Here is a 72,089-nt window from a genome sequence, read left to right as displayed (position 1 = left end):
AGAACTACATCTTTGTGAGCTCTGAGGCTCTGCACCGGAGCTGTAGGGCAGAGTAGAGCTAGAAACATGAATCACATACAAATGTGGAGTGAATAACTCACTCGGGGGCTTAAATTTCCTAAAAGCCTCTGTAGTTTTAATGCCACTGCTAGGTAATGCTTTGATTTATCTTTTAAAATGTGGTCCTAAAGCTGGTATTTGTCTCACCTGAATCTAGTCATCTAAAATTTGTGTGCTAGTCTAGGCTGCTCAGTAACGGAGTAACACTCTTTTTAGTTGCTAAAATGAGGGCGATGGGTCAGTCCCCCCAGGTGCTGGAGGACCCGTTTCCAGTGGGTCTGGACTAGAGGCAGTGTGTGAACAGAGGATCGCTTTTAGGGGAGCACAGTTTGCCCCCACAAAGATGCAACACAAAGGGAGTTTCTTCCTTGCTTGTATTGGATGCTTAGGGGCATATGTTTACAAGCTTAGAATGGTAGAAAAAGTAAAAGGAACTTTATTGGTGAACTACTTTGTGTGCTAGGCTAAGCAGAATGATTATTATATGGACTGGATAATTGGAAAGGTTTGGCAATTTGAAACTAGAGTGAACAGCTGAAAGCAGTCCCGGGTACAAGACAAGACATAATGGTTGTGTAGCATGCAGTTGTGGACTATGTAGGCATTGTGTCTATGCTAGATATGTCCTGGAATACTGAACACAGGAGTTTCTGAAATTAGAACTTTTCATTTCTGTGGTAGTGATGAACATTTAAGGACAGAAGTGTGCACCTGTGCTGTGTTACTTTTGATTTCCTGGTAATTTTTGAAGATGATGTAGGAATGCAAAAGCAGGCTGTACGAAGGCATGCAACCAGCATTTACTTTTCTCATGTTTTTTTTTCTTTGAGTCCTAATAAGAGGGGTGACTCCACATCTTTTAAAAGAAAACTAATATAATAACAACTGACTTCTGAGTCTATTTAGTTATTTATTGTCTTAGGGGATGAAAAGGGTAGGACTCTGAGGAAATAATTTCTTTCAAGAACAGGATTAAAAATGCTGTTGTTCATGTCAATTCTGGGATTTTAGACTTTAGTATGAACCCAGTTCTGTCCCCTCTGCTCAGTTTGAATACTTAGATGGAAACTAATGTTCTGGTATCTGCTCATTTTTCAATACATGGTGTGTGGTTTTGTAAAAATAACAGTGATTTGTCTATAGCATCAGGAAAAAAACACTGAAAAGAAAGAGAAGGCTTGTAAAACAGTTATGGGAGGCTCATGCCCTGCGAAATTTCTTCCTGAGGTAATACTTCATTCCTGAGGATATGGGTCAAAGATAGACCTCTTTGTGTTGGAGGGAAAATAACGTCAAATCTAGTAGCTATAGAGTGCCTTCTGGTTGTCATCCGCATTTGGTGAGCCCTACAACACGGTGCAAGACATCAGCCTTGTACATCTACTACAGACTGCAGCATTTGACACAGGGAGTGAAGGAGTGAGCCAGATTGGCCCGTAATAGGTAGCCTGGAGGAAAATACAGTGTGCCTTTTTGCTCTAAGTGTGGCTAACTCCTCTAAAAAATGCCCCATGGTTAAGACACTGAAACTACTTCACTACACTGCTTTTGGAAAAATGCATGTATTTGATTAGTCAGCATTGATCTTAACATGTTGAATTATAGCATTTCAAATAAACACTGAGGAAGGACCAAATAAACAAAAACATTATCCCTAGAAAGCTTAGCAATTTTAACTTCAGGATTTAAGCTGTTCAAATAACCTTATTTCATAACATGCAAACATAGCAATATTTTCTGCTCAGATGGCAGCTGATGAGAAACAAGGTTCTCCAGGCACTTTCTGCTTGCTTTGGTAGCAAAACAAAAACGTAAGGCAAGAGTCAGAGACGGATGGCAGCCAGATTTGCTCTAAGTGCCTTGTGAAATGTGGTGTCTTTTTGAAGACCCAAGTGCTGGAGTGATAAGACTACATGACAATCTGAGTTTTCCTGTTTCATACCTGGGTCCTTGGGTTTGAAAAGAAAAGCTTGAAAACACTGAATCTTCAGTTTCATGGAAAAGTAAAAATAGCCCATAAAGCAAAAAAAACCCAACCAACCTTGAAAAGTATTTTTTACTTTAAAACATGGTAAAATTCTGGACTGATGTCATGGATTTAGAAAATTTGCAATTAGCTGTATTTTAATAAAGCTTGAATGCAGTTAGCTGCACAGCTTACTAATGAGTAACATTTACTGTTTGAACTGCACCAGGAGCAGACTACCAGAAAATGATCTAATGATTGACTATTGTTTCTCATCTATGTAGCCACACCTTTCGCTCTCTTACTCCAGGATGAAGCAGGTTAATTCTGGAGGCCCAGGTGAGGATTCCTCTCTTTCTTTTCAGTACTGTTAGTTGGAGTGTGGGGTCATGCAAGCTGGAAAACCGATCCTGACCTCCTATGTCCACAGGTTTCTGCTTATCCACAGGCACATGAATGACCCTGCAGAGCTTAGGCTTTTCTGGTGCTGCTTGGTCTTTTGAAGCTGGCAAATCCACCTGGTACTTATGTCTCTAAATGATTATTCTATAATTGTAACCTGTTTGAGCATAAGTAATCCTATTACAAGTAAACTTTGGCCTTAAACCTGAAGATGAAGCCAAAAGGCAAAAAGCAGCCAAATCACATTCTTCAAAGACAACTGCTCTGCTCCAACAACCTCATACATTGAATTCTCATTTAATTTACAGAAACCCATGTTCTTTTTTGAATTCTTAGACTAACATCTTAAGTAAATAAGATGCATTTGGACAGTCCATTTCCTCTGTATCTTGTTGTCCTTTGAAAGAAGTTTTTTGGGGCTTCAGAGAAGGCAGATTCATTCCTCCAGTTAGCAGTATGGAATTTAAAGAGATATTTCATGGAAGTTAGTGTTGCTCTGAAGATACGTCAAGTTATTCTCTTCAGTTGCCGAAGGCCATCACTCGTGACAGGAAATCTACAGAGGTTTATTCAAAAGCAGAGCCACTTTCTGAGATTATCACATTCTTCTTGGTTCAGATTTGAAAAATAAAGTATTAAGCTGTCTTTCTGGGTTTCTGAATATCCTGGACTATCTCCATGGGAATGAGAGCTCTTGCATCATAGATGGCTGCATAGAAAGGGCAGGAAAACTGCTATTGCTACCCAGTGTTTGTCCTGGCGTCTTTGCTGTTTGCCTACCAGCCATTAAAACGCAATAATACTTTTCATGAGTATAAAGCTGTGGCAGCTTATTTGGAGTTATGGTTAAATTCCACTTCGGCTAAATACACAGAGGGACTTCTATTTTTCCTGTTACTTCTTTAAGAGCTGTGGAGTCTCACTCTTATACGATACCATCTGCAAACCAACATGGTATCAGGCTCCAACATAAAAATGCTTTGTAGATCTTCTAGCACAATACAAGCACTAAGAAAAATAAGCAGTTGGGATAAGATGTTTAATGTTTTTCAATAAAGCTTTAGATTTTACTCTTTTGAGTAAAATGCAAAAGATTGGTAGACAGGTCAGGGTGAGGGGTCTACATTTCCATTTTGGTGCTAATTGGAGTGAGGAACCCACGTCCTACTTCTGGAGTAATGTGCGTAGACACAAATCACGAATTGCGGCATAGTGCAGCTAAATCCCTTCATATTTCCTTACTATTAGCACCACCAGCCTGCTGGTACATGAGGCCTAAGCTTACATCTCTGTTCCACAAACAGTTCTTGGTACTTCTCCATCAAATGTCTCCAGATTTTTCTTCCCCTTCTTTGCTTCCACTCTCACTTGATGATATCTCTTGCTTTCCAGCCTGCTGTGTTCATTCTCCCAGATCCAGCTGATTCACACGTGGAACAGAAACCTTTATTTTTCTGTCTTTATGTTTGCAGAACACCTCGCACCCAATGAAGATACATAGAGAGCCTTCTTCTGCTAGCTGGATGGGATGAAGAAGTTCTGGGCAACCTACTACCTGAAGTTACTGTATTTTGCTCCTCTAGTACATTCTTACAGATCGCAGGCACTGTGAAATTATTAATGACTGAGGACAGTCACCTCCGCAGGCCAAGAAGTGGTTTCATGCTGCTGTGCAGGATTTGATGAACAGGTGGCTGCGTTTGGCTCTGACGAGCTGCAGGGTGAGTTGCAGGGCTGGAGAGAGAACATGGCAGAGACCTTTAAGAACAGCTGGAGACTTTATTGCTAATCACCCTATCTAGTGAGATGTTCTTGGCACGTAGCTTTGTGACAGAAGGAATTACAGTGTCTGATTACCAGCCAAAAATACCTAAGCATCAAATCCACCTTGTTCAAGGAGATGGGAGAATTGTAGGTCCTCTGTGTGGGAAGAGAGCTAGGAGGCACACAGAATTGTTTGCAAGGAGCCACACGATCTCAACATGTGGGCCACATACCTTTGGTGCATTCAAGGGGGAGAGAATTCCTGGTCTTCACATCATCACATCTGAGTAAAGAACATACTGTAGCCTGTGTGTTTCTGCTTAGCACCAGAGGAATTTTGCAAAGACTTTGTGTATCCTTAAAAATCTCCTGAAACTTGTATCCTAGTAATGAAAAATGACATTATTTGTAGTAAAATGGGGTTGTCAGACTTCACTTGACACGCATCCCATTCCTCTGCACATGCAAATCTGCTAGTTCAGCCCTGCACTGCAGCAAGACCTTGCAGGCATTTACCAACTCCCAGGGCTTCCTTTCTTCTCTCTCTCCCAGTCTGAGGAAGAGCAGAGCGCTGCAAAACCCATATCTTTGATTAGGTGGGTAAACTGGAACATTGTTTATGGTAAGACTCAAGAAGGTGGCGGTCCAGGTCTAAAGACATCTGCCTGTCCTCAGATAATGACCCCTGAGTCCAGCATAGTACGCAGTCGGGTAATCTATGGTACTTGTACATTACTTGCTCATTCTACTGCAGAGCTCCAGTCTGTGCCAGCATCATATCAATACCAGCACAAGGAAAGGGTTGGCGTGAACACAACTTGTGTTTTGGGTCCGCTTTGTAGAGCTGGCGTCCCAAAGGTAAAAGAAAGCAGAGAGGAAGGGAGCAGCAATGAATCTGACCTTAGCGTGCAGCTGAAAGCCAGGCTTCTCATGGGCTGAGTACTTGATTTTTTGAACAAATGTGTTTAATTGTCTTTAATTTGAACAATTGCCAATAGACTGTCTTTGTTTCTGCTTCCACAGTGAAGTAGGACTTTGTGTAGAGTCTTTGTGCATGGAAAGGTTTCCAGACAAAAATGTTTAACTTGCATGGTACGTTTGTCCTCAAACAGAAAAAAAGCTAGAAAATCTACAGTCCTGGGCTAAGCATGTAGACCAAAATGTATACAAATATACCGGTATCTTTTTATGCATATTCAGCCAATCTGTTATATAGGAATTGCCATTCTTCCCAAGTTGTCTCAACATGTGAAAGGATTCCCATCTGAAAGACACACATATACCTCTAAAATGAGCCTGATCGGTTTTCCAGGTCTGTGCTTTCTTATTCTCTAGCTCCATTTCTCCTTGTCTTACCATTTTCCATCTTAACAATTTGAAGAACTATGAAAACCATTGAAGAAATGAAATTCTGAACTGATGAAACAGACTGAATTATCTCACAAACTGTTGTAGAAACTTGCAAAGTTAGTGTCTACATCTCATTTTATCTAACAAATAAGGAGCAGCTGGCATTTCCATGGCAGATACTGTATTTTATACTTGTATTGGGTCTGGCTGAGACGGAGTTAATACTCCCCATAGCAGCCCTCATAGCACTGTGCTCTGCATCAGTAGCTAGAAAGGTGTTGATAACACACCAGTGTTTTGGCTACTGCTGAGCAGTGCTGGCACAGCATCAAGGCTGTCTCTCCAACATTTTTGCCCCCCCCTCAACGGCAGGCTGGGGCAGGGCGAGATCTCGGGAGGGGACATAAGCAGGACAGCTGACCTAAACTAACCAAACAGATATTCCATACCATATGACGTCAGCTCAGATATAAAAGCTAAGTAAAGGGAGACGGAAGGGGGGCATTTTTTGTCTTCCGGAGCAACCACTACGCGTACTGAAGCCCTGCTTCCCAGGGAGTGGCTAGACATCGCCTGCTGATGGGAAGTAGAGAATAACATCATTTGTTTTTCTTTGCTTTCGCGCGCGACCTTGGCTTTCACTTTATTAAACTGTCCTTATCTTGACCCATGAGCCTTTTGTTATATTTTCTCCCCCCTGTCCAGCTGAGAAGGGGGAGTGATAGAGCGGCTTTGGTGGGCACCTGGCATCCAGCCAGGGTCAACCCACTACAATACTGCAGGATAAATCTGCACAATCTTTTCCTGGACTCGACCTCCTCTTCCCACTGTCTGGCCCCTACAGGGAGTGAAGGTAGCTGGGATGATGAGCTTTGGACCATGTGCTCTGCCCTTCATGATTACTGAATGTTATGTCATGGGGAACACCAGTATTTTCTATATCCTAGAGAAAGCCTATGTTACTAGAGTCAGTGACTCAGAATTTAAGCAGTGACTCACCACTAGTTTATTTTCAAGACAGCATCCCAGAAACTTTTCCCTAATGCTGGGGTATGAATTCTGTGTTTGTTACCACATGGCTATTTCAGCAAAGTCCCAGTACTAAGATCTAGCTCTAGTTCTCACAAAGCCAACATGCAGGCTTTCACTTCATGGCAGGTTTGTAGTCAAGAAGACCTAAATATCAGGTCTGACTGGTACTTTAAGCTACTAAAGAAGAGAAAAATCCTTAGGTGCCCACATTGTTTGCATACTCTACAGATTTGCTCCACCAGTATGCCCCAGTATGTGGGGTGATCATAGTCACTTCTGCTTTGCAAAGAGCCAAGTATTGAACTTTTCTGGACTCAGGTCATTCAAGAAAATTTGTCTTGACAGAAGAGAGAACTTTTAAGAGGACAACCATTTAACTTCAATCTGAGCTAGACTCCACCGCACTCAAACTTGGAGATGACATTTTGATCCCACTCATTGTAGACAGTACTCACAGTGACTTGTTATAAAAATGCCTTCAAAAGCTGATCTCAACTTCTTTCCAAATCACTCCGCATATTCATGGGGAAGGTCAGTTTTAGTGCATTGTTTGTATAAAAGAAAAAAACAGCAAAAATCCCATAAGCAATTCTGCATACATGTGCCCTCGCATGACCAAAGGCTTTATCTGTGCTTCAGTAACACATCAAATACATTAAGGCAGTTTTGTCCTGAAAATTTTTACAGCGTGAGAAGGCAAACAGCATAATTTGAGTAAGCGAGAAGGAGACAGTCAAAGCACAGACAATTCAACATATGTGGACAGCCTGGTTTTTCAAAGTTGTGAGAGCTGGTTGGTTTTATTCAGCTATAGGAAAAGATGGGTAAATCAGGACATTCGTGAAATCTTCAATTTTAAATGCTGTAAACAGAGCAGGACTGCCCACCATTCCATCCAGGATGTGCTGGCTGATTTCTTACAAGAGAGGAGAGAATTACGTCTTCAAGAGGAATTTCAGAGAGAGAAAGATTGTAAGTTTAAGGCTGAGTGAGATGTAAAGTGTGAATAGGATCATGGGAAACATAAACAAATACAGGATAAAGTTGGCTTTATCGGAAGAAACCTGATGAGGGACAAAAGCTGGCCAGAGCAGAGCTATGAGGGTCTTTGGATGTGAGGACAAGCTGGAGCTTGATGTGAAGTGAAGCCTGAGGTGCAGGGATGTCAACCTCTTTCCCTCTCCTGCACGGTCTTGCCCCCCATCCCTGACTGCGAGACTTGCCCTTTTCCCTCCCTTGGTGGGTCAGTTTGCTGACAAAGAACAGCACGGCCAGCGCTGCAGGTATCTGAGCTGGCAATCTCTCTGCCATTAAAATTGAAGGCAGCGTAACTTAATAGGAAAAGTCAATACTGCGGCGAAAGAACAAGCCTGAACAGCCCTCTGTGTTCTCCCTTTGCAGAGGGACTGGCCCCGGCCACTGCTTGCATCTACGCGGGGAGGGTTAGCATGCTATTAGCATATCATTTAATCACTGAAAGAGAGGACTTGTATGCCAGCAGCAGCTCAGACAGACATGATCCCAGGGCAGTTGCATTCCCTCTTTCGGAGGCGTTGCCATGCATACGTTTCTACAGTCGCTGAGATGCAGAAGCAAACAGATGGGTTAGGTGAAAAAGGAACTCGTACTTGGAGCAGCTGAAAATGGTACAAAGGGAAACGAAGACCTCTTGGTGGCATTCACAGGTGCCACTCACCCTTGTGTTACCATCTGAATTCTTTGGAGTGCTTCACATTTTGCACCGACTTTGCTTTCTCAGTTGGATGCGAGGGCTGATCTTGGTGTTCACGCTATCGCTTGTTGGTATTGCAGGAGCAAGAAGTAGCCCCATTCACAGACCCACCTTCCCCACTCTGAGGCATTTAATGACTCCTTGTAGCACAGAGCTTACAGTCCGTATACAAGGCAAGACAAAAGGGTGAGGAAAAACAAAATAGGTGAAAAGGACAAAGTAACAGTGAAATTATCATAAATCCGGTAGTTACAACCATACTAAATGTAGCAAGAATCAAGGCTGGCATTCTCACAGCCTGGCTCCACTGGGGAGTGTTTTGTCTGGCTTCATAACAGACGTGAGCTTTTAATTAGTATGATCTTGAAATCAGTGGGATATCGGCACAGTAGGAGTAGTGGCTGCACTTCAAGACCTCCCATTTAAAGTAGCCTGAGCACTGGAGAAAGAAGTCTTAGATGAGAAACACCAATAAAAGCCACAGCATATTTCAGATTTCTAAAAACTTTCATCAGGATCACTGTTCTACTCACAAGACGAAGAATGGAAAAATCTGGCCCCTATTAAAGAAAAGCTCTTGATTAAAATGGCGATTTTAGTGCAGCTTTCAGAGGAAAATCCTATTTAAAGCTCCTGTTTCCTCATTTTGATAGATTCCCCTGGGAAATGTACATAAGGATAACTCCTTTAGAAAACACAGTGTGCTGTCCTTTGAACTTAGATGAAATTCCGCATGGAAAATATAACAGCTTGGTATTCTTTTTGCTAACAGAGTCAGCAGAAAGATATAGGTATGCAGAATGTACTACATATAGAGAGAGAAAAAAAATAATCATCTATGCCAAAGGAAAGGAAACAAGCTCAGGATTAAAAATGTCCAGGAAAAATGGAGTGTGTGTCTTGTTTCTGCTCTTACTTTGAGAGCAGGATTCTGCACTGTCAGGTCCTGCAAAGTCATCCCACCTCTGCTGAGAGAATGTGAGCCTCTGTGTAAAAGTCAGATGTATCACTGCTTATGCAGAGGGGTAAACATGCTGCATCAAGCATGAACTCTCTTTATGATGGTGATCAAATAATTTAAAAAATAATGCCAATGTGACATTTGTCTATAAACTAGGGGTGAATTACAGGAATGTCGATAAGCCAGGAACTGGGAAGGTAAACAGAAAGTAGGCTTAGACATAGATTTTAAAGCAATCTGGTCATGTTCTTAACCCAAGCACAGGATTTTATGGTAAGCACATCTGTGCTTAACATGCTCGTCACACTCCTGATTGAGGACCATAATGGGGGACAGTACTGTGGAGCTCTGAAGCAGCGGGTACCTGGCATTGATTTGGATATTGAATAGCAACTCAGTGGACAAGAGTGATGTAGTCTGTGCTCTGGACAAGTGCACTGCTTTTGAGCAGTGTTTTGGGGAAAAACTTGCATACTGATCATCAAGAAAAGAAAACACTTGCCAGCAGTGGATTTGCCAAGTGATACATCTTGGGTGTCCGTAGTTCTAGAGGTTTTTTTGCTTGCATGGAGCAAGTACCTAACCCCAGGGTAAAGGTCAGTGCCAAGGATAGTCCAAATGAATTGATTACGCTAAATCAAGGTCAAAGTGTGTCAAACAACAACCACTTCTCAGAAACAGAATTACTCCAAAACCATTTTCAGCAGTCTATCCTCATATTCACGGCATTGATTTTTTTTTTTTTTAATTTCCGTGCCACCCATAAGGATACTTCCACAGAACCAGGTTCAATAGCCAGTTTATGTTTTCTTTTTCAAGAATGAAAAACATCATGTGTGGGATTCATCTGACCAAATACAGCCATCTGGTTCCAAGCTAGTCACCCTCTGACTTCCTTTAGACTCTCTGCAAAGAAAAAAACACTTTGAGGGAGAGATTTGCCTCCTGGTAAAGACAGCTAAAATTAGGCAAATTAATTGTGCCCTCAAAGAGCATATTTCTTGCTTTTCCTTGCAAGCAAGCTGTGAAACACTAGCTCAGATGTTACCATGTACACCAAAAACATCTAAACTTAACTGATATAAATGCCAGTGTATCTTATTTTGTGCCTTTTTTTTTTTCTTTTTCTTTTTAAGTACCACCAATGTTGTGGGTTTTGCTCAATTCCTGATGTAATTTCTGATTTGTGACTACTCTGTCATTACTAGGTGAGAACACAGAGTTGCCTCCCTTCTCCACAGCAGGAGGACACCACTCCATTCTGGAGGATACGGTGTCACCAGCTCTTACTGCTACAGTCATTATCATCGTCACCATTATCATATCAGGGAGTGCTTACTTGTGTTTCCTGAAATACATCTGCTCTGGATGCTGCAAAGCTGCCCAAGTAGTACCAGCTGGAAGACTTGAACCTAGCAGGTCTGAAGAACAAGTCTAATCTCACCTCATCAGGTGATAAGGAATATCCATAACTGAGAAGAAATATCAGAAAGCCAAGAAGACAAGCTATTCAGCAAATAACAACAACTAACAGACCCCTACTTAATATCAGGGATTTGCCATACTGTACTCTTTGTAACTTTAATTGATTCTTCCTAGGTATAATGAATCTTCTTCTGAAGTTTTCTGATGAAATGCTACTATAGATCACACTTTCTGGTAGTATTTGGCTCTCCTTGACAATATCTTTCATTCCCTCTGATAACATCTGGTTTACTGTATTTTTCTTGACACTTGTCTGCTTTCACATTTGATAATGGATTTGGGGTTCCAGAGTTCTGCCATTGCTACCAAGTGTTCTCTCTTGGAGAAAGAGAGAAGGAGCCCAGGACTGGATACCTTGGGAACTATCTGAATTTGTCATCTTTTGAAACTGTAAAGACAAACTGGACACATTTTTGGAGCTCCAAAGACAAGCCTTTGCCCTCCATATACAGAAATCTGAATGTTATGCTACAGCTTGCATTGTATCAGAGGTCAAAATAGGTGTTCTAGTGATCTTCTGACCATCTGATCTTAAATGGATTTTCTGATCTTAAACTCTATGCCAACAAATACTCACATTTCTGTTACTAACAGATCTTTAAAGTCCACGTGTGCTTTTTCTTTGCTGTTGAAAGATTTCATTTTTTGCCACGTAACCAAGCTGCTATTGGGCATCTGTCAGAACCACAACTATACTGACTGTTTAATAAAACTCCCAGCTGATACCATTGTGGCCGTGCAAGTGCTGTTCTTCCAGTTACACGTCCTATCCAGTGAGGAAAACATGTTTGAACCATGTTAGCTGCGGGGAAAAAAACACATCTGGATGACATAAAAAATGAATCTGAAGCTTTCTGACAGCAGACATTTTTACTCTTTCCTGGGATCAGCTGAGAAAATGAAATTCAGAAGAAACTATCAGTGGAATGGCTCTCCTTGGGTCACTTTGGCTTAAGTTGGACAGGGAAGAATTGAAAAGCTTTTTGGAAGATCTGATTGTGGGGTTTGCTGTGCAGGTCCCAAAGCAAAAGATGTACAGATAAATAAAGGTAGACGTCCAGAGATGGCCTGCTTGAGACCTACCAGCATCAAGTCTTTGAAATGTGGGTTGTTTATTACTAACACATTCACTGAGGCAAACTACAGCTGTATTTTCCCTCTTACAAATGTACCTCTCCAGGAGACATTGCTTTTATGTGAGCCTCTCCTCTTCCCCTTTAAAACAAAACCTAAACAGCTCTGGTCTTTGTTTTTACAGTAAAAAGCTTGAAAATGGGATATTTGAAATGCCCGTGAGAAAAATTTGAAACTCTTATTTTTGCAAATCTGCCTGTGTGGAATGAGCCAATTCACATTTTTTTGAAGAGCTGGGTTGCCAGCACTGTATGCCAGGCAGGTTTTTGGATCTGATCCGTGTCCCTTGGGCATCCAGTGCTCCTACACCAACAGCAAAGATGAAATACAAGTGCCAGTACCACTATTACTCTGGGAGGGGGCCAAAAAAAGCAGTGCGTCTCTGCAGTCAGACCTGGATATCATTGCGCAAATACAATCCATATTATTCTTCTTCAGATTTCACCTGCAATTGATCAGCAGTGTTTATGCTTAAAACTGATATGTTTATCTTGCCAAGTCAAAGCTGTGTATGTGTTTTGCCTCTTAAATCTCCATGTATTTCAGTAGGTCTGTGTATCTGTGTGACTAGTAAGTTAACTGAAGAGCTGATTTCTATGAGATGAAAGACTGATGTTGACAAATCTACTTTACAGCTGTGCATATTGGTGAAGAAAACAAAATAAATAAATCTGATCCCTCTTGCTTTGTATAAAATGACCATTGTGTTTTTATCTGTGAAAGTTTCCATGACTTTCATTTCATACCAGATAGCTATTTGTGAAAACCATCTAGCAAGTTTCAGCAGTCCAAAGAAAGCCCATGAGCACTGTTGGTAGCTATCAATATATTCTGGTAATTGTTGATATTTTGACAGCTGTATTGACAACACAATATTTTGTATTTTGTATTTTGTTTTCATTAAAACCTTTTCTCACATCTTAACCATTTCTGACTGATACCCCTAAATAAAGTCATCAAATGCATAACTCTGATTCTTCTTGATCATTGATGTGTTTGGGTTGGTTACTCCCATTCTAGGTACCTGTGGTATCCTGGTTTTACAGAAAGGAATTGCTCTGCTCAGGTTTGTTTCGATATACGATCAGCCTGCTGCCGGGGCTCTTCTGGCTGGGAGCAAGGATGTCTGTCTGCGTAGGTTGGACTTGAGAGCCCCGGATTTCTTGCTCTTCCAAAGATCTTCTATATGAACACCTCAGAGCAGGTCTAACACCTCCACGGACCTCTGCATATCTGTCCAGCATCAGTGCAGCTTGGGGGAAGTCACACCAGCAATTCCCACCGAACCCACACCCACCAGGCTACAGCTCCGGCTGCAGTTTCCATCCTTTCCTCCACTGGGCAAGTAATTTAATGAGTTAACCAAAGAAGAAACAGAAACAGCTTCGTGGTTAGGGTACTGCCCTGGGAGACAGGAGGCATGGGCACTGCTCCCTTTCCCTGGGATTTGCTTCTGTATTTGCCATTAACCTTCAGAAAAGAAGACATAACTGGGAGCAGACCAGGATCCACTCTTCTCCCAGGTCAGCTGCCTGCTCAGCCAGAAAAATATGGGCCTGATTAATTTTTAATATTTTTATACAGCACGTGACAGCAGGCCTGAGCATCACAAAAGTTGGAAGGAGACTGGGGGAAGTTAGCAAAAAAGACTTGGGGATCAGAGTTGGAAAGCCTCAGTACCCGTGGCTTGCAGGGAAATCTAACCCCTTAAGCCTCATTTTTTAAGCCCATTTTGCAAAACGTGACTCTTCCTCCCTCGCTCACGCTCCACCCTTAGGAAAAAGGCCCCAGCAAAGGAGGTACATCGACACAAAAAATTCTATGTAACTATCCACCAGAGGGAGTTACATGAATGCAACAAACCTAGACTGAACTATAAATTGTTATAAACAGGCTGGGAAGAGCCGCCTGTGTGCGCCCCGGGACAGGCAAGCTGCTCCCTGCAGCTGCTGGTAAGGAGCCTGGGCTGAATTCAGCGATAGTACTGACCCAAATCTGCATAATCTTAAGTGAATACTCAGTGAACTCTAAGGAATTGCTCTGTGCATTGCAATAAGCAAGTGTTTTATTAGAGTGGGGTCAAAATACTCAGTGCTTTGCAGGATGATATGAGGAAAAGAAAAGACTGTGGTTACACCTCTGCTTTTATCTTTCACTCACTGGTTCACTTGTTAGAAAGAAGGCTAAGCCAGGGCCAGCCCCGTTTCTGGGAGGCCCGGGGAGGAAGCCTTGGAAGAAAACCCAATCGCTTCCACTCAGGAAAAGTTTTTGACAAGGCTGCCTCTGACACGCAGCGACGGCGGCTGCAGAAACCGCTGCTCTGGCCGGATCCTGGGTCCCTCTGCCAGAGAGAAAAACAATGAAATGGTGACACACGTCCACACAAATTCTAGGATAAATCTCTGGTTCAACATGAAGTCTACCTCTGAGATCTTTTTGTCCAATTCATGTTAATACTATTTTCAGCAGAGGGGAACAGTGCGTACTATCCCTTTATCAAAAAAATGGTCAAATTCCTGCCTCCCTCTGCCCCAGAAAGCAGGCAAAGGACCACAGTGCTAGCAAACCATCATGGAAATATCCCAGATTAAAAATACCATCTTAGAGTTGGTTTTAGGTTGGTTGGGTTTTTTTAATGCATCTCCTGGGTATCCTAGAGTCTTGAGCAGTTCCTAAAAGAAAGTTAAGAAAAAGCACATATGTTCTTCCTCCACTCTGCTGGAGACTTCAGTCCAAATTCTGCTTTATATTAGAATAAAGGAGCACAAGGAGTTAATCCCAGCTATGTCCTTCAACACAACTCCTGGCTCAAGCCTAGCAGAGGCTGTGAGAAGATGTTAAATGAAGGTGATTCTGCCTTGATGAGATTATTTTCTAATAAAGAAAAAAAAAAGGCACCGCAATATTAGAAAAGGAGCGGGCTGTTGTTCCTGCGACGGCAAGAACTGTCAGGGGAACAGAAGGAGATGCAGAGAGGGTTTTGCCTTAGGACATTCCTGAGCCTGAATTCCAGCCCCAAAAGCAGCCGGCCCCCAGCCCAGGGCACAGCCCTTTGTCACCTCTCCTCCCTCTGTAAACCAGGCGTCTTAATACCCCCACTTTTCAGAGGAATGCTAAATAAAATGCCTTGAAGATGAAGTGCCTGTGTTGCTGTCACGCTGCCAATTCTCCTGTGCAGCGCAGATTCATATGGTAACAGGAGCCAAGGTCAGGGAAGCATTAGTCAGTCTGAATTTGGCAAACGGGGGTGTCGGTGTCTGATAGCCCTTGCTTGCAGATTAGATTAGCGTGAAATGCCCTGCCTAGGTTATCCTTGAAAATCACTTCAGCTACTGCAGGAGATGACTGGTCATTGCATTAGCAAGGTTGAAAGCAGAACAGTTACTTTCAACATACATTTGCTTCACCAGTCCTGATTTTCCAGGTTGTTAGCGTTGGTTTAAGCCTAAATGATTTGAATGTAAATATCCCCAGTCTTTTTAATGGGGTGCTACCAATCTGTTCATATTTAAGCTAATGTTCTTTTACCCCTTTCCTCTTTTCATTTCTTTCAAGCATATCCGAGGGATGACTACTGATAGGCCATTTTCCATGGTGGTTCTCTCACTGCGGAGGTCTTGTTAGTCCTGTCCAAGGGTGCAGCGTTTTGTACAAAGAATTATTGCAGAAAGACCGTGATTTAACACCCACTGAGCCTGTACATCCATGGGGTGCAGAGCAGCACAGAATACCACCTCGGCAAAGCAGGGCATCCACATCAGTGTAATTTCTTAACTGACAAGCCCTGCCATTAGCAAGGCTGATGAGCTTGTGTGCAATGTCCTCTGCCCGCTGTGCTCCCAGTTTGGGAGTCAGCTAGCTAGGTCCCAGCCGTCAGGCATCACGCTCCGGTGCTCCGTGTGATGAGGGGCTGCTGGCAAGTTCATCCTTCGCTGCTGGGTTGGAGAAAACATCTGGGATGACAGCAGGTAACCTCGGTCCTGTGACAGGAGATGAGCAGGTCAGGTCTATGAGGCTTGTTTTGATCATATCAAGAATGTCCTTTGCAAATCTAACATACTTATTTTTAAAATATTTTTTTGATAGAAAGGCAAACATTAAGAATGAAGAAGAAAATGCCAAGTGGGTTCTCAATGCTGTTTGCCAGTCACGTTTAGTTTGCTGTCACTTGTAGTCTAGAGGAAAGGCAAGTCTTTTGAAGCACTATTGATACTGTTAGAAATCTAAATATTTGCACTGCCTCTCCGTGTCTCCATCAGTCTCACATAAGACACCAGCTTTTCTGTTAGCAGTCGTGAAGGTGGAAGTCCTGATGCCAGCCATGCTCAAGTTGTGGTGGTGAAAGCAGGGACTGTGCTGCCTTGCAGTGACGCAGGGCTTCAGCTCTGCTGTCTTTATAGCCTTCCCCTCCTCTTCCCAGTGCGTGCACGCACTCTTAGGGCGAGTTTCCATCCTCTCTGCAACAGCAGAAAAGCACGAAAAGAAATACCAAGATTGGGCCAGTGTCAGTATTAACAGACTTGGGAAAAACGCCATTAAACCCAGTCTAGAGCATTTTTCATTTAATTCTGTGGGACTCTGACAGTAAATAAATGTTTTTATAGGAGTTCCTTCTACTCTGCTTACCCCGACCCTCATTCAGTAAATTACATATGGTACAAGAATTTGAAACAATCACCCCAAAAAGGAGATATCTCACACTCCACAGTTGTTCTGACAGAGATCTGTTTTGCAGCAAATCAGCTTCCAAAAAGCAACATGTTCCTGGAGGGACAATATTAACAAAACCAAAGCGCGTGTGAGGAAAAGCCAAGATGAGGCCAAAAAGGCATTCAGCTGTCGGTAAACACTCCCTCTCCTTTATCCCCTACCGCTCCCTTGTCCCCTTCTTCCCTGGCATAGGAAAAAAAAAATCCTGATGAAGCCACAAATGACACAAGGCATATTTAATTTTTGCAGTGAAACCAGTGTGAAACAACATCGGGCTGATTTAAAGCCATACAAACTGGGGATATGTCAAAGCAGTTTGTGTAGAAGCATCCCAGGACAGCCACGACGTTGCTGAAGACTGTGATGGAAGCGGGGCCAGGAGTCACATGGAGATGAGTCCTTGCAAAGAGTCATTCCTAATATAATCAAAGGCAAAATACAGTCCAAAATGAGATTGCTGTAAATAAAGGGAAATTTTATTAGTTCCAGATGGCATCATAACACTAAGTTTCAGAAAAAAATCGAAGCCAACACGTTGAAGAAAATAACCACCCCTTTTGGCCCATCTTACAGAATGAGGTATTGGCATCAGACAGCTTCTCTGGATATGGAGATGGTTATTCACATACATGCTCCTTACAAAATAAGAAAAGGAAAAAAAACAAAAACCCAAACCCAAGAAAAGGGGCTTCCTGCCTGTGTTCTCCACATTTCTATTATAATCTGGTCTCTATACATTTCACCAGGTGAGACCATGGGTATCTTTTTTTCTGCCCGATGAATTTTGATTATTTCAAAACTGAATAAGTAAGTCACAAATTTCCATCCGAAAAGTCAGCTGTACTGTGCACGGCTACTGGCAGGAATAGAAGTCAGGTTTATCTGTGCCTTGATTATCTTTGAAGCAAGAGAGCCAAGTTTATGAGGAAATCAAGGGTGGCTGCACTGAACCCAATAGCATAACTTAGTGGGTTCAGGATTTCACGCCAAACATTCCTCCTGCAGTCTACAAACTGAACCTGAATCTGGAAGTCAGGTTTGGCTTTCTCTCACTTTTCCATCACCAATAATCTGTGTTTGGACTTTCATAAACAGTTGTGTTTATAATCCATAAACCAGAAACCCACTTTAATGCTGTGAACGTGTTGTCCCTGCAGAGCTCGCAAGGAGAAGCAGCACTGCAAGTTTATTTTAGTCGATCAAGTCAGTTGGTAAGGTCCTGCGTAGACGCAGGAATTCAGTCTGCTGCATAAGCAAGGGCCAGACATGTTTACATGTTTCCATAGTCACTTAATAGCCACCACATATGAAATCCCCAAGTTTTGCATGTTTTCAGATAAAAAAAATTCCACCTGGCTCCTAGCCTTCATCCTGTTCCCATTAAGACTTCCCTAGCTTTAGCTGACATCTTGGGTTCAACAGAATAGTAGCTACACACCATTTGCCCAGATATGCCATATTAAATTTTTGCTCAGTTCTGGCCGTTTGTTTGGCTGGCTCAGTTTCTGTCTGTACCTCTAATTCTCATAAACATTGTAATATAGCCCGTTCACATTTTCAAAGTGGTCGGTCCTTCTTTGCCTTACCTTGGTCTGTGTGTGGCAAACTCTTGTTTATGAGCTGCCATGTGGCTTTTTCCTGATGCTTCTTTTCTCTCCACAGCTGGGACTGCGGTGTCTCTTCCAGAACCAGCAAAAAACCTATTCAAGCATCTTCAGAAACTTTGTAGGTTATGGTTTTTAGTTTTATTAATTCTTTTGCTGTGTGCGGAAGTTGGTGACTTCTCAGAGAATGAGAGTAGCAAAACTAACTGGAAACTTGTAATACTTCATCAGAAACACAGGGACTGCTCTAGTGGCATAAAAAATTTTTTTTTGTATGGTTGTGGCCTCTTCTAATGCTTGCATGCCCTTTCTGAGGGGCTTTCTCTGCCCGCAGGGCACTGCACTGGTCCAACCATTTTCCTCCAGCAGTGAGGTGACAGCTGAAACCGTGGCTTCTGCCTGGAGGGTGTCAGGGAAATACTCACCCTGGTTGTACCTCTCCTTCATATCAGTGTGACACCGGTGTCTGAGACTGTGAATCCAGAGCCTTAGCCAACAAGTGATGACTCTTAACCACGCGCCTCTCAGCATCACTGCACATCACCTCGCAGACAACAGTGGCTCAGATGAGCCCAAGCAAGACTAAAGTGATGCTGGTCAAAAAGGTGAAATGCTTTAAAGAGCTCACTTTGACACTGACCTCACGTCACTCCATAGCACACGTCTCCTCGCTATCCCCATGTTGAAGAAACTTGGAGTCCTTCTCAGAACTTGCAAGACAACAGCCTCTAAAAGCACCTTACTTCATCTCTGGCAAGCTAGGAAATTCCCTTATTTCCTCCTGGATGAGGCCTCGGTGACCCATGGAGGGTCACCGCGGGAGGCCTTCATGACCTCCCATTTGACTTGTTGGGATTCCCTGTTTGAATCTGAATGTGAAGACAGGTCCAACTCAGCTTGCTTTCCCCATGCTTTGGGTTTCCATCAACATAGATGTCTCCACTGGCTCCCAGGCAGATTCCAGTACCAATGACCAAGTCCATTTTAGTTTCCTGAGATAGTGATGCTATCTCAGGAATAACAAAAAGCTAAGATTAAGCTTAAGACAAAACAAAGAAGCATTTTTTTCTCCTCACCAGAGTCTGGCTATTAGAGGAGATCAGACAAATTCAGTCCCTGAGCACCTTTAGGAAATTAGGCTAACCCTTCCTGCCCGGATCAGCTCTGTCAAAATGTGAGTCAGTCTCCGTCACTGCAAGCAATTGTTTCTGTCTCAGCTGCAAGGTCATCTTTGGATTAAAATATTTCCAGTTTACTTTTGAGGAATACTCACCATCTGAAGGCAAAGGAGGAAGGCATTTCATTTTCCTTCAAAACACTCATCCTTTACACAGATCTAACTAGTTCTTCCGCTGGGACAAAAGCTGAACTTCCTAAATAAAGCTAAAACCAGCTACTAGGAAAAAAACTGAATTTCCCTAAACATTAGGAAATGAGGGAAATGCCATTAAACATGGAAAAAAAGGTCATTTAAGTTGTTATTCTTTCCAAAGCTTTGTATTATAATCATTGCTTTTACAATAGCACCAATATAGAGCAATTCAGGTAAGAATCCCCCTGAGATAAGCATTGTGCAAAGTCCTTACAGTACAAGGCAATCCCCATAATAGCAAGGAGATTAATGTTGAAGAGACTGAAGTATTTCATAGCTGAATGTCCTGTCAGTAAAGTCGAATAATAAGCCTTCTTTTCACACACCATTTGCCTTCAGTGAAGGAGGATAAATTAACCTGCACGGTGCACCGCACTAATGACTTCCAGTATTCAGGCTAGGTCACTTTTTGGATAAATCTGCCTGGGAGACCTCGGGCAGACGTGAACTCGCTTGCCAGGGCTCAGAGCAGGTGGGACGTAAGCCAGCTTTGACCCGACGTCGGGCTGCGCGACCACGTTAGCACGGTGCTGAGGTTGCGTTCCTCTGCCTGGCTGGTCTAACTGAGGGGAGAGAGCGAAGAGCAGGGGGGAAAGGATAATTCTGTAGATAGAAAGAACTGAAGAAGAAAGTGTTTAGGTGGCTTTCCTAAGGTCACTCAGAGGCACTGGCTGGGATGACAACAGGGCACAGTAGTGAAGAGCAACATGACAAACCTCCTTTTCTGGAGGGTGAGCAACCCAACATTGTCTGACCTGGGTTTGGAAAACGTGTAGTACAGACAAAGCATTCATCTCCTTTTCTCTCTGACTGTGCTGGCTGCAACTTTACCGAGTTTGTGTTTTTCGTCATGAATTTCTTTATGATTTTCCCTATTCCACCACCGGAGCCCAGGGTGAAGTGTTAGATACCGGGGGAAGGTGAGTGCACACAGAAGGAATGCAAGTGTTGGGGGAAGCCGGGCTGCCAGACAGCATCTGCGTCTACTGCTGAAGGCTACGATGGTGCTGACACACTGGGTTATTTCTGCTGTGATATTACCCGGGTGTCTAATTAAAGACAAGGTTAAAGACACAGCCTGAAAATTAAAGTTGTGAATACTTACGAGCGGAGATTTCAGATTTCACTTTAGTGTTTAAAAGGTCAGCAGCTTTATAGCACCTGCTAATCTCCACTGAGATGCATCCCAAACACCCTCTCAGGTAGCACAAGCCTAGCTTTAGGACACTGGGACGGCAGAGAAGTGTCCCCCTGCCAGGGCTAAACAGAAAAGGTTGCACTAATGAGAAACTTACCCAGATTTTTCAGACTTAAAAATGCTTGGTAAAAACACTCTTGGTTTTTTTCAATATAGGGAATTAAGTAGTTTTTTATTGCAACCAAGTCAGTGTATTGTTTAATGCATAAAGTGTGGGGATAAATAATATTTTTCCATTAGGCTTTAATTGAAAATCAAAAGAAGTACAAAACCATATTTTAAATCTAGCTACTTATCCATGCCAAAGAGCATGAGTCACACATGATGGTATTCATGGAGAAGCCAGCAAAGCTTGGAGAAATATTTTGGTGTTAGGTTTCTGTTCCATATCCAGAACCAGACAAACTGAACTGTCTAGAGGGTGAAATCTGAGAATAACAACAGTGGTCAAGATTTTCAGACTCAGGTGCCTAAGAGGTAATTCCGTTCTGAGGGACTTTGATAAAAGATAATGTCATTGCTTGAAATTTTGACTCCTACAAAATTTCCAAGAAGTTGACAGGCACCAGAGGTGTTCACTGCAAAGGAAACTGGGGTGGGATTCAAGTACCTACTTGTACATGTCTGCATGTGAACTAGGGGCCATGTTCTCATCATAGTAAATATGGATGGTGCCTCAAATAAAATTATAGTCGATGGAGCCTGGAAATGACTCAGCTGACTATCAGGTGACTCCTTTAGGCTGTAGCAAATTATGCTGAAGGCTCCATGGTCTGTATTAGCTGGATTTCCATTGAGTATAAAGGGAGCATAGACACTTAGACCTCACGTACACACCAGCACTTACATATTTTAGTGTGCAACTGAATCCCATACCAGATGTTAAAATATGGACCACCTGTGTAACCGTAGTCAAGATATCTCAAGCTGTGACTAAACCAGTTGTGTCTCAGGTACACCCACTCCGTACAGAGGCTACTCCTTTGTGCACATCACACTCTTCCCCTTGCACATCTGTTTCTTCACAGCAAGGAAACTGAGGCTCTCTAAGTACCCTTGAACCAGAGGTGAATACCCTAGCTCAAAGCAAAATGCCCGATGAGTTTCTAGCTCTGTCCACATGGACAACACAAGCCACTCTCAAGCTGCAAGAATTACCTTACCATGCCTTGTGTCTACAGGTAACAGACTTGAAAGCTGAGGTTGAAGTTTGAACTCCAACCATGGGAAAATGGAGTCAGCCCTAACACTGACAGCCTGGGCTATCTGCTTTGCACTGCGCTGGCATGAAAGGTATTGAGATTCCTGACCAAAACCACTTTCTATGATGTTGTTTCCATGAAAGCCAGTCTTGGAAACCAAACATACACAAACACTGTCCTACCAGTCCTTGCAGCCTCCCCTGGCACATCTTAGAACTGCCCCAAGCTTCCAAATATTTTTAAGAACTCTTCAGGTTTTGATTCTCTTTCTTTTTTTTTTTTTTTTATTTATCTATCCATTTTCGCAACCTTTTTGCCATAGGAAATTGTAACAGAAGCCTGATCACTGGCTCTTGTTACATGGACCTTTAAATCTCTGTGGGTTGACACTGGAAATCAAGGGCTTCTTATGTTCATAAAGCTCCCTGCAATATCTAATCTATATAACAAAGGACAGGAAGAAAGGGAAAATCAGTCCCGAAGTCCTCAGAGTTAAATGTCCGAAAGGCTGAGGAATGCTGACAGAGGGGGAGGCGGGCGCCTGCAGCCCAGCAAGAGATTGCAGAGATGCTGCAACTGCTTGTAAGCAAGGCTGTCCTGATAATCAGAAACACCCAGAACACTCGGCATCACCGTCGCTGTAAAGGACATCGAAGAGTATATAAAATGACAAGGGCGTTCAACCGAGCATACCCAGATAATGTGTTGAAAAATGAAAGAAAATCAAGGGGCTGGGGGGGACAACTGGCAGTCAGGGCCCCTCAGCTCTGCTTTTTGCTCTGCCGTTCCTGGGGTCCAGCTTCCTTAAGAGCCAGGGCTGAAGAATTGAGCACTAAGGAATATGTGCCCCGCTGTGCAGCCCAGCCGCACTGACCTCACGTGATGCCGCAGGGACGATCTGCGAAGGCACAGATTAAAGCCTGGAAACATTTCCTGGGAAGGGGTGAGCCTCACCAAATGTACGGGACATTTTTATAACCTTGCCCCTCGGACTGAGACTTAGAAAACAACAACCAAGCCGATCACAAAGGGTCACATTGCCAAGTAAGGCAGTTGAAACTAATGATATAAATATACTTTGAACAGGACAACTTTATCAAGAGAGGAAGTATTAAGAGCTACAGTGACGAGGCAAAATGGGAGAAAGGAGGATAAAGAGGGACCAAGATAAGGTTAATGAAGAATGACAAATAGAGCCAAGTGGCTTTTTCCTGTTAAAAAAAAAATGCCCCTTCTACTTATCAAGCTCAAGGACTGAGAGGGGACTTTCCTCAGCCGAGGAGCCGCACAAAGGGTGCCCCAGCAGCAAAAGGGAACTGGTGCCACTGAAACCCAAACCCTCTCCCTTACAAACACTGGGTGAAGCTCTGGTCCAGCCACAGGTCAGCCTGCTCCCCCTGGGAAGCCCACAGAGGATAACGTGGATTATTCCCTCGGGGCACAGGCAGCCCAGGGCAGTGCTCGGCGTCGGGGCACGGCTGCTACCGCTCTCCCTGAAGCCAGGGAAAGCCAAACACAATCCGATGCAGATTCAGCCCTGCAAAAACATATTTGATTGATTGCTGAGATTTGTCATTTTGTTATTCCAGAAAAGTTCCAAGAAGGATAATAAACTGAAAGGATTAATTAAAGAGCAAGAATTAATCAAAAGCAGAGCAGGGCCTTCTGGCTAACAGACCTTATTGCACTTGCAGCAAGAATTGTTTTAATCTCTCCATGGCGTGGGTTTAACTTCTAATAATTGAGCTCCCTACAGCCATTTGCAAGCCAACTTCCCTGGCTGTCACCCGACCCGAACCTCTCCTCTGATGAGTGCCTTTCTAGTGGGTGGCAAAAGTAGCATGGTCAGCAGCAGAGCTGGGAGACCAGGAAGAGTCCGCCCCAGTAACTGGCTGGCTCAAACAAAACTGAAACCATTGGAAAGAATCCAAACTACTTTCGAGGACGCTGGCTCAGGGCTTTTGAGATTTCGGGCCAAGATGACAGGGCTAGAAGTCACAGAAGCAGAGCAGGTGCGAAGGTCAGGGAGAGATTTATATGATAGCACCCACTGCCTGGTGCGCAGTTGTCCTGCAGAGCAGGGTCTGCCTACCGCCACACTGTCTTGCTAATGAGCGAGCTTTTGCTAAGCAGTGTCATGACCCTCAGACCAATCATAGGCCTTAATTAATTGACCTGACCAACGTGACCTCCCTGCACCCATGCTGTAAGTAGCCTTGTCTCCAGTCCTGTCTCTGGCCCCATCTCCACCTGCTCCTGACCAGGCAGTCTGGATGGACCCCAGACCTTGCCTTGTCTGATGGCCACGGGATGGTCAACAGAGCTGCTCACTGCTCTTGGCCCACCTGCGACTGCACCCTGTCAGGGATGGCACTGCCCGTGCTGGGATCACCCTCGGCTTCCAGCTCGTCCTCCCTCGTGGAGCAGCTCCACTCTTACTGCTCCTGAGCAGGCACTTAAATATCATATACCTGGCCCACACATGAGGACCCCATGAGTAGCTAACGACAGCTCTTGCAAGCATCCCAAAGTGCCTTCCATACTCTGCTTCACCGACCTTCCCAGCTTTGGCAAGTGTCCTACGAGCAAGGCAACTGGGCACAAGTCTCCTCACTGCAAGTCAAATCAAGACAGCTGACCTTCAGGAGCACCTTAAAGACATATGGATGTTCTCCAGACGAAGAGGGATTTGGTTTCCAGGCCAGCCAACTCAATACTCCTTCCAGTTTTAAGTTCTGAAGAAAGGGGTTAAGTGAAAGCTTGGGTTTATATACAGATATAGTCAGGTTAAAAACAGAGTATTATGTCATGGTAAATTGTATGTTATATACAAACTAAAAAAAAAAAAAACAAAACAAAAAACCAGTTTCATATACACACATCCATACACTTTCATGGTTTCTTCTAGCTCAGCTCAGACAAAAGGACCCGGGCATTCTTATCATTCAGTCTCAAATTCAGATTTGGGAACTTTGGATATGCCATTTATAGCCTAGTTTATCCAGCAATAAGGTAAGCTTGTAATGGCTCATTTCTCAGAACTGCTTTCAGTCTTAGCACATTACTCTTTTCTAAATATGTGTACAACACCGATTGACAATCACTTTGTATGACATGCAGGTAGATCATCACCTGAAAAGTGTATCTGAATAGCAAAGCATTACTAATGATAACTTGTGTTTTGATAAGGCTGAAAAATTTTGAGAAAGAGCTAGTGGCAATAAAAAGATGGGTGGGAAACTCTTAGTAGCTGTTCTTTCCAACAGGAAGATTTATGACCTCTCACACGAGCTGCAGAGGGTCTCCCTAGCTCTTACCTCCAGACAATGAAACATTGCACTGAAAAGTGGTAGTTGCTAAGAATATCTGAAATGAAATATTCCACATGGCATCCTTTGCGTTTCCACATGGACCTTCTTTTGACCTCTAAAAGCCAGTCCTTCTCATCACTTCTATCCCATGCAGATATAAACACTCATCACTACTTCATTTCATTAGCATATATGCTGAGATGCAGCTTCAAAGCAGCCCGTTCTTTACAAGCTGAGATGTGCAGCACAGCCAGGTCTGTGCCTTACTGCACAACTACCACAACACTCAGGATATCTGGTGATAATTTGTTCCAATAACATTTTAAGTGCTCTTTTTAACAGTAATTTAATTTTGTGTTTTAATAAAAAGGCAGATGTAGGCTGCAGCGGAACAATTCCCTGCATGAAATACCTTCTGAACTCCAGACAAACATGTTTTAATAGTCTTCCCTTGCATATAATTTAAGAAGATTTTCAAATGTAGAGATGCTATCCAGTTACCATCACTTTGCTGGCAGCTGCTTCACAGACCTTTTCTACTCTACAGTAAAAATAAGCTATCAGAAAATGACAGCACAAGTAAAATATGGCCAAAATGATAGCATTTGGTAAGAGTACCATCTGCTCATTTAAAAGCAACAAGCATTTAATATCCTGTAGTCACTCTTGTTTTTCAAGCTTTTTACGGTTCTGAAATATTTGCAGGACAAAGGTCCCAGAAGTCCCAGGCAAGGGGAGAGATCCACTGCTGCAAAAACAAACCCAGAACTAAACAGCTCACCAACAAGATCAGCAAAGAAATGTCACTTGCTCCACTGTGTCACATGCAGTCCGTGTTTAGAGCTGCCTCCTTGCTCATTAAAACCCTCTTCCTTTGGACCCATCCCTCCTCAGAGAGAAGAAGAATTAGTTTAAAATCCATGCAAAAAGTTTGGAAAATACTAACTTGTCGCACTTCATGCTGTGCAAGGATTTCACCGTAAAGAGAGCAGAGGGATCCAATAGATCTGAACATGTGGAAGTGCTTCTTTGCCGACCCAAAGGTTTTAGGGAAGCTAAACCAGGCCTATTATTGAATTTCTTTGTGTATGCTGTAAATTACTAAAGAGAGGTCCCAGATTTCAAAATCTGGCCTGGATTTCAACCTCCCAAAGAGCTGGGCTGATTGATTCTGTGGTTATAGTTCAACTGCTGTCACGAAGCCAGTTGCAAAACTGGCATGTGGTTCCAGCCTCAGATTTTGATTATTTTTGGACCAAGAGCCGAGTGCGTCTGGAGCTGGGATTTTACATTATGTCTCTATTAAGTAACATTTTGCAAATGCTCAGCCCAGAAGGAGAGAGTACATTCCAAGGGGCACAGACTGTTTTAAAACAAAATTGTTTTTTAAGCCTCAGGTTCCCATCATCAGGACCTGAGCAGCACTTGAGAGCTGCTTGCAGCCGGGCAGGAGCTGCCTGCAGCCCACAGCTCGAGCATCGCCCTCGACGGAGCAGTCCCAGACCCCATCCGAGTCCTCTTCTCCCTCTGCCACCCTGCAAAACCTGAGCCATCCCCACCAAATGCAGCACAGGTATCCCAAGGACGCAGACAGGCCTCCCAAACTGGCCACCTCATGCCTCTAATGGCAAAAAGGACCGTGGGATTGTGAACCTCTCTGCGCAATCCCGCCGTGGGGCTGTGACCAAGCGAATGCTTCCAACCTTGGTACAAATGCCCAGCCCTGCCATTCTTCGTCACGCCAGCCGTGCTCCAAAAGCTGAGCCTTACCAAGGGACTTTCCCAGCTTAAAACCCTCTGAGCAAAACTAACCCCATAGCAACAAGCTCTGGGTGCAAAGTGATGGAAAGAGGGAAAGTGGGAAATCTGGTGACCTTCCAGGTTCAGTGCCTTTTTGGCTGAACTGTGTGTTATGATGGGTGGATGAGGGGAATAACAGACCTGTAGGTTTTAATTAAGGAATTCAAAAACCTGTTCTTTGATCAAAGCAGTGGGAAAGCCTCTGCATGGCATTTACTTATCTCTAGGTTAATCTGTCTTAAGGGTCTGAAAAACACATTGCATCTGCAGTAATTTTTACTGTTTCTGGCCATGTGAGCCTTGTCACTACACATGTCTGGAGTTCTTGAAAATACATTCAATAACCATGAACACTAGCCCAGTGAGTGAGTGTGGGTGAATATCCCATAAAATGGCTCATACCCCAAGGACAGTGTGGGTGACTGTATTGTACATTTTCTGCATATTCAACAAAACGAGGATTTGGGGGCTACCTATGCCCCTGTGGCTCCCTTGTATCACCCGCACCATTTACAAGGCAAAAGACACAAATCAGTAAATGGTATTTCCCCAGAGAAGGGTCACAGAGGCACAGACAAGAAAAAGTAGTTTCTCCCATGGTAGCTCAAGAGAAGTTGTCTGTCTCCTGCCTTACAGAGCTGTGTTAATCACCTGTCCCTGCTCCCTTTTAGCACTAATGAAGTCAGTGTGTCTAAACAAACTTGATCTGAATGAATTATGATTCATATCTTAAGTGACTGTCAGAGTTAAGCAGCTTTTTAAAAATGGAGTTCCTTGAAATACTGATACATACAAACATAACTCAATAAAGATCACTCTTCTAACATTATTACCCATATTAATTACAATATGATTTCCTTCTCTTCCCCTCCCACTTACTATAAAGTGCTAACAGAACTATGAGAAAGTGAAGTGCTTTTTAACCCTGGATTGCAAACCATCAACACAGCTGCAGATTCATTTCCAGTTGCAGATGCTTTCTGGCTAATGAAGTTAGAGCCAGAAGAAATGCAGTTTGGCTTTGATGTTTCAAACAGTTTACGGGCCTGACTGTTGGAAGGGGAAAAAAAATAACCTTTTATTTGTACTTTGGGCAAATTAATTTTTGAAATGGCTGAAAGGCAGACAACGAGCCTTGCACTATCATGCTTGCAGAGCTGCTTTTGAGATTGAAGCTAAACATAAAAACTTCTTGGATGGAAGCCTGAAGTGCTCCCCTGGGAATAATTGTGCAACAGCAGAGGGATGAACTAGATGATGAAATAAATCTTTTTTGCCATTACTGTCTGAGATTCTAAAGTTATTAGAGTGCTACTAAGGACATGATAGCAGGAGAGACTTTTAAGACTCTTGTAAGACTTGCAAGAAAAAAAAAAGCAAAAAACCCAGCAGCTGTAAAAGCCAAAGGCACTGCCAGGCCTGCTGCCACACTGTGCAGTTTAGGAAATATAGCAGTTCTATGAATTTTTAGAATTCCCCAAAACCACTAGAAAAAGGACAGAACAGGCAAGTGACAGTCTGCAAAGAGGGTAAAGGCTTGGGAACTGCCATCAGAGCAAATGTCGAGGTAGGAACCAGGAGCAACCGAGAGGGTGGAAAACAAATCTCCTGCCTACAGGACAAAATCACCCAATGTGCTTGTGAAGGACAGGACACTTCTAGTCTGCTTGCTCCAGTTCATGTCATATTTTCAGTGACCAGAGCAGGTAGATAGAAAATTATCCATTGCCTGCAGGCAACTGAGTGTCTCCAGATGGCAAGGAGAGGAGACAGGCGGCAAGGAGAGTGTCCCAGCTCGGAGCTGGGCTCCTACAGCTCCATCGAGAAACTGCGAGGGAGGTGAGAGGGGCAGGAGCAGGAGGGAAAAGGAAAGCATGACCAAGGACTCTGTAGTTTGCTGCAGCTCAGAAAGTCCCCGAGTGAGCTGACACCTTGCTTCCAGGCATGCCATGAGGGCCAGCAGAGATGTAGGAGCCTTTTTTTCATTGCCTGCTGTTCGTGGTCTAACGAAACTTGCATTCAAAAGACGTTTTGGACCATTTTGGTGAGCTTCTCATAGGAAAACAGTTTGGGACAGCTCTGAAGCCCTATGCTCTCTCTCTGGCTCCTTTAGGATCCCCATTCAGCATGCATCAGAGCATGTTGGTGTCACCTTCCTTCCTTATGACAGGCGAGGTAATAAAAAGATGGGATAAGTCTTGGTTTTTCACAGGTAAGAATAGGTGAATTACAGGCAACAGAGTACAGTGAATGAGAAGGAAATTCTCAGGAAAGAAAGTTATGGCAAAGGGAGATGTGGAAGCATGTGGAGAAAAAAGTGGAAGAGAGGGAGTGGAGCTGTGCTCAGACCTCAAGAGGTGCAAACCCATAGAAAGCAGTGGAAAAATAGGTAAGTGACTTTTGTGAGTCTTGGATGGGAAGGTGGTGTCTGTGGAAGTGAATAGGATCCTATTGCCCAAACTCCTGGAATAAGAGTCACCCAGATATTGTAGGTTTTCTGCACATGAGGATCCTCAAGCATGTTGAGAGTTGCAAAAGACCTGGCTCTGTATTTCCCTTAGTCTTGCAACACTGTGAAGAACAACCTTGAACAACCTTTCATGTGATTTGGGTCTTTTGACGGTGGTGGTGGGGAAATTTCTCCACCCACAAACACAGCATCAGATCTTGCTCAGTACTACAGCACTATCCTGAAACACATCTTTAATGTGGGGGCTTCACAGCATATTAAAACAGCACATAGCATCAGCTCTGGAGGAGCCTGTACGACAACACGCATATGAACTTTGCAAGGTGAAGGGGAAGATAAGAAGCAACAGAGGGAAAAATTAGTGCTATGAGCTGCCCAGCCAAAGCAGAACATACTGTGGCTTCGAGATTTGTGCTGTAATATCTTGCATGGCTTTGGAAAGGTCACACATAAAAGGAGAAAAAGGTTAGTAGCTAAATGCTGCAGAAAGCATCTGAGAGGAAACAAGTAGACAGGAAGGGACAGAGGCCTTTTTTGTAAAGGTCCCAGGGATTTGGGACAGAGGCAGGCACCTACAAATGGTGCGACAAAACCAGGAAAACCTCTTTGAAGGTCGAAGCAATTTTCCTGTTCCTGAAGCAATACTGAAGGGATTTGGTGGCAGCAGGCATGCCTTTTGGTGAATGTGGTGGTTTCTGCTTGCCTTTTTGATGTGGTCAGAGGATCAGAACAACACCAAAAGTGGAATGAGATATGAAGCACAGGTTTCCTGACTTCAAGCTGGTTTCCAGAGCAGGTGATGTGATACTGGGCCATGTGTCCAGAGTGATGTAGCCAGCATAAAACAAATACTCTTTGCAAAGAGAGGAAGGGGAGAAGCTATTGAAAGTGGGAATGAAAAGTGAACGTACAAAATACAATTAAAAGATGCAAATCCCTGTAAATGTACAGAGCTAGGCATGGCCAATCAGGGTCAATTTCAATTTTAATTTTTTTTTCAGTACTGCATTTAGTTATAGTTTCCTTAATTTATTTGGCCTGTGGCACAGTAAGTAAGTCAAGTGGCAAAAGGAAGGACTGTGCTGGGGCCCATCTCAGGTCTGTCTGGTGATTAGGGCTTGCATTTTCCTTTGAGGACTTCACAATCCTCCCCCACATCAATGGCTTTCACTGGATCCCAGAAAATGAGAACACTTCTCAGAGATGGGCAGAAGTCCTAAAGATGTGCTGTGGAGCTCACGTCTGACTCAAATCCCTTTGAATTTTAAGAGGAAATGAAGTATGTTCCAGGCAGACCTTTCAAATCTATCTATAGTACTTTGATGTTGCTAGACCAGTGTCTGAGCACCTTCCAAATTTAACAGTTTTAGCTGTCGGCTACCTTTCCAAAACAGGAAAGTTCTGCTCTCCTGTAACTGAGCTAAGAGCCCTCAGCTCCTTTTAGAGACAATAAAGAGAAACAATATTATTCAGTGATTCATCTGACCTATTTTAAACATCAACTTTAGGGAAACTTGAATCGTGACCTACAAAATGGCTTCTCCTCTCCATTGACTGTGAAGAAGTATTTATCGCATCGTAGACATCTGCATTTACTCAGTCCAAATTGCATCCAGAGAAACTAAAGCCCAGACTAATTCTCTTTATTTCATTGGAGTTTGACATTTAAAAGTCTTCCAAACTTGTGCGTGGTTACACAGACAGGGGAAGTAAATCCAGGTCTGAATTCCAGGCTAACCTCTGATCACTGGATTATCTCCCTTCTGGGTCTGGTATAAAATGAGAAATGGCTTGGTTTTAGCTTCTTCTTCAGTTACAACTAAATTCTCCAAACAGGCTAATATGGTTTGAGTTCTTCTGTTCAACAGAGCATAAAAATTCTCAGAAGGTTAAATCTCAGTATTTCCTCCATGTCAGAATTCTTGCTCAGAATTAAATTGTCTGATCATTTAAAACTTAATCCTAACTCTAATTGTCTCAAATTTACAGCACACCAAATCTGTCTAAAACCACATCTGTCCAGATTATTTTGCTTCAGATATTTACATTTGAATCTTGTCAGAAAGCTCTACAGCTGTTTGAGTTGTCATCCTCTGCCGTAGGTTAGATGAAGTTGTACAATAGGGTGAAAATGGTTTATAGGATTTCTTTGTAGTGAAATCATTCCGTTATCAAAGTTTGCAGTAAATTTCTCTTCTAACTCAACTAAAGCACCATATTTTCCAGGGAAAACAATCATCTTGCCTTTCTCTTCCCTTCATGTATGCCTCTTTTCCTCCATGCCAATTTTCTCCCCTCTTCTGCTAGAGATTTTCTCCTTCACTGGGGAGGTGGAAAAGGGGTTTCCACCCACTTCTCCTGTAACTGAACCACAGTTCCCATAATGAAGAAACAGATATCCAGTCCACTTTTCACATCCTTTTTGCTGCCTTAAGAGTCCTTCTTCTTCAGTCATCCAACTCCACACACAGCTCTTCCTGGCATTGCCTTCAAAACACTTTGAGTGGCTCTAGAGCTCTTGACCTCTCCTGTCTCAGATCCTCTGCTCCCTAACTCCTGTCAGCCCTCAACTACAAATCTCAGAGCTCACTGACTCTGCCTGTTATTGAGGTTCCCTGCTACTTTCCTTTATGAGATCCTGGTTAAAGGTCCTAAGATCTTGGCAAACTCAAGCTGTAAGGTAGTGATGTTCCTGATGTTCAGCTTCCTGCTGACATATTCTTGGAAACTTCACTCATTCCTGGGTTGAAACAAGGAGACGAAGGAGACTGTTGCACTGGTTAAAAAAAAAAAGGCAACATTTTGGGTAAAAAAAGAACTGCTGGATTTGGAAGAGGAGCTTATATTTTAGCAGACCAGGTGTTTGCAGCAATTGTATTTCTCTTCTCATTTTCTAAAAGTCTGCCCAAATCTGACCAATCTCTAAGCTCTCAGAAAAAAACCCCTATATTTGCTCTACAGAAGCTTCTTCTGTGCAAAAAGCTACCGTCTTGGAAGATCCTGTCCTTACTGTGCCTGCTCAAACCTTTCATTTTTTTCCCATGTGCTCAAACCATTTACAGTCATGAGAGTGTGGTGCTAACCAGGGCCTGGCTCTAACCTGATTGCAAAGGCATCGAATCCACCAGACCTCTATGACAGCTCCAGTTGAAGACAGCAGGGACAAACATTGACTTTCCCAATGATGAAGAGCTGTGGCTGGTGCTGGAACCGAGGGTTGGGACTTGGTATCTGCTCTGCTCTGCTCTGCTCTGCTCTGGGTGACCCAGACTCCCAGGAGCACCAAGAAAGAAGCATTTTAATTCAACATGGAAATGTTTAAGACAAGAGTAGGAAAAAGGAAAGGATTAGCAGGTAGCTGGAAATTTGGGATTAGGAAGAAGTGACAGAGAAGTTGAGAAGGATCTAAATTTTCATGTGAGGCTGTGACTTGGGGGATCTGGTTCGGGACAGGTAGTCAAAGATGCAGATTTGGAGTCAATGCAGAGGTGACATAGAGGCTGAAGAAGCGACTGCATGGCCAGGATATCCTCCTCTCCTACCTCTGCGGGAAGATGATGAGCCAGCTCTGACCACTGGTGATAGGGATCAGCCCAGGTGAAGGGGTGAGCTTACAAAGAGGGAGAAAAGCCAGTAAAGAGGTAACTGGCTGTGGAAGGACATGGGGACTGGACTGAGAAGCCTGGTGAGTAAGCCTGGGAGAAAGAAGGTTTTACATTCAGTGTCTTCTCCAAGGAACTTGCAGCTTCAGTTAATGTTTCACAGAGGCAGAGGAGGAATATTTCCCACTGAAATAGTGCAGGGGTGGAGAAGGGTTCTGGTTTGGCACATTCACACCAAACCTGTGTACTGTGACCTCATGATTTTAATCTCTAATACTTTCTTTTTTCTAGCTGGATGGGCTTTTTACTGATTTATAGATCAGCTCCTCCCTATGGTAGACATGCTGTCTCCAGGCAGAGGCCCACTCTTACCAGCCTCCTGGACTAGCACTTTTACAAACACTTCTTGGCTTTGACCTTACTAGAAAAAGCTCCTCAGGGACAGTCACCAGTCAAGAGAAAGGGCTGAACATCTCCTATTGCCTTGTGGATAGACATGGTTTAGGAGCTGGATCCCACAGGACATAAATCCCATGCAGTTTATGAGACCAGGGTCTTGTTTTCAACTTGCTGGTACCCAGACCACACAGCAGCTGGTGGATATTTCCATTTTTGACAGAAAGACAGTCCTTGGGCTTGACACTGTGTTTGACACAAAACTATGATTTTATTTGTGAGAAGGTTGCTCCCTCATCATTTGCGTCTTCTGGAGAATGGATTGCATCCAAACATGTTCCTATCTTCCTTCCCTTCCTAGGCTGGGCTTGCTCATGCCCATTGGTATTTGAAGAGTTATTCAACACTCCAAAAGAAACGGAGCCAGCTTTGTTTCCAGGCTCCTATTACGCACCTTCTTTATCTCTTAGCTAAAAGCTTTAATGGATCTGTTTTGTTAGAGCATTTGAGGTTGGAGGCTATGAAGGACTTCAAAGGTATTTAATAGCAGCTTTGTCACTGATTTTGTAAAAAGACCACATAGTCTGATTAAAAGTAAACTCTGCTCACAATACTGCATGGAACTCTGCTGATCTATTTTTACTGCATCACAAATAAAGCTGAGGAGAGGGGGAAATCCAACTGACTAAACAGGACGTGCAGGAAGGATGGAACACGTCTCCATCCATATTACCCAGGTACTCATTAACTCTCTGATAACCAGTTTAGACAACACAAAGTGGAATGTCTCCAGCACCAGATGGTAGTGATGAGGAAGAAAGAGGAGTGTAGTAGACAAGATAAAACTTGGCAGGAAAATATACAGAGGAATTTCTGTTCGTTAGGGCAGAGATTGGAATCTGAGAGTCCTAATTTTAACCATTCCTTTGTTGTCAGGAAATGTCTGAGAAGTATAAGGACAAAGATAACTCCCATCCCTGGCTACATAGCTGGCCCACCCTCAAAACAAAGAACTATCTAGTAATGCAGTTTATGATTTAGCTCAAATGATGGAGGGTCTGTGGTGTAAGACCATGGTCTGTGTGTGCTGCTGACCAGTGTGGGTACCAGATGGATCCCTGTAGAACAGTTTAAGTTTGCCATCCCCAGACTGCACTGAAGTTCAGAAATGTGAGCATCCTCTTGGCCCATGCAACTTTAATTCAAGGTTGATGTACATTGATAAAACTGGTTAATTAAACAGTACCATGTGCTTTCTCCAGTGTGACCCAGAGCATTACAATATAGCCACATCCTTTTCCACAAAGAACATTCTATGATTTTTTTTTTTTTTAATAAACAAAAGGCAAACTTAGGCAGTAGTAGTGTGGAAGGTTTATTCTTTAGAAATGATCAGTTACCTTTGATATCTTTCTGGATGCATGAAAGTGAGCCGTTGTAATGAGGGAAGCATTTTCCCAAACTAATGAAAAGTCTCTCTTTGAGTGAAGCAGAAGAATTTTATTGACAAGGATCCTATACAGGCTTTCATACATTCACTGTGTAGATAGACAGATATTTTTGGAATGCATCTCCTGATGAGATATCAGGGCTGTTATTAATTCTGTCTGTCATTTTTATTGAAAGCTAAACAAGTTGCATATAGTGTATGAAGAGCAAATGGAAACCTTCAGTGGCAAGTAGCACAAGAACCCTCAAGATCAAAGCAAGCCATGCTTTTTCTTTTACATTCCTTTTAATATACCACGTTCTGCCTTGGTAAGGACATTTAGCAGGCACATATCATGCACTAAGCAGCAAAAATATGTGCAGAATCAGAAGTTGCAGACTTTGATTTCCATGTTTATTAAAGAATATAGTAGCAATGGTACCTGGTCTGCTGTGAAGTGTTGTGAGACCCAAAGCCACCATATGTATTAAATTCAGAGGGATCATGTGAAATAGTTCATTAAATCCTGCTCCTGTCCCCATTTCACCTTCAATCTACAGATCTTTCACAAAAGCAAGTGTGCATTGCTGGGTGTATGGTTTCCTATGACTTGTCCCTTCAGCAACAGGACTTTTGGAAAAATAAAGCACTTGAAAGCAAGCGAATGCAGTGAATGTGCCAGTGTTTGGTACAAACGTTAACAAAAAGTCTCCCTGCACATCAGTCCAGAGGCTCCAATTCTCCCTGTATCACAAGGGAAGACATTATTATGGAAATCTTGGAGCAGCTAACAACAGCAAAACAAAACCCAAACCCAAATAACCGAAAAAGGAGCTAGGGAAGTACCTTAGTCAAACCTAAGAGCGATCAAACAGGATTTTCTCAGGTCAGATGGGTACATGACTCTGCCAGTTGCACTGTGATGGTGCTGGAAACCCCAAATCCCAGTTCGGTGCCAAGCAGCCAGGACTACCCAGGCTGCTCCCGCTGCCCTGCGGTGGGGGAACGAGGGGTCCCGGCAGCCCCCAGCTCACGCCAGGTCACTCCTGCGCGCTGGAGATCCCCCCAAGGCTGTGGCAGAGGCAGGTCGTGCTGGGAACCGTGCCCCTCTCATCAGCAGCAACTCCGAAATAGTGGGGGATTGTGTGACCTAGTGCTGACGATATTCGTCACTGTGATTCCTGATTTAACTCTTCCATTCAAATATGCAAAATATTTCATACCCCAAACAGAGGATTTCTACTAAAGCCTTCCATAAACTGACTTCACGGTCTTGTTTTTGTAATCTTTCCAGATTGCAGGAGTCAAAACTGGGAGGAAAAAGAGGGCAAAACTATTTTTTATGGGGCAAAAGAAAAGATTCTTCTATTTCCAGATGTCTCACAGCCCTTTCAAGTGTAGAGGAGGATATTGTGACAGCGGATTTAATGATTCTTGGCTTCAGAATCACATCAAAATCGCGTTTTATCTGACATCAAAAGAATGAGCTGTTTTATCATCACGAAGATGCTAAAGATCTTGTGTCTGCTCAGATTAGTAACAATGCAAATAAGACAGCTATAGAGAATAAAAAAATCCTTAGGCTTTATCTGTGGTTTATCAGCTTCTAAACAATCAATCAGCTGTATGAAGAAAAAGAACCAATACAGTGTTTATGTTCCGGATTAGAGCTTAATAACAATAAATGTATACAACTTTTTCCTAAGCTTGAAACCTAGATAATTTTGAGATTTTGTCCCATAAGACCCCCAATTATTTTGATAACATTACACTAAAAGCTATGCCCCAAAACTGTAATCTTAATTGAAGTATTTCTTTCTGGTGAACATTAAAATAGAGATTAAAGTGAGCGTGATGAAATAGGCCAACTATTTTGCACACAATTTATTGCAGATTCTTAGCATTGCTTAAGCAACGATTTAATTTATAATAATTGGTTTTGGTGGACCTCATCTAAGTGGATTTCAGCAAAGCAATTGAAACAGTGCCATATAGAGAATTATTAGCTAAAGGCTCTGGCCGAAGCAGAGACAAAAGGTGCTGACAGGGGAACCGTCAGGGTAGAGAGATGTTACAAGCACAGTTTCTCAAGCATCACTCTCAGACAGTCTTAACTACAAATATTCACCAGCAATGTTTGCACAAGAAGAAGGGGCACATTAATGAAATTTGCTGATGACATAAAGCTGGTAAGAGCAGCAGAATATCTCACAGGAAGAACTCAGGGAGCCGATTACTGAGAAATACCCTAAAGATATTTCATTATACAAAGCTTAAGATCATGTACTTAAAAGGGGATTGTGTTTCCTGAATGAGATCTGGTGGAAACAAGGAGACAGAAAGTCTGTTTTTATGGTGAAGCCTGGGAAATGGGAATTTCTAATGCGGATGTCTCCACAGTACCTACAAGCTTGAGTCCAGCTCAGGCAGTTAAGGTTCTTAGCACTGGGAACAACAGCAGTGGCCACAGGTACTTAGAAGAAATACGAGTATTTCTGGGTACCCGTTTGGAAACAGTTATTTCATGGGTACTGTGAACTGAACACATCTCACAGCTTCTCTCAGGTTATTCTCTCATTTTTCAGTCTTCTTCCTGTTAAATAATTACTTCCCGCAGGAGGCAGGTGGCAGGTATTGAGTGGTTCCTCCGTAACGGTGAGAGTGTGGCAATCCCTCTCCCGCTTGGCCGTAGCCAGAGACATCCCTGAGCGTGGGGACAAGTCCTGCTGAGCAAAGCCGCTCTCCTTCCACCTGCAGAGCTCTCTCAGCCTCACCCTTTATTTCAGGGAAAAGACGCTTCAGAGTTATCCGCGCATCTGATGCGTTCCCAGCATGAAGCTTTGCTTTTCCCCCACCCACACGCTCTGGAAAAGTCTTTCCTGCCCTTTCATTGCCCACAATGATCCCTCAGAAGGGCTGGCTGGAGCGAAGTACTCCCACACGACTGGTGACATTTAAGCCGTGTGGCAGATCCCTTTGCGCACGGATCCTGCTCCCACCCAACACAATAGCAGAATTTGGTGGGTGCGGGATGAAGCCCAGCGTGACATTTTCTTCCACCCCACGCTTCTCTGCTGAGTGAAGCTTTTGTGAGACGGTGGGGGTCAGAAAACCCCTGTCGTTCCACCTGTTTCTGCAGCCTCTGGTCCCACGGTCGGTTGACCCTGTGCTGCAGTGGTGCGTGCCTCCTCACATGCTCCTTTCCCTACCAACAGCGAAACAAGCCCCTGCGTGCTCCATTCAGACTGACCAGAGAATTTTGTTGAATGCTGTTGATAAGCCATAATACCATCTTCCAAGCGGGGACACCATCCTCCTTCCCATGGGGACCAGAACACCACCACAGGAAAAGTTAACTGAAGCAGGGTCTGATTGGGAATTCATTAGAAATATAGCCTTTTATAGCAATTCACAGAAACTGAAGCTTTGTTGAAACATCCTGATTTCAAACAAGGTTTTATCAGAAACGTTTCTTTGACCCAGATGGAAATTTTCAGTTAAGACCAGAGCAAGTGCCACCTGCCTGTCCCAGAACGATCAGAACAGCCAAGCCATTGGGTAGGCACCCTCTTTGCAGCAGGAAAGCACAAACATAACAGTCGAATAGGTTTTCTGAAGTGCACCTTATCCCCTCATTTTTAAGGATTTTCATCACAGGAAGTTTTCTTTTCCAAGAATGGGCAGGAACAGAAAAAGAAAGATGGAGACAGTAGGAAAATACCAAAAAAGAACTGTTTTCTAGCTAGCTTACGTTTAAACTCATCTAACTACCCCATTTAAACCCACCCCTTTCTGTATGATGGCAAATATGGTTCAACATCAGCTCGGAAGTGGGACTTTATGTTAGACAAGCCTTTAATGAACTTTTGCAAATGTGAACATTTTTGTCCTCTTCTGACCTGCCCGTAGCAGTAAATACATCTGGCTTCACAGGTAAGGGGATGCAAAAAAAATAATCTAGATCATCATTAACTTCTTCATGTATGCAACCTGTGGAAAATCACCAAATCCATGATAATGTAGCATAAAATAGTTATAGGGAATTGTTTAGGATAAACTGGAAAAATTTATTATTCCTTATTACTGCTGTCACTCCAGTAAGAACTAACAACCTTCATATTCCTATCACAAGTCAGTATTTCATGAACATGCTCTTTGTATTAGAGTTGGCCAGGCTTGCCAGAAAAATACTCTCTCCTCACCAAATTGGCATGAACGGTGATTTCCAAAACTGAAATGAATGTAAATAAGCAAATGTCAGTCAACATGTATCAGATATTTTCATTGTAAGTGCTGTTTAAATGGAGTATTTTATATCATGATCATTTGCTTGGTGAAGTAATAGAAGTGTTTAACTTCTTGTAGATCTCTGCTGATGCATACTTATCTTTTAAATGGAATTTATTGTAAAAAAAATAAACAATGTCCATTAAAAGTTTGCAGATGAACATTCATTGTCCCCCCTTGAGCCACAATCACTTAATTAATGTTAGAGATCTTTAGATAAAAAAGTGTATGAGGCTGCTTCATGACTCAACCTATTCCCATTTAGTTCAAAATCAATCCACACCCAAAGCATCACTGATAATCTTATCCTGGGAATAATCAGTGTTACTAGTAGTGTTTGGGGCATGCTAAGATGTTTCTCTTGTCTTCTCTTGTTTAATCATTTCCCTACAAAAGCCCACACTACCTTTAACAGCAGGCACAAAGCACATGCAACCTAATAGTCACCATATGAGACAGGAAAAAGCATCTTCCGGGTGGAAAAGACCAGGTTCCTAATTCTAACATCACTGACACTTAAACACTTTTCTTGTGTACCTATAGACAAGTCATAATCTAAACTTCTCATATGTGCTGCATGCTGGCCTCAGATTTGGTATTTACGCACTCATTTTAAGAGGTTTAATTTATTCAGCTCATAAGTTTTTCTTTTGTACCTAGTAGAACAGGGAATGGAAATGAACAGTATTATTCATAAAAACCCTACACACGTGCACATCCATACATGTGCATATATACACAGCAACCGATTCGCTAGGAATCTTGCTCCTGTGGTACAAATCATATTGCCCTTTCATTCTTTGCTGCACTTCTCTGTCCACGCTTCCTTTTTACTCCAGGAAAGCAAAGAAGTCTTCACCCACCCATCATACTTTACCCACCCTTTGAAAGCTTCTCTTCTCAAGGCCTGTGCATATTGCGTTGGCACGCTACCAAAACCCACGAAAAAATGGCAGATTAAGTGGAAACACGGAAAAGAATTTCAAGCATGTATTATACTTGCTTGGAGTTCAGCGTGCAACTTTAAGACGAGGGCTGCCCTCTAAACAGGCAGGCCTGGGAATTCAGTTGCAAAACAATTACAGATGCAAGGAAAATACCTTTCCTCTGAGAAAGAAACTCGATGATATTCTGCAGTCCTCAGTAGGCTAAGTTCACTGTGTGCTCTGGAAGAGCTCGGCATGGTCTGTGCTTTCTCGAGACCTCAGTTTCCGTCTCCAGCACTGTTCTTCAAGGGAGTTATACCACATTAACTAGAATTTTTCATATGTCAGACTCTTAAAGATGCAGGAGTGGAATATTGTAATCCTTTCCACTCACAACCGAAACAGCCCCTCTATACCCATCTGCTGTCCTGCCTTAAGACACAAGAATAGAGGCACTTGATTCAGTTCTGCAGACTATCGGCAGTCACGATCAGCTGGACAATAAAATTGCTAATGTCATGCCTGTATATAGTTTAGTTACTTGTGTTTCCTTGATGAACTATATGTCGGCTGCATGGCTATCTTTCTCATGGTTTAAGGGTCTGGTTTTAAGAGAGCTGTTTACAGCATCAAAGCAAATATACTCAGAATGCAGTTTCCAAACCTGCCTAGCAATGGCCCAACCCCGCTCTGAATGAATACACTGGCAAAATTACCATCAACTCAGGTGGGCCTAGGTGAAACAATGTGTAGTACAACAATTCTGCCCATGTTATCCGAGCTTGCCTTTTCTTTCCAAAACCAATCTGGAATGTTTGCATAGGGTGTACAGTAGAAAGAGAGTTTCCTACTCCTGATTACACTAAACTTGCTGCATAGATTATTTAAAAAAAAAAACAACTTGCTCACGTTATTCAAGCTCATTTGCCTTCTGCACAACTCCACTCTGCCAGTCATCTCAAGAGAATAAAAAAATCTCAGTTTACAGTCCAACGAAGCAGCTGAGAACATATGACGATGGATGGGAAATATGCCCCATAAGCCAGGACTGACATTCTCAAGCCCACATTGTAGCGTGCACATCCAGAAATCAGGAAAGGTGTAGGGACAGCAATTCCCAAATCAAAAAGTAGAACATTTCTGCACTCCAGTGTTCCTCAAAAAACTGTGGGTCTCACTGTTGGCTTCAGAGGAACTTTTTTCTTACTATATCAACTAAAAGAAGACAGACCTGATTTATGACCTTAGACTGACTAGTTCAAATTCCTCCATAGTTTACTGACCCTGAAGTTAATAAAAAAAATGTGACTCTTTAGTCTAATAGGTTATTTTCAGCTTTAACTAATCTGAGCTCATGACTGGCTTTGGAACTGCAACAATCATAGAAAAGCTAAGATTGATTATTACTGCCCAAAGACAAAGAGTAATTAAGCCTACTGGAAAAAAAAAAAAACCACCAAACAAAAAAAAACTTCTAACAGGTAAGGACAAAAGAAAATTGAAGGAAAATAAACAGCACTGAGGATATTAATAAATCTGTTCTGTATCTGAACGTCTTTACAAATAAGTAACTGAAATGAAACTGAAAGTGCAACCCAAGTAGAGTACAAATACAAGAATGTCTGCATTGAAATTCCATAACTTTTCTTTATTCACTGTGATACATTCAAACAAAAGTGCTCCAGATAACAGCCATAGAGTAAAGGAAATTAAAATAAAAAGGCAGAAAAAGACCATCAGATACATATGGTGATTATTCATATTTCAAAGCATTAATAACTGCTTGTATCTGAGTGCACCAAAAGCCCACGAGGGTCCATGTTTTTGTATGCTACACCTATAAAAATAATAATCATAGGCAGCTCTAGCAAAAAATGTTCTTCAGAACTAGAGCCAAAGCTATCACAAAGATAAAGCACCATCAGGCATATCTTTACAAATGCCATAGTAATTAGTAGAGTGTAAGAAAGGCTTAGCTGAATTAACATTTTCTTTGTATTTGTATAGCACAGGGAAGCTCTGCTTAGATTCATTCCTTCCCATTTCACACCAGGGACTTGCATTTGCCCCACAACACTAAGCGCCATGGGCAACTTGGTAAGCTTCAGGAGACAGTGAGGGATGGATGGGTGGAAGAGAAACTGGAACTGGAGCCAGTGTCTATCCTCCTATTTAAAAAAATAGTATTGGCATGGCAGCATGTACTTAACCATGTTACTGCAATAGGGTGGCACAATCCACCTGAGAAACATTGTTTGTACAGACCACATTGACTTCCCAGTGCTGTCTGCCAAGCTACAAGTATTTAGCTGCACTGATTTTACCTATAAAAGACAGTTCTTGTTTTAAAGTCCAATTCTGCTACAGTAAAAATGTAAGTCACTGTTATCTGCAAGAGACAGCAGAACATCACTTCATAGCAAACTCAGAATACATCCTATAATGTGGGTCTATTCCAGCTGTAGAATTACCAAACCATGCATTTGCCAAGAATTATTTGTAACTCAACAGTTTGACGGGAGGGCAGGATCCCTGCCGCAAACAACACAAGAAACAGAAGTCAAGATGCCGTACAAAATTACACTGTCAAAGGGATATGATAGAGATACACTTATAACTCTAGGGTCCCTCTACCTGGTGTATTTTTAGCTAGAACAGCATGGATCTACAACAAAAAGGGTGAAAACTCAGTAGCACCCTTGTCCTGCTCTCCCTTTTACCTGCTTTGCAGGCAGCAATTCAGATGGCCAGCAAGACCAAAGACAGGCTTCCCCTCTGAAAATCTGAGTTGCTGACATGAGATTTTCCTTAAAAGATGTAAGTAAGTCATAACAGAAAACAAGCCTCTGTCCCCATACGCTTTCTATGATAGTATATTCATAGGGATCCTGCTAGGTGTAAGACTATGCCCCAGCTGCTGTAAAGATTTAAGCCCATGTATGATTTGTGTTTCCCAGAGCAGGATGCAATGGCACTGCTCCTATGACCAACATCATCTTCACAGTCAAGTCTTTGCAGCATCAAGGTCTGTTTGCTTAAAAAGCATTTTTCTTAACTATGTTACTAATAAAGTCTCAAATCACTCAGGCTGAAAGAAGGTTAGAAGTGTTACGCGGTTATTTACCCTTCACGCTATTTGTGTGGCATTCATCTCCCACAGCGCATGCCTTGCCCTTTTCACACTCCCTTTCTCATGCAGGAACACAAAGCTGTAATGTTTGGGTTGCAAACACCATTAAATGCCCCTCTTCAGCCCCCAACAGCACAGAAATATTTTCTTTTAAAAGTTCAGATCAAAGCATTTCTACTAATCCTAGGATTTATTAAAACAAACATTGTAGGCATGAGATAGTCAACAGCGTCCCTTTTATAAGATTCTTTGGAGACGGTTCTGATTTCGTACTGTTTACTGATCCGCCCCTAATTAATCTTCAGTTGCTCAGCTGCAAATTCAGCAAGTCCACCTGCTCCTTCCCCACCCAGCAGACGTTCCTTTCTCCCCAGTTTCAAGCTGTAACGACAGCACCACACAGCCCCTGTCCTAAGAACCAGGTGGCTTGCTTGAAAAGCTATAGATCACGTCCTGATGTTACAAGATCGTATCACACACATTTGCAGCAGAAGTCTTGCCTTTCCTCAGACGAGTAATTAAAACCAGTCATTAAGTGCTTTCAAGGAGTTTCATTGTCTTTATCCTTCCCTGCAGTCAAGGTAGTTGCCTTTGATCCAGTAACAGATCTGTGCGTATTTGAGGGGTGTGATGCGAACAGCCACATTGAAATCCTGAGGGGTGCCATTCATGTCCACCCACTGATGGCCTGAAAATATTCCAATAATTTTACGCTCCCATTTGTGATTCTGCCTCTTCCACATCCTCACGTACACCCCAGATCCACTCGCACCCGGCTGGGCATCGCACTGCTGGTACAACAGGTCGTATGTTTCATCTTTGACATCACAGAAGCGGTACACCAGGTTTCCTGGACGATCATTGTCATAGCCAGAGAAGTGAATCCTCCCTCCAGGCAAGTGTCTTGCTGGTGGGCTCACACCTATCTTCATAAACTTTCTTTTATGAGGCTTCTTCAGCTCCAGCAGGGCATAGTCATAATCCATGCCAATGTCATTGGCATTGCCTTTGATCCATCCTTTGGGGACATGTGTCCGTTTCACTCGGATCCACTGGAATTTCATTTTCTCAGGCATTGCCGAGTTGGTGATATTGGCCCCTTTGCTGCCATCTTTCAGTTTGGGCTTTAGGAACCCCACCCGCAGTTTCTGAGCTCCTTTGACATAACTCTTGCCATCATGGATACAATGAGCGGCAGTAAGAACGTGCTTTTCAGCCACCAGCGTCCCCGTGCAACCTGTAGATAGCTTCACTGATGTGGAGAATGGGTAATTCAACAAGAAGTCTTTCCCAAAAATGCTAAATCTGCTGTCATAGCCATAGATCTGCCTCTTAGTTCGAGATTTGCCTTGAGAGCCATCACCGCCGTTGCTCAAAATATATATGCCCACTTCAGTTTCAGTGAGGCTACCATTAGCGTACAAGGTTTCATAGGACAGGTAGTTCTTCACTTCTTCATAAGTTGGCAGCGGAGAACTTTTGTGGCACGCTGGGCCACAGGGAGATACCACTTCCAGTCTGGCTTCAGCATCAAACTGCGGTTTGTCCAAGTTAAGAGTAGACTGTGGCAGGATAACTGGAACTCTGTAAGATGGCCAAGTTGGCTTCCAGTGAGAACTGGAGGGCATTGCATCTTTAGCAGCACACAAAAGGAGGATTAAAGTGGACAAGCCTGCCATTCTGAATGCCGGTCTGTGGAAAGCAAAAGGAAGTCCAGTTACTCACCCAAACATGTTGCAAGATTAATCTACCTTGCTAAGTAATGGCTTTCTAACCAAGTATAATATAATAAGGGTCAAGCAATTTGAATGGAGCCAACTATCATCAAGTACTTAGATTTCTCAGTAATAAACTAATGCCTTAACCTGTATCTTGAAACAAGTGTCCCAGGTTAACACTGAAACACAGGGCATTTAACCCTTAGGTGTGCTGAGCCACCAACTCCCAGCTGACTTCAGTGGGAAGTTACGGTATTTGTCTTCAAACGGCGTAAGGAAAGTTCAGACCCTGTGTAAATTCCTGCATTCAGAAACCATAGCTCCTGCAAAGAGTGAATGTGTCTGTCTTCAGCTAGATTACAGTATTCTCTGAAAGCTCCCACCTACTCTCTGACTCCACTGAGAGACGTCCTTAAATCACTTCACGCTGTTTGCTGTCTTAGCCAGAGACATCAAGCTGATGGCAGGAACAGGCAGGTGGACAAAGAAGGTAACCTGAACAGGAGCTGGGTTGCAGAACATGACCGCATGGCAGACTCGCTTCCCCTTGCAACTCATACCAGAGGAAGGTTTCTGCTTCACGTAGCATTCGCTCTCCCCTAGGCTTACATGAGAAAGGGTGATAAGATTATACGAGGGCAGCTAATCAAGTAAGTTTACAATTCTTGAGGGAATTTTCATTTAACATACCGGCTTATTCCTTTATAAACTCAATTAACTAGAAATGCAAACCAACCCCCTCTGAGCTCAGGGAGGCAAATGAGACTGTAAATGTGTTTGTGAACCACAGGCAGAGAGCCTCAGACTGCAGAGAACAGCGTGCTCTAGTACTGTGACAAGAAAATGTGTAACTTCAGTTTATTTGAAAATTAGCCATATAGCTGAATCGCTGCAGGAGGCATTGCGCCCTGCACAGGAAGGCAGGCAGGATCTCCCTCATACAAAGATTATTCAAACAAAACTTCACAATTATGTTGAGCTTACTCATATTTAAAACCCTGCTGAGGTTACACTGATCGCAACTGCAGGATCATTCCTGAAATACCTCAAGTGAGTTAACCAAAGCAAATCATGCAGGAGATCACCACAGCTATCTAAGAATAAAAAAGAAAAATCCTTCTCTCTAACGCTTTTTGTAGGAATACTCCATCCCTAAGCGGCACCAAAAAAGACTTGAGAAGCTACAGACTGCTGAAGGCCAAAGGTGTCCAACTCAAATATTGGGCCTGGATTCTTCCATTGTTGGTAGCATCCTCTCTGGGAATGGAGGCTGTAATTAAAGCACACAATGTTCAAAATATCAATTGACTCATGCAGGCTATCAAAAAATTTCCATTCCAAAAAACCAGATGTAGATGAACAGAGCTGATGGTACTGATGCCACAGAGGCAGGTACTGACTCTTCCAGAAATGACCAGACATTCTCTTGGTAATTTTTTCATTAACAAACAGGACATCTTTAAAGGGACATATTTTTTTCCAGAAGGGTTAAGCTCTATAGAATGTGTTGCTTTGTACCTAGCGGGCAAGTCATGCTGGAAAATACAGGCCATTTTAAACATGAATTAGAATTGCATAATTTTTTAATGCCCCAAAATTGGAAAATACTTGCTTATGTATTCAAGGAAAACCATCAGCTCCTCTGGCTCCTTCCACAGCAGAGATTAATATTGGATGTGGCTGGGTTTTGCAAGCTATGAAAAGAGACAGTCTCACATTGGAATAAGGATGGTCCAGGGAAAACTTGCTGTATATCAAATATGCTCGTTGTATAACAGTGATTAGGAAAAGAGAAAAAGAAGGTAACAGGGACAAATGATACCACTCCATCACCACAAAGACAATATACACTAGCATAAGTCAACTGTTAACTGTTCTACTTGTGACAGTGAGGACTGTACACAGAAATGTTTACTGGTCTTCCAGTTAGAAGCTGAGAACAGGCTAAATCACAGTTATGCTGTACATCAGTTAGCAGATCCCATCATTAAGAGCAAGTATTTATAAGCAGTCTGCTCTCATCTGCTTCACACCAAAGTTATTCCTACAAATTACATTTGAAGTTTTCTTGATAGATGGAATCTCTTGTCTAAATTGCACCACTCATGCCACTTCTTGGATCTAAAAATCATTCATGCTAACTGAACCAATGCTGGCCTTTGGATGGTTTATTTAGCTGGCAGGGGAAAATTAGAAGCATCTTGTCAGTTATTTGCACAAGCAGCAAGATTCCCTCGTGGCCATCAGCACAGCGACCGGATGAAGGGACTGTACCCAACAACTTCTCTGCTTCCTCGGAGAGCATCACCCGGGCTGAGAAGAGAAATCACCTCTCCCTGCAACCTGCCCTCCCTTCTCTCCCTACCATCACCACTACAGCAACGCCAACACTGGAAAGGCAGTTTTAGACAGCAGAGGGCAGCCGCCCTATGAAGAGAACAAGACAGGAGCTGGGACTCAAGTTGGTCCCCCAAAAAAGGCTTCAGAAGATGGTATCTGTGCCTGTGCCGTGCCCTGTAAAGCGGTACTTACTCCACTTTATGTCTCTGAGCAAGCCTCCCCACACCCCTCCCCTGCTGCTTCTGTGCTATGATCACATTGCAGAGATATGGGATGAAAAAAGCCTTTTTATCAATTACAGAACTTTTCTATTATTTATTAAATGCTATTAAAACCTAACAATAAAATAAAGTTGTGAGTTTATACCTGACCATAGAGGCTAAACAGTGCTCACGAACCAAAGCATTTACTGAAGTCTTTGTAATTATGTCTTATCTGGAGACATAACTGGTACTAAATCAGCTCTGGGTGGCAATAAATAGAAAAAATATGTCTTGTTTATAACCAGATGCCAAATTAGTGCATAGTACCTCTTCTGCGTAGATCCTTCCTCCTTAAAAAATAAATGGTTATGCAGAAAGATGAAGGAATTTTAGAAGTAGTCTAAATTTAAAGAGAGACCTACCAGTCAGCCTCTTCTTTCCTTTTCCTTTCTCTTTTCCTTTTTGTTTAAAACAAAAACAAGAAGCTGCAAAAAACACGGTTAACACTCTCTATGTTCAGCTACTCACTCACAGGTGACCCTGAAAGACGTTCTCAAACCGAACAAACAGGTAAGAAGCGAGTACTTCCCTGAACAGCTACCACAAAACGATACTGAATGAATTACGACGTGCTGCTCTACCGTAGTACTGCTCTTCTGTTTCTATTTAAACTGTGTCATAAACTCAATCCACCCTTTGACTCAGTACAAAGCCCTGCTCTGATATCCAGCCTAGGAACCCCCTAGAAAGCGGTTTGTACATAATCACACTTGCTAATGGCATTAAAATTGTTTAGAGAATGGAAACAGTGACAGCTACCCCGGGGCTCCCCACGCCGCTAAAACACTTTACAGACACATTTTCCTGCCTGCTATGGGCATTCACGCCTCGAGATAGATGTTGGTGAAAGAGAAGTGCCTTGTTCAGGACAGACATGAATCATTTTCTAATAAGCAAGTAATTTTTCTGGAAGAGCTCACTACTTCAGGGGTGGTTCTTGTAATAGATGGTTAAATAACAATAAATCTTGAAACATCCACTATGAAAGCCCATGAACTGAACAGTCTCCATTACATTTTGAAATGAAGAAAGTTTTTCCACAGTGCTGGAAGCCAGAATGATTAACACGGCAAAAAAAATGAAGACAGACAGTAAGAGAGAAAAACCTGCCTCAAACCAAATTATAAAGGTGAACTAAATCACTGCCACACCAAAATACCTCTGCTGCTTTTCTTAGTCACAGAACTTGTTAAAACACAGCAAAAATAACTGAGTTGCACTTTAAGAATTACAGAAGCCTTACTGCCATTAAACATCTCTATTAGCCTGCCTGCGATGCTGAAGGTAGTGCGAGAGTTGCAGTGCCCTACCCACTAGACTGAGGGCTGTAAGAGATGTCTTGGAAAACCTGAAATGAACTTTGATACTGGCAGGCCAAGGGTGTCTGTTAACATACACAATGGGCACAGCAGGTATTTTGACACGTCTGTCAGTGACACATGCACACACAGAGGGAAGGGATCCTATTATGCGTTTGCCACTTAGTCCAATTACTACAGAATATTTTCACTGCCTCCTTTCGCCCCGCTTTCTTTCCTCTTCCTCTCTCCCTGGCACGTAAAGCAGCTTCGGTTTCACTGTACAAGAGCAAACTGCGTTACAGGCGGACAGTGGCGGTCAACTCGAATAGAACAGTAAGCCGTAAGCAAGGACATGCATCCCCAGGGCTATCACACCAGCCCAGCGATGGGGCAGCCGCCCAAGCGGGGTCTCCGGCGGGACCTTACCGACCCCTCGCACCTCGCTCGGGGCAGGAGGCGAACGACTGCCGCAGGCTCCAGCAACCGCTTCGCTGAAGAGACCGCGTCACGCATTTCTTAGGGAAAAAAAAAAAACCCACCCCAAAAATCCGGTGTTCTCAGTCACGCTGATGAACCAAAGTCTAGCACCGCAGCGGCTCAACCGGAGAGCTACTTCTGACGCCTCCCAAGCGTTCCGCGCAGCAAAGGCGAATTTTTATCAGCTGCTTCCCCGCCAGACGCCCCTTCCAAGTCAGTCGCGGACACCAGCGAGCAGCGGTGCTGGCCGCCCCGGCGCCGGGGACCCGACGCGGGGAGAAGCCGCGTTATCCCCTTTTGTTTGCCCGCCGCCGGAGAGGCGGCGCCGGGTGCGCTCCCGTTGATGCGAGCGGGGTTAAAAATTAAGCTCTGCGGGGAGGGCTCGCCCCGAGCCGCGACGGCGGCTCCCGGCAGCCCGGCCGGCGGCAGCGCCCGGCGGCGACGGCCGGTGCCCCGCAGCGCCGGGCTCCCCTCGGCTCCGCGCCCGCCGGGCAGGTGAGGCGGCTGGCCGCGGGGCACCGAGGGGCGAGAACGGCCCTCGCCATCCTCCCCGCCGCGCCTCTGTCCCCCGCGGTGACCCGCACCTCCGCGGCACCCTCCCGGCCGGCGGGACCCGCTACCTACCAGCTTCCCGCCGCGGCGGCGGCGTCTCCGGGAGCCGCTCAGGCAGGTGGCGGGGCCGGTCCCATCCCTCCCGCCGCCTCCGCGGGGCTCGGGGGCGCCTCCCGCCCCGCCCCGCCCCGCCCCGCCCCGTCCCGTCCGGTCCGGTCCGGTCCCGTCCCCTCCCGCCGGGCGCCTTCCCTCAGAGGCGCGCTCCGAGCGGGGCGGAGCGGCGCCTCCCGCAGGTGGCTCCCGCCGCCGCAGCCGAGTCCCGCTCCCGCTTCGCTTCGCTCCGCTCCGCTCCCGGCGGCGCCGGCGCCCTCTGCCCGTCCCACCGCCCCTCCGCGGGGGGCAGCGCCGGGCGAGGCCGGGGCCGAGGCCGAGGCCGAGGCCGAGGCCGTCCCTCCGCGCAGGCCTACCGCCGCCCCGGTGCACCCTGTGGGGCGTCACCCCCTTTTTTTCCTCTTTTACTGCTGTTTTCATTGATTTCTTGAGGAAAACCGTATTTTTTTTTCCTCGTCTTTGTTTTTATTCGCGGTGTCCCGGCACTGCGGGCAGCTCAGGGGCCGCCGTCCCCTCACCCCAGGGATGGCCCGGCCACCGCGGAGCTCGGGTGGGAGGTTTCGGGGTGCAGTGGTGGCACCTGGGCGGCCCCGAGGGCACCAGACACTCTCTGTCCCCGGCGTCTGGGTCCCCAGCGTGGCAGGTCCCTTCTCGGAGGGTCCCCGGGCATGGGGTGAGCCCCCGGGGTCCCTCCTGCCATCGCAGGGCGTAAGCTCCAGGAGCTCTGCGGTCTGTCACCTATGTTGCCTCGTCAGGCAGATATTTGAATTTAATTGTCGGACACATTCTTTGCATGGGCTTTAATTACTCATCCTTCTTGAATCCTTATAATGATATCTGGCAAGAAAAGAGGAAACCGGAGCCAAGAAGGCAAAAATCCTGCAACATGTTTTAACTCCGCGAGAAAAATCCACAACAGGTTTTGCCAAAACTCCCAGCTGATCACCATTACCCCAGAAAGAAAACACAAATTTCACAGGGATCAATTTATTTTCTGCCTTCTACTGACCACTTCACCCCGCTGCCACCCTTACAAAGGACCAGGAGAGCTTGAAGCACAGCAAAAGCTCTGCCTCACGCATGGACCCTACGTGAGGAGCTGAGATGTTACAGGATCTTACATTCTTAGACGTGATTTTTCTAATTTGCATTTACTCGGGCCTAGCACCAACCCCATTTGGGTCTGTGGAAAGGTTTTAACGGATGGTTGGAAAAAGCAAGCGCTACAAAAATCGTAACTACTCAGACAAGTCTTTCTCAACATGAAGGGAGAGGTCCCCAGGGGCAGAGGGCAAACATCTCTAGCAGAAACGCAGGTAGAGAATACGACTGGTGTCAGGGGGAAGCAAGGGCTGGTGACACCAGTTCAGCTGCTCTTGGGCCACCAGGACATGATCATGCAACAGCGAGGAAGATACCTGGAGTGTCGGTAGGCAGCTAACGAGTAAGACTCCATCAGCAGTACCATACTAATCACAGATCCCTTCCTTACCTCGGCTCTGTGCCTACTCGCCTCCCGATTAGATACGCAGTCCCACTGCTCCGCTGTTTTGCGTGGATGGAGGAGGTGGACCATGTCTTGGAGGGGGTGAAAGCGTTGTGAGGTTTGGTTACATAGTGGGAGTCAGGGCTGCAGCAGTGGCCCATGCTTTCCATGGGCATACAGCCTCTTCTGTCACAAGTGCCACGTGTGCTCCAGGGCCTTCCCAGCTTTCCTCTCACAGGTCTTCCTGACTGTAGTAGGTCACCACGCCAAACGAGGCCTCTTGATCGCTTCTACTCTTCTGACAAAGTACTGATTGCCCAGCAGTCACTTCTAGATGACTGCAAACCCTCCACTGGACAACTCTCTGTATGTCCCTTTCCTGCTTTGTCTCAAATGTGCCAGCCTTCCTGTATCACGCTGCTGTTTTCAAGAGTCTCAGTGGGAAGAAGGAATAAATATTAGCGTAATTGTTTCCTCCTTTGTATGTTTTCCCCAATTTTTATTTACAGTGACTGTGAATAAATTCTGACTGACTAGAGAAGGACTGTTTGATCTCCAGACACAAATTCAAATAGATGCAATCCTAGAAGATATGACACTGGTAGGAATATTTACAGCAGACGGGGGGCGGGGGGCACAGATACAAGATGCTGCTGAGATACATATGGTGGGATTCACCTCACTTAACTGTAGGGGTTTGGGATGCCCTGGCTGTCCATGATACAGCACAGGACTACAGACCTTCTCTGTCTGGAGCAGCAGCTGAAAGTCAGGTGGGATGCCCTAAGGCATCTCAAATGAGACTAGAAACCTCATTCAAACCATAAACATTTGCATGTAGAGGTCTATGTGTGAGGTGTTCACTCTGTGCACCTTAATTGCCAATGAAGAGAAAGAGGCACTGTCAGGGTTTAAGTTATCTGACCTACATTAGACACTTAAACAGGAAAAGATGAAGGCATCCCATCCAAAAAAGGTGTCTATGTGAATGTCTGTAGTTAGAGACATCCCACCACACTTCTCATGGTTCCCTAGTGTGTCTCTGTCTTCCTGTGACTGCCTGCTGTCTCTCTACTTCTGACTAGGGGAAAGGATCATCTTCATTTTGTGTTGTTTGTACAGCATGGGGAGCTGGTCCATAGCTACCAGTCCACAGTATTTCAGTTATATGGATTATAAGACATTATGTACTTCTATGCACAACACAGATAGATGCATAGGAGCCACAAGGCTTGGTATCTACAGGACTCCTCCTGAGAATGAAACCTTAAAGAAAGTGTTGGGCAAAACTTCTCTCATGCCAAAAGCTGTGGAGAAGAACATTTAGTTTGAAATTGAGTTATGAGGCAATTGGTTGCCACAAGAATTTCTAGATTTTTTTTTTAGGGCATGCATAGAACCATAAGCTCAGAAGAGACAGTTTGCCTGGCCTCTCTTAATGCCTGCCTTAAGAAAAAATGAACCACTGTCCAGTTCTCTCCAGCAGCTATAGACAAAATCTAATGTTTTAACTTTGTAATTCAAAAGAGGAAAAAAATACCAATTCTAGATATTTTTTTTTCCCCTATGTGTATAATTCTTAAGAAACAAGAGCTCTGGTGAAATTGGGCTGCACAAGCTTTTTTAAAAAGAGAGTGAAGTCCAAGATCTGAGTGTTACTGTGAGCCATTGTTGAGGCAAAGAGCAATAAGTGACAACATACGTAAGGGTGAAGAGGTATTAGCTGTACTATATTGTGAAGTGATAACACACAGGCTGGCTTTTCAGCACCTTGCGAGTAAGCTGAAAATGAAACAGTCTACAGGTGGGAGCCCTAATGAATGGCACTGTCAGGAGATAATTTCTCATGGTTGAAGAAATCTTTTATTCTGCAGGGAAGTGAAGTAACCTGGCATTATGGGCCTGTGCCAGATTCCGCAGCAGACAATGGAGCGATTTCAGAGGCCACTGAGTCTGGAAGGAAGAATGACAACCCACAATTGGCTCAAATGAGTCCTCCCATTGCTCACTGCTGATGTAATGCAGCAGAAAAGGCCTTGGAGTTCCCCCCTGCAATGGCAGCTATCCAGCAGGCTCCCTTTTCCTTGCACGGGACAGAGACTCACAGATGCCCTGTTTCCCAAAGCTCTTTCTAACCAGGGGAGGAAGAAGTTAAAGGTGAAGACACTCTCCATCCCTTTGAAAACAGTCTATTCTGAAGGCAAGGATGATGCGGACGGGGACTTTGGAGAGGCAAGTCCTACCCCCATCTCTGCCCTACTTCATTGCAGGACTTCAGGAAGGCTCTGCTGCCTTGGTTCCGAATCTGTGCAACGAGTGTGAGAGCATCTTCTATCTCAGTGCAGTGTTATGATGATAAATACAGTGGCGGCTGTCCCGTGACTGTGTGCTGTGATGATGGGACAGGGAACGCCAGACATTTGCCTCAGATATGTTGCACCATCAGATGATAACACCCAGAGAGAATGAACTCTTTTCCTCAGGTTTTACAAGACTGTGGGTGCAAGGGTGGTGGGGGAGGCACTTACTCCTAGTTCCCAGAAGCAAGATGCTTTTACTGTCAGCTCTTAAAGGAAGCATGTGAGGACTGAGAATCTGAGTTGTTTGGTTTATGAAAAAGTTTGCCCAGTAGGAAAATTGACAGCTGAATGTATACAATGTCCTTCCAGCACTGGTAAAAATCTTGTCATCAGCGAGCGTGACACAGTGGAGCAGGTGGAGGACTCCAGCCTTGGAGAGGATTCCTCTGCCCAAATAAAGACAACTAAAAGCTAGGCATGACCACTCTAGGTTCCTTTTGCAGGCCTTTAGGGGCTACCTCAGAGGGCAATTTATTACATCCTAAAACAGGATATAAGATAGGCCAGACAGTCATTCCTTAAAAGCACTCATTTCCTTCCATTGTCTATTACGAGAGGTTAAATCTAACTTTTTGATGCCTGCAGTTACATGAAGTGAATCCCACTCACTTGTATCCATTTTCTTCCTGGGTGAATAGGGATATTTGAGCATCTGGTTGCAATTCATACTAACAGGGGACAGTTTCTACTGCACAGTTCCACCTGCAGACATAACTGTGCAAATAAAGAGCTTTGCCTGAGACAAATCAAGCTTTACAGAAAGTTTCTAAAATTATTGGAAAAGTAATTACTACTATATGGGAAACACAAGAGGTAATATTGGACTGAAAATACAGTGTGTTTAGGAATAATTTTGTAGGGTTTTCTTCCCCCGCCCCCCCCCAAATTCTCAATTGAAAGGCTTATTGGGATTATCTATATCTGTCAGACAGGGCATGGGACTGTCTAAATATCTGCTTGAAATAGAGTATATTATGTAGAAAGCTTTGATCAAACGATGAGATGCATAGAAAGAAGAAAATGAGGAAGAACATTTTGAATTCAGCTTGGCTCAAAAATTCACAGCTATATATATTATATATTTTCTTAAATATACAGATCTTGGGAATTACTGCTGTTTGTATTACTGAAAACATTTCTGACAAGTGATATTTAAACTAACGGTGCCTCTTTAATTTTGTGATAGTGAAAACTTGTTGAAATAAAACAGGCACCTGGATTTGCTCGAACAAGACTGAGATTCTTGTAAGACACTGCATCTTCACCATTTGGATAAACAGCATATCAATACAGTGAAGTAATCCCAAAATAACACCTTAAAAATAAAACACTGCAACTGCACTCCCTGAGAACTTCAGGAATTTCCTGAAAAAGGGAATCTTCAGTGTAATGCAGAACTGGATCACATTCATCACTACTGTTTTTGTTTTTATGCTAGCCTGTGTCTATCTGCTGGGTTTAGATTCTGCTGTAGGTTTCACTGCTCCGTCTGGCAGTTTTGAATCCACCATGTACTCATCTAAGAACAGTGAGCTATAGCATTTTACAGGTGCTGTATGTGACCATGAAGTTACTGTATAGTTAGAAGGTCATTGAGGGTATTAATAGACTGCTTTTCAGCTCCTGTTGGAGATCATACTCACCTCGTGCCCAGCTTGTTTAAAGAGAAGCCCACGTTCAGTGCACACAGCAAAGGAGAAGGTTCTCCCCGCAGTGAGAGCCCATGCCTGCAGAGCAGATGCGCTGGGCACAGTGTTTGGTCAAACCCTTCACCATCTGCCTGTCAGCCTTTGCAATGATGTTGCTTGGCTAGTGCTGGGAAGGGCCTTTCCTAGTCCTGTTGTACAGCAAGAATTGGTAGGACTTCTAATAAGATGCTTGAGCTCAGACTTAGTTGGGTGCCTGGTCACGTTGCACCCAGCATGAAGGCACCCTGAAGTTAGCAGCGTGACTTGTAAGTGAGGGACCACATCATATTTCAGACTACGTTCTAGCTGTGGTCCGTCTGGCAGCACAAACAGAGCCTATGCAGTTAAAACTTCCCTCAGGGAGAGGAAGAGTTGAAGGTGGTGGTCTTGGCAAGATCATCCTGCAACAGATGTAGGCCCTGTGGGGACACCTAAAGCAAGTGTATCTCCCCAGCTTAGGGAGACAAAGAAAAAGGAAAACCAGGCAGGGACTGGGACTATTGCAATGAGCAGTTCTGCCTTAATTTCTCGGTCAAATGAGCCTGTGCTGGTAGAATTTCGGTGAATCCACATAACACCTGTGAATCGGTGCTCCTAAGGGGAATGACCATAGGGTCCAGGGCGTACAGGAGGGCTGTTTAGCCATCACAGGCAGCACATGGGACTGGCTGATAGGGGCCTCTGTCTGAAACGTGAAGAGGAGTCAGATTAGAACCAGGAGAGGTCGGTTATGATTAGTTTGGGAACAGGTAAACAAGATTAACCTCAGCTAAATTTAGCCACCTAAAAATTATGCCAGTAGCCTAAGGAAGGCCATCTTTAAGTCAGAGGAGAGGAGGTATCTCCAGCGGGCAACCCATCCCACCCATGTTAGATGCTGCAGTTATTATGGAATGAACTGCAGTCTGGAATTACTTTCTCTTGGGTGTCAATAGAGGCAGCCTAGACAGCTCATGCGGAGAGGACATTTGGCTTTTAAAGTTAGATGGCAACACACCATTCAGAGTTAAGTGCTCCTCATCAGAGAATTGCTCTTGGGCAGCTCTTGTTCACATCTTGTCAAGATGAGCTTGGCTTGTTTTCCAAATCTAGTGTATCCAGCTATGAAAACAGTGATGATTTTTCTCCCAAATAGGCAACCTGTTTCACTAACCTATGATCCTTTTCCTTCCCTTGTGGCAGATGACATCTTTCATTTGCAAGGTAGTAATTGCAATTTTATGCTTCTCAGATGTGACTGCAGCTGCAGTACTGTATTTAGTTCTGGCTACCTAGTTCCATGTGAGACGTAGACAAATTGGAGGTGATTAAGAAAAAAAATAAACAAAAAATGATTAAAGGTAAATAAATAAAACTTGTATAGTTTATCATAGGATGACGCTAACAGTCTACGCTTGCAGTGTAAAGTATATAGGACCCTAAAGAGGAACTATTTCACATGGCACTAGAGAGTATAATGACAAGAGTATAATGCGGTGAGATAAGAAAAGACATATTTGGGCTAAATGTCACCAGAAAAATTTCTGACTGTGTGAACTGGTTGTGAAATAGTATCCCAGGGGATTTCCTCACCCCCCAAGAACATATAAACTGTGTGAGGCAAAACATTAGGAAAGGGAACAGTCCTGAATATCATGTAGCAGTTTAGGCAATTCAATAGGTCCTTCCCAGCACTAATTACTACAATCTGCAGTTCAAAGCCTAGAAGATAAGAAAACCATTTGATGATATGTCTTGCAGAGATGCATCCCATAAGGAATATTTATAGCAAGTCTGGATTTCTTATAACTTATTTCCGACACAGTGTGCCTTTGAGTGCATTTCAAAACTCAAAGATGTCTAAAAATAGCCCTGTGCTGCTCCATACTATGTACCAGGTTCTTACTGGTGGTCTGTAAATATTTCCTCTCTCAAATGTGCTCAGCGAAAAAGCCTGTTTCTGAAATGTCAAATCTGTGTTCTCAGTCTACACTCTTTCAGTTAAGTTGGGTTCCCTTCTGTACCAGAGAGAGATTTAAGTGGACAAATTTAATTTTTAATGACATGTATACAGCCTCACACAAACCAAATCAGATGAAGATATAGATACTACAGACATGAGTCTGAGACCAGGTCTGCACCAGAAGCTGAGTGATGCATCAAACCTGTAAATACAATTCAGAATTTAACATAACTCTCTCATCCTCACCCTCATTGAAAGCATGAACTAAGACAAGCAGGGTATAGGTATCTGCCTACATTTAGCGACAGCCTAAGACAGTAAGTCTGAGAGGCATCCCAGATAACTCCATGGCATTGTTCCATGGCCACCTTGGCAGAAGACTTCCTGGGACAGGAGAGGAGTGAGCAGTGCGCTCGACCCAGACAGCCACACAGATACTCCCTGCATGGTAGTTCAGCCACACACGGGAGAAGTAAAGGTCCTGACACTGCCCTCCTCCTCGTGTATTAGTAGGAGGATCCTGTATAACTACTGATTGGAGTAGTGGACCTGGGCCGTGAGGCAAGACCTCAGCCAGAAGTACCAGCTTTTGCTGTGCCTTAGGTGCTGCACCACACTTTGGTCTGTCTTCACTCGATAGTCAAGTTACCAACATGAAGAGGGTTTTATAGCTGGAAGGAAGCACTGTCATCTAGCATGACATCCTGCACTACCCGGTGGACTTCTCTGCCCCTGGTCCACTAGTCTTGTTTGAGCTAGAAAGACATTTTAATGAACAGTCAGTCTTGAGCTAAAAATTATCACAATGTAGGTATACATTACAGCCTTTGGTTCATCATTGTCTAGTTATTTCTATTTATACTTCAGCCATTTATCAAGTTATGTTATGGTCAAAGGTCTTAAAAGTCTTAAGTATACTGTATTAGTACAATTACTTTTATTCTAAAACTTGCAATTTCATCAAAAGCAGTATTATTCTTTGACAAAATCTGTTTCCATAAATCTTAGTTATATTACTTTAATCCTTTGTGAAATATGATCAATCTGATCATGTGATCTGAGGTTGGAATCAACTGGAAAAGCCCACAGTTATCTGGGCAATTCCATATATCCTATTCAAATACTCATATTACCTTCACTTTCTTCCAGACCTTTACAGTTTTCCTTCTGCTTTAGGACTAATTGAAAATTGACAGTAACGGTCAAGAGAGCTTCTTGGCAAGTTTTTGAAAACTCCTTATTTTAAAATGTCTAATTTTAGTAACAGCTGTAAGCAATAATATTTAACTCTTGGAATGATACCTCTGTTAGCTGGCAAGGCTAATTTATATTTTCTGTGTTGATTTTCGGTCTAGGAAACTGTTTTAGGTAATTTTTAGAAAGGCCCACTGTCATTGTGGGAAATCCAGAATACATCATTCAGACTAAGTCACTTTCTCTATATATTGCAGAGAGATCTTTTAAGTAGGTATTTATCCTGTGTTTCAAAAATGTTTGAGATCAATGGTTTCCCTTATCAGTGACAGAAAGAGGGGATGCCATTGTTGACATACAATTTCTGCTATTTTGAGATCACTACTTGCTGGCTTAGTTATAATAAGTGATTTAAAGTGTCTGATCACAGAAATCCCGCCACTAAATTCAGTAATACCAGTTAGGTCAAATTGATGTTTATTAATGAGCAGGCAAATTCCTCTTGCTTTTTTCCAGACTGAGTATTAGCTTAAGGAAAATTAGATGTTTTTTCTTCTTTGCAAGTCTCTTGGTTGCTTTGCTGATCTCTTTCATGATGTTTTAAATTTATGCTAATGAGTGTGCTTTTGTTCTACCTTTTCACTCTGCTCTTATTCTATCAGCTTAATGCCCCAGCCTGATCCCAGAGAAGTCTATATGTCTTTGTCTTGATTTGGAGGCCATCTAACTGTCCCATTCCCCTAGGAAAAGTAGGCCAACATTTCTCAAAGCTTTAACTTGAACTATTTACCTCACTTGCCTAACTTCTGCCTAGCATTTACCAGTTCTTCCAGATCACTTGAACATTCTTCTTAGCGGCTCCCTGTGAGATTTCTGCTCTCAGTAGTACATGGGATGACCTGTGATTAGTATTCGTTTAGACCATCAGTAGTCATTAAAGCTATTTAGAGAACCATAGAATAATTTAGGTTGCCTTTGGCAGTCTTCTAGTCCAACCTCCTGCTCAAAGCAGGACCAAGTCGAAAGCTGAGCCTTAGATTCACCTCTTAAGTCCAATAAAACCCCTCTTGCAGAATATCCATCAAGGACCATCCACTGCCTTTGAACAGGTTGCAAGTTCTTTATGGGAATGTGTACAGCCTCACAGGTTGAGACTTCCCCAGTGATCTAAGCCATACCCTCTGTTCTTTTCTAAATGTCTTGTGCGTATATGGCTGAAGAAAACAATAGCAAGTTTAGTGGTTATGTGCAAGTGTGGCAACCTTTTTTTCTCATTTTCTTCAAATGTCTTACAAAAAATATTTTCCTGCAATTTTTCATATGTTGTTTACCAGATTTTATTTGTTTATTTACTGTGTTGAAGCTGGGTTGGCAGACCTGTGGCATACAGCAGGTTAATTTCCTGAGAACTTGAGTAAGTTCCTTACTCTAACTGAAGAGATGGGTTGGATAAAGTGAAATAGGGTGAAACGTAAGAGTTCGTGATATACAGAAGATCAACTTAGATAATATGTGCATCTTTTACCGTATCAAACTGAAACTATGAAAGGCATGGATTATAATAAACATGATGTCCTGATACAAAAGGTACAACATGTTTGCATGACTCAAAGTATACTAACTTTACTGATTTAGACAACACCATTAATGTATTTTAAAATAAATACTTAACAAGCACTTGTTAAATATTTCCTGCATTGCCAGAATGAAGGAATAAGGATACAATTCTCCATTGTACTGCAACAAGCATGATTATACATGGAAAGGCAGTTTTAAAATAACAAATTCTCTATTATGTTTCATTAAAAGCCAGCTGTTTGCTACCAGCAATGAACACAGAAGGGTCTGCGACAGCAACGCTCTAAGTTATACTTTGTCTAAGTGTATATTGCTTATAGTATTATGCTGGTAGCTGCTGACTTGTTCCATTATATGACTTTCAAACAAACTCTCTTTTACCCTTGCTGTAAAGCTAAGCACATTTTTTTCAAAGTTCTTAGTAAATAATCGCCGGATCTCCATTTACAAATATAGAATGGAGCAAAAATTCCTAACTGAGCCTGTGGGGCTGGGCAAACGATCACAAATGTTTAAATATTTGATTGGAGAAAAGCCAAATTTTGAATGTCATGGAGAGTGGCCAGTGCCAAGCATCCAGTTCTTCTACAGGACCTGAACGTTTGAGCTGGAGCTAATTGTTTACCCAGTCTGTCTGCCCGAGCAAACAAGCTCCTCGAAGCTCATTGCTGTGAGTCTGCCCGGATCCCCATTCCTCAGCCTTTATGTACTTATTAGGCTTACAATAAGGGACAGCACCGAAGCAAGCGCAGACGTTAACAAAGCCAGGGGAATGCCAGGCCTGGTCAGAATTAAATCAGTGTGTGGTGAATGCTCTTGTTCTGAATGTTGAATATGGAGTTTCTGTTGTGAGGGTAGGCGAGTAGCAGAAGGAGGGTGAGATGGAGTTGGGTCCCCTGTACTGAACTCGGCAGGGAAAGCTGACAGCTGTCTGAGCCCTAATTAGGACCCGACGACCTGATCCTGCAGGCAATATTCTCACTGAAATAAATGGAAGCTCTGTCTGATTAAGAACAGTATTGTATTATATTGCTACATATATTATTTGTATTTCTCCAGAATCCACAAGTCCTAACTCAGTTTGGAACTGCACTGTGCTATACATTATAAAAAAAAGAAAAAGAAAAGATACTTTCCCACCCTATTTTGCAATCAAGATAGAAAAAACAGTCTATCTGCCTATGTTTGCACACCATGTTGCTGGCACAACCTGGAATAAAGCCGATGTCCCCTGAACCCCTGTCCAGTAGGCAATATTACTCTAATTTAATTAGGTTTCTCAGCTGCATCCCTAACCTTAGTACTTAACTCACCTTTGAATTTCATATTCTTTCATATTCCTTATTCCTATAGTACTTTCAGGAGACTGACAGAGATCCCATAATAAAAACCCATGTGACATTCGGTAAAGGACAGGACTTTTAATTTGTCTCTAATGTGTTCGAGAAGTTAAAAATATATCGGTGGAGCTGATTTTCTTTCTTCTGGGAAATGTTTGAGAGACAGAAAGCAAAAGAAATGCAGAGCTGGAGAACAGCAGCTTTTGAGATTAAACTGATTCTCTTTCCAAAAGTTATCTGAGGAGCTGTTTGTTTCCTCATGGTGCTTAATTAATTTCATAGTTTGACAGAGATCATCCAGATCATTCCCCAGTGTGGGAATTAAAAAGAGACTCTCAGTTTAGGTAACAACCTCTGTGATTTCCCTCTGGGATCAGTGGTGTGCTGTAGCATCAGAGGGACCTCTTGTGCACCAGCAACCTGCTCCTTCAGCGTGCGGCAGGCTCCGTGCTGGAGCATGGGGACCCTCTGGTCTTCCTTACTCACTCAGTCTCTGGCCTTTCTGCTGAGACAACTGATAAATATGTCAAAAAATGGTGCTGTTGGAAGGCTGGCTTTAGATTACAAGCCCATGTCTCCAAACTGCCAGCTGACAGTAACTCACGTTGCTGCTGCCTTGGACCTGATCTGAATGCCTGACAAAAGGGAAAAGCTCCAAGTGTCATTGCCTGGCCCTGGCTCCCCTGGCTGACTTTTTTAACCCACTGAGGAAGGTTTTAAAGTAGGTTCTTCTGTGGATGGAGACAAAATCACAGAGGAGACAGGGTACTGGGGGAGGCCTTTGCACTCCCCGGAGGCAGAGGACATCCTGGGGAGATCCTGCACACTAACACACTGTCTGGGAAACAAATAGGAGGGACTGGAGGTCTGTGCAGCTGCAGAGCTATGCCATTGCTGCGATTACAGAGATGTGGTGGGATGTTTGCATGGCTGGAGCGCATAGATGCACTCAGAGCTGTAATACATGCATACTCACTCTTTAGGAAATACAGAGAAGATGGGAAGAGAAGAAGGCTGTGCTCAGTGCCAAGGAGAGCTCCAACATGCAGGATGTCTAGATATCTCCAGAGGTCCTTTACAAAGTAAACTTCTCTACAGTTCTCCACGATGCGTTTTCCTCGGAGGATTATTCTTCAGCCTCACAGATCTCTCATCAGGAGGCCAGCCTACATTGTCCATTTTCCCTTGTCACAGTTTATTCCCCCTGCGTTCTGCTAGAAAACATTTTTCCCTCCTGGTCATTTGCCGAAATTAGTGATAAAACTGGAATTACAAAGACACTGCCAAGAAGACAAGTTCCTGACATCCTCTGCTGAAAAATCATTTGTGTCTGGGAATATCAGTCAGTATTTAGTTCTCATTTTGGCAGACTCACATTCAATTGCTTCTTGCAAGCATTGCATTTATAGAGGAAAACAGGGCAACCTAAGAAATTGCAATTGGTTAAATGATAAAAGCAGAAGCAGGACAGGTTTTCTGCACTAGAAGTAGGCATTTTACTACTGTGAAGTATCAGAAGCCCAAAAGCCTGTTAAGGGGCAGTCACAGCAAAAAATTAAAGCTGTCGCTCTCGTGAAGGGATGGGCTGGGATAGAAGGTCCTAAGACCGACAGGGGGGCTAAACAGAGGGAGTTACATTTGCACTAACATCTCCAAGCTGCTTTACCCTTAACTGGAGTTTCTTTGAAATGCCTGATGACATTTTGTCTTTCCCAGCCCTCCATGTCTCCCTCTGACCTTCCCCCCTCAGCCCTGGAGCCATCAGGAGAGGGAGCTTTGCCTATGCTGCCCAGAAGCCTTTAATCATTTCCATGCCCAGCTGCAGGCAGTATCATTCTCCATCCTTACAGCAAATAGTAACCTGGAATAAAAATTCACTTTGAAAGCTGCTTTGCAAACAATTATTTGAAGGGATACTACTATTGGAGCCATAACGTAAAGAAATGCCAAGTGAAATTTTGAAAGTTTATATTTAAGCTTTTTCTTAAAATCTGTCAGAAATTACTCTGACCAATCACTTTGCCTATTCAATTATGTTAATTTACAGCAGGTGAAAACTAATGTCCAGTGATAGAAGTAGCTAATTGTTTTATTAGAATGTGGTTAATGGGTAGGACGTACATAGTTCCATGCTTAACTGCTTTGGGTGATTTCTACAGCCCCTTCGTTATTTGGATGTCAGTCCTGCTAGACCCTGTCAGAAATAGCCTTCTGGAAGTTGAAGCAAAAGACTGGGGTGGGAGGTAGTTGCCACCTTAATTCTACAGTCATGTTTTCCAGTGATTTCTGAGGAAGAGGTCCTTTGGCGCTTAAGTGGGGATGACTGCAGACTGGCAAAGTCTTTTTCACTTAGGGGTTCCTCTGTGGCCAGAAGAGAATTTTTCCAGAAGAGATTTTTCCAGGAAGCTGAATGCAGTCAACTTCAAATGCTCAATGCAGATACAGAATCAGGCACGGCTCCCGCCTGCCAGCAGAAGAAAGGGAAAGGCAATAAGCAAGTGATTGAATGAGATATGTACAGGTAACTGTGCTGACACTTTATTTCTGCTATCTCTGGTCTTCCCACTGTAGGATCCAGATCTTCATATGGAGAAAAGAGGCCACGCAAACTAGGAAGGATGCACAATGCTGCCATAAGGGAATTAGGGCCAAGTTACCTGCAGCTGAGAGATACAATTTGAGAGAGTCCGTAGGGGTGCAGTGCAAGGAGGAGGCGGCACCCTGGGATACAGCAATCAAATCAAAATCACAGGTGAACTTGAATGTCTCAAGGACAAGGAGCCAGTGGCCAGGCAGGGGTTCATGCCAACTGTTCTGAAATGTCAGCGTTTCTCTTGCTCCATGGCTCAGGGATACATTATCTTTTCTGGGTCAGGCAGCCTGGAAATATCGCTCTGGTGAAAACAGGTGGTTCAAAGCCTGGCAGCTCAGCTGGTTCCACACCCTATGTATATACATACCCCTGCGAACCCGCTACAACACAAGGCAAGGGTGGAGGTGTCTGCGGGACTAATAGCAAGTGGGGCAACAGATACACAGCTTGTCTCATCCAGAGATGAGGACAAGCTGTGGGCAGTGCTAATGAGGAGAGCAGGTGCCTCTACAGTCACCCCTAGGTAAATCCTCACTGCCAGAAGACGGCTTATTCCTCCATCATAGATATTGATGCTGGTATCTTCTCCTGAAAGCTGGAGACTTTCTTACTGGAAGTCTTCTGGCACTGTTCCTAGAAACATATCACTGTGGAAAGTTTTTATCCACCTATTTGCTGGATTGTACCAAACACACACACACATATATATATATGTATAGGTTAGCTGCATTTCTTACTAGGCTGTCTTGACACTGTGTAAGAGCAAACCAAGGGACTTAGTATCTGGATTTCACCAGAGAAAGAGCCATACATTTATTTCATCTTTATCTACCTATTTGATAATGCAACTGTAATTAAAGCATCTATGACTGCCTGAAAATATTCTGACAGCATATTTTTCCTGTTTCATCTACACAGAAAACTTCTATAACAGTGCTGACTTTGATGATATTTTGGGTTGACTTCTTTGACTAGTTTTTCATTTCACAACAACTTGTTGTCTCCAAACATATTTTGTTCTATGTTACATTATATTAATACTCCAAAAAGCTAAAGTCAGAATAGCATTCTTTGTTCTACCATAATAGAACTGGCATTAAAATGTTGGCATTTCTTGTGGAATGGAAACTTGAGGTTTCAGCTAGATCTAACAGCATCTGTTTCACAGAAATGGAGAAAAGTTTCCCTTATATCTATTCCCTGTATTATTTTAATATAGACTAAAACTTTAAAAGCAGGGACTCACACCTGTTTTGCAGAGTCCAGCTGTATTCTCATAAAAGCAGGGAGACATGGTTGTGTCATAAAACGATCTTAACCTCCATGAAAAATTTGGTTGGAAATCAGAAAATGTACTCCCAGCCAAAATCAGTCAATAGAGATTCTGTCTCTGTTTGGTGCTCCAATTAATTTAAACTTCACATGTCATGGGGAGGAAAATGGAATACATTATCCTTGACAAGTGAGGTTGGCAAGCTATCTCAGTAAGCTGGATGAAGCCAGGAATGATGTGCACAGCTTTGCTTACCACCCCTTTGCTTCACTGGGTGAACCTCCTCCTCATTTTCTGGGGGACTGTGTTGGAGGAATGATTCTGCCCAGTCTTTTTTTTTGTAGTCATGACAAAGTCAAAGTTTCTGAGTCTTTGCATCTAATAAAATACAAATCACAATGAGGAACCCAGAACTACAGCACCTTTTAGTAGATGATAACCATTTGCACAGTCTTTGCCAGTTGTGAGCTGGAACGAAGAGACAGTTTTCCCATGCCAAGTAAAGGTGAGAGAGGCCAGTAGTTTAGCTTGCATCACATATCTTTTCCACAGTCCCAAGCCAAACCACTGCTATAGATTTCCCCCCTCCCACTCGCTGGGCTTTCTAATGTGAGAAATATCTTCCCATGGAAAGCAGTGGTTACACAATCACGTGGGATCCTGCCTTACTCATACTGCTGGCTTCTGGCTCCCTTTTATGAAACCGGGCAGAGATGCCAGAGTTACCCTCAGGCTGAGATCTCTCCTGTAAGCAGCAGCAGCAGAAGTCAGAAGGGAGTAGACAGGCTCCAAAAGACCCTTCCAGTCATCACAGAAAGTGACTTTTATTTGACTAAACCAGCAGGCAAACATCCCATTGCATATTATGGCACATGTGCTGCCAGAAGAGCAGGGGATATAAATCTGAAGACCAAACCGCCCATGCTCCCGGAAGACCCTGAAATCTTTTTGTAAGACAAAGATGTTCAGTTCTGAGTCTTAGATAAATTCCAATCTAAGTACAATGTACTTATCTGCAGTGCTTTGACAGTAGCAGTTGGATACTTATCTGTCACTCTCTGACCTTAACAGCACTACCAGTGCCGTTTGAGTAGTTGCTCTGCTGAGCAATAACTTGGATGAGAGTATTTCAGTGCTAAGCAAAGTGTGCTTTAAGTATTAGATTTATAAAATGCCTTGAGAATGTCAGACTATAAATTGCAAGCTTATTGAAAGCCATGAGCATATCCACCTGAAACCTGAATGGTGAGGAAGAGGGCTTGGTGAACCCAGATAGCCTCAGCGTCATCAGCCCACGAGCAGCATGCTCAGTGCTCTGGAGAGTGCTAAGAGGGGAAGCACAGCTCTGGGCCCTTCGATTGATCCCCAGTTCATCTGAACGAGGTAGACATTAGGCACCTGTGCTGCGTTTCTGCCCCAGAAGGTGGTCAGCAGCCTCAGTTACCTACAGCTTAATGGGCTTGATGTGCTTTATGTGCAGTATCTAAGACTCTGCCATGGATGTGAACGGGCAGGTAGGGCATGCTGTACAGAGCTGAGCAGAAAGGTCTAGAGAGCTCACTCGGACGCTAGGAAGGATGGCTTTCTACAAAGGCAGAGCTTTCTGGTAGGGCTGTAGAGGGAGATAGAAAAGCAAGATAAATACCCTGAGATTAATGTGTGGAGCTCCTCTCCTCACTCCCAGGCTGCTTTGCCTTTACCTTGCTGAGCACGACAGCATTTCCTTCAAAATGTGTCCCAGTGGAGACACAGCAGGACAGTGAGTTGAAGCAATGCAAGTTGATGGCACCCTCACCTGCAGGAGCAAAGGCAGGGAACCTAAAACTACCAGGCAGAAGATGACCATCATCATTAGATGTCATTTGCCCCAAATCAAGGGTTGTTTGTTGATGGGTGTGCTGGAAATAAAGATTAAGAAGTCAGTCATTCTTTCTCTAAAAGACCTTTCCACAGCCAAATATGGATGGAATGAGGTCTGTAGCCATTTGGAGAGGCCTTAGCTCCTATTTCTACTCTCCTGCCATGGCTCTATAACTGCCTAAGGAGCAGGAGACAAGGAGAAGACCAAAGCCCATGCAGTTGGGCTAGTAAACGTGAATGGTGGACAGTGCAAGTTCACATATAGCAAGCATGGTCTATAAGGTGCTCACAGACAACCTCTACAAATGGGAACAGAGAGACCATGCAGAGGTTGTACCACGTGGAAAAACAGCAGCCTGAATCTTTCAGAGATATGGAGGGGGCAGTCACAACTCAGTGTGGGTCCAAGCTCTGCTGCCATTGAGGCTGGCAGAATTTTTAATCAATGTCTGTTGTCTGATAACTGTAACTGTTTCTATTCTCACTGGTTATAAGTCCCTTCCAACTTGAGATATTCTAGGATTCTATGCTTAAGGAAAGCCACCCAGGACCTTGACAAGATGTCTTTTAACTTACGTTAATCTTCTGCAGAGGGTGGTACAGACAAAAGGAGGATATGGGACAAAGTAGCATCAGAAAAGGAAAGTGGTATGCCCACGCTATTCAGGCTATTAAGCCTTTAGAAGCCCCTCTTTGAGATCTTGAAGGCAACTCCTGGCAGTGGGAACAGCAGCAACTCTATCAGTGGGTTCCCTGGAAAGTCTGCACAAAGTAGATACCAACATGGAAAGTTAAGTTACTCTTCATGGAGATAACTGTCCTGATACACATAATATGTGTTTTTCCTATTGGAATTGGCATCTAATGCCCAGACCATGACTGATGAGTTGTAAAGAGGTATATGACAATGGTAAGAGACATTTTCCTTCCTCATAGAGCCTCTAAATCCACCACCAAGTTCCCAGCCCCAAAACACTCTCCATGGGTATAATGTGAAATAAATGAGTTTCAGGCTTCTGTCCCCCCACTTCGGGCCACTTTGACTCCCAGGAGCCCACAGTATTGCCTACAATACCATAGTGGGGTTTTTTGTTGTTGTTTTCCACTGCATTAAAGCAACAATAATAACAGAGTGTCATGAGACCAGCACCAAGCAGAAGAAATCCTGCCAAGTGAAGCTATACTCATGTACAGCTCGAAAGCACCAAGGAAAGGAACTGTCCAGAGACTAAAACATTGCCATGTTAAACTTATGATTTAATACTTGCTTAAGTTAAACATTAATATGGGTAAAGCAACTTTCAAAACAGAGCCAGTGCAGAGTTGATCCAAAAGTCAACAGGACAAAAGAATCTGGAGCAAAAATCTGAGCCAAACCACTGAAGCTGATAATGTCTGGCAAGAAAATTCACCTCAGAGAAGAGCTTGAGGACAACAAAACTCCACTAAAAAGCCCAAATCAGACCTCACCCTTTGCTGACTGTCTCTCTGCCTTTATTCTGACCAGATGTAAAAGACCCATGGTCTTGGAGGCCTGTGATATCTTTTCTAAGAAGGCTCTGCAGGATCAGGGTTGCTTGTGCGCTTGGGGATTCAAATTCCAGACTGAGCTGCAGCTGACCCTGCCGACTGGAGGCACAAGGGCAGAAACCTTTAAGTGACTCTGGCCTAAACTGTATTTACTGACAGAGAGCTGGTCTTGAGCTTGCCAGCTATTAATTGTACTTTGACAAATTAGAAAGGCTTCCTGTCATCCATCAGGGTACCCACTTCCCATTATTCTGGGCTAACAGTCTGTAAAATGAAATGGCAAACAGAACTTCATTAAAACAAAGTGAGACACTTTCTCGGCTGGCAGGTTTGCAAGGGTAGGAACTGAGCCCCAGGGGTTGCACTTTCAGCTTCATCTCTGACTAGCTATATGAAAAAAAATGGACAAAAGTCCTTTCAGCTCCCTATACCTCAGTTTACACACTCATCAAGCAGGGACACTACTACTCAGAGACCTCCTGAGAACATTATGGAAATGAATTACATTTACAAAGCATTCTGTGACCCTGGATGGATTCAAAGTATTAAATTCTTATTCTAAAAACATCCAGATTAGCTGTCAAAGCACTAAATATTATTATTACAATGATTGGAGACCCAGGGTAGGAGTATTAAAAACAATATAAATCGTAATTAATTTATCATCCAGCAGAGTACAAGGGAAAATACATTTCTCCAGTCTAATCCCATACACCTTGGCTACCCTCACTTGCCCAGCTTCATCTGCCCTGACTGTACGCCTGCAGCTGAGGCAGCTGCGTGGGAAGGTAACACCTAAGTCTCCCAGTGCAGACACAAACAGACAGCTCCAGGACCGACTCAGGTCCTGGGTGGGCTGACTCAGTCTCTGGAAGGTCTTTATCTTTCCAGATCTTAGACTTGGTCTGTATTAGTAACTTAAATGCGTCCAAGCTCTAGCCCTGAGGCCAGTTGGCACCGCACAGCCGCCATCCAGGACAGTAATTTTTCCTGCTCTCCTAATCAAGGTGTCTCTGTAGGGACCACCAGCTGGGAGCAGTCCCAGCCTGGTGGGCTCCCAAGTTATGACCAGGGACTCTTGGACAGGGCTAGTACCCTCCACTACACCTATGCCAGGGGCCCTTCTGGCAGTATAGCAGCAGTCCAAGTCCCTGAGCCCTGTAACATTCCTTGGCCTGTTTATTAGTGGAGGCGTAGCCTTAGATGTACGAGATAAGTGTCTGAAGTTAGCTGAGATGTGCTAGGACAACACGGCTATGTGAGGGACAGGGTTAACTCTTTCCATCCAGTAGCAACATGATGATCCTACTTATCAGAAAGGAGGGACAGCTCAACATCTAAGTTGACAAGGTAAGTCTATATAACCTAAATACTTCAGAGGAACTCAAGAGAACCTCCTTTTTGTGCTCAGTGCTCTTGGAAAGCAGCTGTTTATTTATGGATTTAAGCTCGGTGATTAAGCGCATGCTTGCAGCCCTGTACTTGGGACCTTCCAGAGCCAAACGTAGACAAGGCACTTCAGGACATGGTTTAGTGGGCATGGTGGTGTCGGGTTGACGGTTGGACTCGATGATCTTAAAGGTCTTTTCCAGCCTAAATGATTCTATGATTCTATGTTCTCAGCTGTTACTGGTCACCTGGGTTGGGGGTCCTCATCACGCTCTCCTGACAAGTGTTGCCTCTTGACTAGTTACTGACTGTTGTTTCCACCCTCCTCTTCCTGATTATGATATCAGTAGGTCTGTTTGGTAAAATACTTCTCCCTCATCACCTGTATGCCAGCATCTTTGCATTTATAGTGCTTCTCACTGAAGCATCTCCCAGCCTCTGCGCACAGCTGGAGAGCGCTGTGTATACCAAATATACAGATGAAAGGAATCTGGGCACTTGTCCTTAGCCTGAGTCAGTGTGACAAACCCAGGAACGCAGGTCAGGATGTCTGAGTTGCAGCCCCTGCCTAACCCAGGAGACCACAGTGCCTCACAACTATAATCTGAGCTGTTCTGATCCCACTGCTATAACCATACCCTAATGAGTACCATATACATCCACCTCCACAGAGAGACAGGGAAAGTGAGGGAGGATTGCCCCCCTAATGCCATGGACAGAAGAGTAGTTCCTGTAATATTTACCAAGCCACTGAACCAAAAATTTGGGTTCATATTCCAGCTGACTGTTTTTCAGAGCTTATCAGCCCCTCTTTTTACACAACAGCCATTTTACAGCCCAAATCCTTGAGACTTTCACTAGAAACCTACTATGCAAAGGCAACATGGCTAGCATCTGATGTCCTAGCATCTAAAAAACAGCTGCTAGTGGCAGCAGAATAGAAACAAAGGGAAATCAGTGTATACAGTCCAAAGTGAAGGAACCTTTGGCATTGTAAGCAGACATCCATTTATATACATTAATATTTCTATGACGAACCATACCTAATACAGCTATTGCAGCTTCTAAGGATTAGGTGCTGTCTTTAAAGGCTTGTGGTTACAATTAGTCAGAGCTCAGGTAGATCATATGAAGTAAGAGGTGTGGGAGTATTCACATGTCTGAGCCTACTGTGCTTAATCCTCAGCATTTAAAATACTGCTTTTAACTTGCCTTAAAACATTAACAAAAGGAAATAAAACTTTACATGCCAATTAAGAAAATCTGCTCTAGATTTGGCTCTTGAAGTGCTTTGATTTGATTTGAATGTAACTGTTTGGATTGCATGGATAGTAAAAGGCACATGCCTCAGAGTGTCAGCTTTTATTCCTTTAGGGCAACCAGCATCCCCTCAATGCAAAGGATTAAATCAAAACTAAATTAAGAGACATACTACAGAGAAGGCTGGCTGTGTACTTTTCAATATGGACAAAGCAACCCTTCTCCCCACTGGTAGAAATTCACGCTAGTGCAGGGACCCAGCACAAAGCCTAGACACCACTTAAACATCCTGCTGAGGGGCTTAAGTGCTGGCTAGGCTTTGTGCTAAGCCTCAGTAGTGGATTGAATATCAACCACAAGAAAGAACAGGGACAAACTGCATTTGGATTTTGCCTGTGTCTGATTTTGTATTTCCACAGCCCTTTTTTAGTGGGAATTTGGAGTCAGCATGAGATATAGGATGTGGTTTCACATTTCACTTCATACCTGAAACCTGCCTTTGTAATGAAAG

At 43.6% G+C, this 72,089-nt stretch overlaps 1 protein-coding gene across 2 annotated transcripts; it reads right to left on the bottom strand.

Annotated features, from left to right (window-relative positions):
* Window positions 1-41,820: 41,820 nt before the first annotated feature.
* Window positions 41,821-50,166, bottom strand: PRSS23 (serine protease 23). Of its 2 annotated transcripts, XM_052812856.1 has the most exons (3): window positions 50,047-50,166; window positions 45,425-46,311; window positions 41,821-45,015 (listed from the first exon to the last, which is right to left on the bottom strand). In XM_052812856.1, the coding sequence occupies exon 3, from the start codon at window positions 45,000-45,002 to the stop codon at window positions 43,884-43,886; it is 1,119 nt and encodes a 372-aa protein (XP_052668816.1). In that variant the 5' UTR covers window positions 45,003-45,015; window positions 45,425-46,311; window positions 50,047-50,166; the 3' UTR covers window positions 41,821-43,883. The 2 variants fall into 2 exon arrangements, with proteins under 2 accessions (XP_052668816.1, XP_052668815.1); XM_052812855.1 differs by lacking the exon at window positions 45,425-46,311.
* Window positions 50,167-72,089: the final 21,923 nt, after the last annotated feature.

Source organism: Harpia harpyja, chromosome 17, assembly GCF_026419915.1.
Source record: "Harpia harpyja isolate bHarHar1 chromosome 17, bHarHar1 primary haplotype, whole genome shotgun sequence".
In the NCBI taxonomy this organism is placed as follows: Eukaryota; Metazoa; Chordata; class Aves; order Accipitriformes; family Accipitridae; genus Harpia; species Harpia harpyja.
This window is presented reverse-complemented; position numbering and strand designations above follow the sequence as displayed.

Bases quoted from the DNA above. Each gene is read 5' to 3' on its own strand.
- PRSS23 (XM_052812856.1), bottom strand. From the start codon at position 45,002: ATGGCAGGCTTGTCCACTTTAATCCTCCTTTTGTGTGCTGCTAAAGAT.